The 61,003-nt window shown below is 43.5% G+C and overlaps 1 protein-coding gene across 5 annotated transcripts; it reads left to right on the forward strand.

The window, feature by feature from the left end:
* Window positions 1–4,197: 4,197 nt before the first annotated feature.
* GABRR1 (gamma-aminobutyric acid type A receptor subunit rho1) lies at window positions 4,198–56,860 on the forward strand. Of its 5 annotated transcripts, none has more exons than XM_023205275.2 (11): window positions 4,198–4,370; window positions 30,322–30,420; window positions 31,524–31,577; window positions 33,437–33,543; window positions 35,198–35,265; window positions 36,354–36,577; window positions 44,512–44,594; window positions 48,873–49,013; window positions 52,316–52,468; window positions 53,886–54,082; window positions 55,305–56,860. In XM_023205275.2, the coding sequence occupies exons 4-11, from the start codon at window positions 33,525–33,527 to the stop codon at window positions 55,596–55,598; spliced, it is 1,179 nt and encodes a 392-aa protein (XP_023061043.1). In that variant the 5' UTR covers window positions 4,198–4,370; window positions 30,322–30,420; window positions 31,524–31,577; window positions 33,437–33,524; the 3' UTR covers window positions 55,599–56,860. The 5 variants fall into 5 exon arrangements, with proteins under 5 accessions (XP_023061043.1, XP_023061041.1, XP_023061040.1 ...); XM_023205273.2 differs by lacking the exon at window positions 4,198–4,370 and adding an exon at window positions 16,573–17,151; XM_023205270.3 differs by lacking the exons at window positions 4,198–4,370; window positions 30,322–30,420 and adding an exon at window positions 16,994–17,151 and having other exon boundaries at window positions 31,527–31,577.
* Window positions 56,861–61,003: the final 4,143 nt, after the last annotated feature.

Consider the following 61,003-nt stretch of genomic DNA (forward strand, 5'->3'; position numbering starts at 1 on the left):
CGGAAATACAACCCATGCTGATTGATGGGTAGAATCAATATTGTGAAAATGACCATACTGCCAAAAGCAATCTACAAATTCAATGCAAATCCCATCAAAATACCACCATCATTCTTCACAGAAGTAGAAAAACCAATCCTAAAATTCATATGGAACCAAATAGGAGCCCACACGTGCAAAGCAAGACCAAGCAAAAAGAACATATCTGGAGGCATCACATTACTTGACTTCAAACTACATTATTATAAGACCATAGTCACCAAAACAGCATGGTACTGGTATAAAAATAGGCACATAGACCAATGAAACAGAATAGAGAACCCAGAAATAAACCCAAATACTTACAGCCAACTGATCTTTGAAAAAGCAAACAAAAACATAAAGTGGGGAAAGGATACCTTACTCAACAAATGGTGCTGGGATAATTGGCAAGTCACATGCAAGAGAATGAAACTGGATCCTCATCTCTCACCTTACACAAAAATCAACTCAAAATGTATCAGGGACTTAAAGACCTGAAACTGAAAATTCTAGAAGATGGCCGGGTGCGGTGGCTCTCGCCTATAATCCCAGTACTTTGGGAGCCAAGGCAGGTGGATCATGAGGTCAGGAGTTCAAGACTAGCCTGGCCGACATGGTGAAACTCCATCTGTACTAAAAATACAAAAATTAGCTGGGTGTGGTGTTGGGTGTCTGTAATCCCAGCTACTCAGTAGGCTGAGGCAGGAGAATCGCTTGAACTTGAGAGGCGGAGGTTGCAGTAAGCCAAGATAACGCCACTGCACTCCAGCCTGGGCGACAGAGTAAGACTCTGTCTTGGGGGAAAAAAAAAATTCTAGAAGAAAACATTGGAAAAACTCTTCTACATATTGGCTCAGGCAAAGACTTCACGACCAAGAACCCAAAAGCAAATGTGACAAAAACAAAGATAAACAGGTGGGACTTAAAATAAAGAGCTTCTGCACAGCAAAAGGAACACTCAGCAGAGTAAACAGACAACCCACAGAGTGGGAGAAAATCTTCAAAATCTATACATCAGACAAAAGACTAATATCCAGAATCTACAATGAACTCAAACAAATTACAAGAAAAAAAATTCCATCAAGACAGTGGGTTAAGGACAGGAATAGACAATTCTCAAAAGAAGATATACAAATGGCCAACAAACATATGAAAAAATGCTCAGCATCACTAATGATCAGGGAAATGCAAATCAAAACCACAGTGCGGGCAGGGCATGGTGGCTCACACCTGTAATGCCAGCACTTTGGGAGGCCAACGCAGGCAGATCACCTGAGGTTAGGAGTTTGAGACCAGCCTGGCTAACATGGTGAAACCCTATCTCTACTAAAAAAACAAAAATTAGCTGGGCATGATAATACATACCTGTAATCCCAGCTACTACTTGGGAGGCTAAGGTAGAAGAATCACTTGAACTCAGGAGGCTGAGTTTGCAGTGAGCCAAGATCATGCCACTGCACTCCAGCCTGTGCGACAGAGCAAGACTCCATCTCAAAAAACAAAACAAAACAAAAACCCTGGCAGCCAGGCGTGGTGGCTCATGCCTGTAATCCCAGCACTTTGGGAGGCCGAGGCAGGCAGATCACGAGGTCAAGAGATTAAGACCATCTGGCCAACATGGTGAAACCCCATCTCTACTAAAAATACAAAACTTTGCTGGGCATGGTGGCACACGCTTGTAGTCCCAGCTATCGAGAGGCTGAGGCAGGAGAATCACTTGAACCCAGGAGGCAGAGGTTGCAGTGAGCTAAGATGGCGCCATTGCACTCCAGCCTGGTGACAGAGCAAGACCTCTGTCTCAAAAAAACCCCCAAAACCTACAATGCAATACCACCTTACTCCTGCAAGAATGGCCATAAAAAAACAAAAACAAAACACAACAAACAAACAAACAAAAAACACATAGATATTGGTGTGGATGCAGTGAAAAGGAAACACTTCTACACTGCTGATGGGAATGTAAATTAGTACAACCACTATGGAAAACAGTGTGGAGATTCCTTAGAGAACTAAAAGTAGAACTACCATTTGATCCAGCAATCCTGCTACCGAGCATCCAGAGGAAAAGAAGTCATTAAATGAAAAAGACACTTGTGCACACATGTTTATAGCAGTGCAATTAGCAGTTGCAAAAATGTGAAACCAGCCCAAATGCCCAACAATCAATGAGTGGATAAAGAAACTGTGGCATATATATACAATGGAATACTGCTCAGCCCTAAAAAGGAATGAATTAACGGCATTCACAGCAACCTGGATGGATCTGGAGAATATTATTCTAAGTGAAGTAACTCAGGAATGGAAAACCAAACATTGTATATTCTCGTTCATAAGTGGGAGCTAAGCTATGAGGATGTAAAGACATAAGAATTTCACAATGGACTTAGAGGACTCGGGGAAAGGGTGGGAGGGAGGTGAGGGATAAAAAGACTACAAATTGGGTTCAGTGTACATTGTTTGGGTAATGGGTGCACTGAAATCCCACAAATTACCACTAAAGAACTTACTCATGTAACCAAATACCACCTGTTCCCCAAAAACCTATGAAAATTTTTTTTAAAAATCTAGACAAGGACACTGATTTTTACCCACTCTCAGACATCAAGTTTGTGATGATGCTTGTGATGACAAAATAATATATATGGATAAAATTAAGGCTCTGCTATCAAAAGGTCATAGTTTAATGGTCTATTGATCCTTGGCACCACAGTTGTGGTTGGAGCCATTGTGGAACGCTGGGCTGGGTGTGTTCAGACCACAAAACTTAGACTGTAAAAAAAATTAACTCAAACTAATTGAGGCTTCCTGTCCATCTAGATTTCTCATCAATCATGAAAATTTCAGTATAGATGGTGGGCAGTCTCCAAAAAGCCTATTGTCATCATCGTAATTAATAAGTAAAGTGCTTTCAGAGTGACACCAGCACCAGCTGGTTTATGGCATTGGTAACTCAGCAGGGAAGGAGAGACAGGGAAATGACAAAAAGAGCACATTACAGATGGGCATTAAAAAACCTCGAGATCAAGGAATCTGACCTGAATTAAACGAGCAGATGCAGAATGGGGGTGGTTCCTTTGGAAGCACACTATAAATACCACAGCCTTCCCGACAGGACTGATATTAATGGTCTGACTAATGTTTTGTCCCCTCTTTGTTTTATTTGGATGTTCTGACTAATCTGAGTATTTGGCTCCAGATATGCAGTGGGCCAAGGGGAAAAGGAGCCCCACAAAGTGGGTTGACAGGAATCGAATTTGGGATCCAAGTCACTGCTACTTGACTCTTGGGATGGGAAGAAAAATTGGAGAGTTCAGCACATTGCTGACTGTTCCCCCAAATTTATTCTTTGTTTTCATCATGATATAATTTTAGCTAGGTATATAAGATGACTCATCGAGAGACTACATTTCTTGGACTCCTCACAGTTAGGAGTGACTACGAGGCCAAGTTTCTTGCCAATGAAATGTGAATTGAAGTGATGAGTGCAGCTCCTATGTCACTTGCCTAAACAGAAATTGCTTGCCCTTCATGTCTTCTCTGCCTACTGGCAGCCCAACTTTAACCAGGTACACAAAGACCACACCCTGAGAAAGGGCAACAAGACAAAGAGCACTTCGTTCTGGAGCAGATTCCCATCAGCCTGGACCACTCACCTCTAAGCTGTTCCATGACAAAGAAATGCTATTCTATCTTTTTATTGATCTTTCCATGGTTCGATTACAAGCAGCTTAAATTGTAGGCTTGGCAATATAGTGAGTAAAGAAGCAGCTGCATTAGGAACTGAAAAATGGCTCTTCGGGTCATTGTTTCATGAAATTCCTTTCCTTTGCCTTTTTAATTGTCCCTTATCCCCCACCTGGAAAGGACCAGTCCAATACTGGGAGATTGTGTTTAGGCACTGAGCTCAGAGCCAGAAGCAAAATTAGTGCACTTGTGCAGTCATCCCTCAGTACCAAGGGGATTGGTTCCAGGACCCCAAGGATTCCAAAATCCATGGATGCTTAAGTCCTTTCATAAAATGGGGTAGTATTTGCATATAACCTATGCACATTCTCCTGTATACTTGAAATAATCTCGAGATTACTTTTAATATCTAATACAATGTAAATACTAGCAAGTAGTTGTTATACTATATCAGTTTTTTGAATTTGTGTTCTTTAATTGTTTTTCTATCCCCAGATATTTTTGATCTGTACTTGGTTGAATCTACAGATGTAAAGCCCATGAATGCAGAGGGCTGACTGTGGCTAGAAAATGTGCTGCAGGGAGCATGTGCAAGCAGCTGATGAGCACCTGCAGCCACTGTCTGGAGCAGCTCGGTGTGCTGCCTGCAGTTCACCCATCAGTCAGTGAGTGCCTTGTGTGTGGTGTTGGGTTGGCTCTGAGGGCTTGGGGCAAGGGGACATTGGATGGCCATGAGAATATAAGCTAGAGTTAAGTACTGCCTGGTCTTTCCTCTGCTGATGAAATCATTGCCCTGGAGACCCTACATTGCTGCAAGGAAGGCCATGATGGCTGAGGAATAAAAAGGAGAGTGATAAGAGAGAGAAGGCTGGTACACTCAATAAAAGAAAAGAAGAGTTTTGTCAAAAAATAGTGTTTTTGGCCAGGTGCGGTGGCTCACACCTGTAATCCCAGCAATTTGGGAGGCCAAGGTAGGCGGATCACCTGAGGTCGGGAGTCGGAGACCAGCCTGACCAACATGGAGAAATCCCATCTCTACTAAAAATACAAAATTAGCTGGGCCTAGTGGCGCATGCCTGTAATCCCAGCTACTCGGGAGGCTGAGGCAGGAGAATCGCTTGAACCTGGGAGGCAGAGTTTGCAGTAAGCTGAGATCGTGCCATTACACTCTAGCCTGGGCAACGAGAACAAAACTCTGTCTCAAAAAAAAAAAAGTATTTTTAAAAATTGGTCTGGAAGTGTTATAGTTCAGTAAGTCAGTCTGGATCCTTAATATGCTCTCATGCTGGCCCTAACTGGTTCTCTCAGGCCTCTTTACAGCTCCCTCCTACATCCTTGTCCTATAAAGAGGGCACAGATACTGTCCGCATTAGAGCCACATGTTAGTGGGAAATAACGTTGATTAAGAACATTTACAAGCAGCAAAGTAGCAAAATGTCATGGCTTTCTGAGCTCTCATGATAGCAGTAAGAGGGATGCATGGTTGGCTCGAGCCCAAAGCAGAAAGGGCTCTAAGACAGGGCTCCTCCCCTCAAGGTTCTGCCATAGGAACTTCCAGGTGGAGGAAGTGGCCTTGTTGCAAAGGCTGAGCAGCTGGTACCACCTGTCCTGCCATCAAGCTAACTGGGGACCTGCTGAACCAGCTCTCTGCTTAGTTAAGAGAGGATAGGAAATGCGTGTTTGAGGCCTTCTGGTTTGCTCTCTTTGGTTATGCCCAGGCTCCTGGCTCCTGGAGCTAGTCCAGGATCCTCTAAACAAGAAAGAAAGATATTTTCCAATCTGGGCATTAGGAGCCATTTAATGTCCTTTCTACCTCCCCAGTTTAATGCCTTATTGTACTGTTCATTTTGATGTACTCAGCCCCAGAATGTCTCCCTTTAGACAATTTGGTCTTTAAATCAGCAAGTCACTACAACTTAAGTATCTAACCATGCTTAGCTTACGTTGACCTCGGGAGACATCACATATTCTGCCTTTATTTCTATATGTTGAATGTTTTTGACATCTATTAATTTAAAGTACATTAAAGGATGATTTATATAAGAGGATATAATCATGACTCTCACCTAACTATAAAATGAAAAGACATTGAAGATTTTATTTAACTCATTATTTAGTTAAGGGACCAGTAAGATGTTACAACTGGTTCAAATAAGGACTTGATTTACAGAGATTTATATTCTCCACAGCACAAAAGGAATAATTTGCATAGTTATGGACAGGAAGGATATGCGTTACTATCAGTTTTCTACGTGTTAACATCTACTATTAGAGAATTGTAAAATTGCCTAAAGACAATCAAAGGCATACATTCCTATAGGATGAGACAATCCCTGGAGGTCCCGCTGGACAAGGCTCAGCATTCTATTGAAAGAACACCCAGTAATCTACTTTGCTCATTTCAAAGTTTGACAATTTTTCCTGACCGTCTTCCTTCTCCTTGTTATTATATACAATTCTAAAGATTATTCTTGATCACAAAAAAAGGCTGGACTCCTTAGGTTTGGCTAATTACTTCTACAGTGCATCAAGAGAGTTATGCATCATAGAGGTCTCCTTTGACGTTTGCTTTGCAAAACCTAGAGTCATACAGTGTTGAATGATTCCAAATTAGCTTCTGCCTAGAACTTATCATAAGGCATCTTAGATTGGAATTCTAAAAGTGTCTATTCTTTTCTTTTTTGGGGATGGAGTTTCACTCTTTGTTGCCCAGACTGGAGTGCAGTGGCACGATCTCGGCTCTCTGCAACCTCCACCTCCCAGGTTCAAGCGATTCTCCTGTCTCAGCGTCCTGAGTACCTGGGATTACAGGCATACGCCACCACATCTGGCTAATTTTTGTATTTTTAGTAGGGACAGGGTTTCATCATGTTGGCCAGGCTGGTCTCGAACTCCTGACCTCAGGTGATCTTCCCAGCCTGGCCTCCCAAAGAGCTAGGATTACAGGCATGAGCCACCATGCCCGGCCATGTCTACTATTTTCTATCCTGCTAAAATTAGGAGACCAAGCCCAAGAAACTCCACCAAATTTTACCTGCAGTACCTACAGATTTGAGTGAATTCCTTTCTTTTAGAGGTTTCAGAAAAATGCCCCCAAGTACTTGCCTGGAAGTGACTTTCCTTGCTAACTGTAAGACTGGACACTATAAACTGGATCTACCTCAGTTTTCCTGAGAGGACATTGTAGGCATTGGTTCCGTAAGTACAGCCAACCTTTATTCCTTAAAATGGCTTGTCACACTTCACTAAATTAACATTATTCTCAAACAGGGCATTTAAGGCAAGGCTTTCATTGCATAACTGATGTTTGTGTCCTGGATTGGTGGGTTCTTGGTCTTGCTGACTTCAAGAATGAAGTCGCGGACACTTGCGGTGAGAGTTACAGTTCTTAAAGATGGTGTGTCCGGAGTTTGTTCCTTCAGACATTCAGATGTGTCTGGAGCTTCTTCCTTCTGCTGGGTTTGTGGTCTCGCTGACAGGGGTGAAGCTGACCTTCACGGTGAGGGTTACAACTCTTACAGGCAGCGTGGACCCAAAGAATGAGCAGCAGCAAGATTTATTGCAAAGAGTGAAAGAACAAAGCTTCCACCAGTGTGGAAGAGGACCCCCACCATCAGGTTCCACCACAAGCTTGGGCAGCCTGCTTTTATTCCCTTATCTGACCCCACCCACATCCTGCTGATTGGTCCATTTTGACAGAGTGCTGATTGATCCATTTTACAGAGAGCTGATTGGTTCGTTTTGACAGAATGCTGATTGGTATGCTTACAATCCTTGAGCTAGAGGCAGAGTGCTAGATGGAGAAGTTCTCCAAGTCCCCACCAGGTTAGATAGATACAGAGTACAAATTAGTGTATTTACAAACCTTGAGCTAGATGCAGAGTACTGATTGGTGTATTTACAAATCTTGAGCTCGACACAGAGTACTGATTGGTATATTTACAAACCTTGAGCTAGACACAGAGTGCTGATTGGTGTGTTTATGATCCATTAGCTAGACATAAAAGTTCTCCAAGTCCCCACAAGACTCAAGAGCCCAGCTGGCTTCCCCAAGTGGATGCTGCACCGGGGCTGCAGGCAGAGCTGCCCGCCAGTCCCAAGCCGTGCCTGCACTCCTCAGCCCTCGGGCAGTCGATGGGACTGGGTGCCATGGAGCAGGGGACAGCTCCGGCTGTGTGGGAGCCCACTGCAGGGGAGGGCTCGGACATGGCAGGCTGCAGGCTCCGAGCCTGCCCTGCGGGGAGGCAGCTGAGGCCTGGGGAGAACTCAAGTGCAGTGCCGGCACACTGGCACCCTCTGCAGCTGCTGGTCCAGGTGCTAAGCCCCTCACTGCCCTGGGCCAGCGGCACTGGCCAGCCACTCCGTGTGCAGGGCCCACCAAGCCCGTGCCCATGCCTGCCAGAACTCATGCTGGCCCCGTTAGCACCACGCGCAGCCCCAGTTCCCACCCATGCCTCTCCCTCCACACCTCCCCACAAGCAGAGGGAGGCAGCTCCGGTCTCAGCCAGCCCTAGAGAGGGGCTCCCACAGTGCCGTGGCAGGCTGAAGGACTCCCAAGCACTGCCAGAGTGGACGCTGAGGCCGAGGAGGCACTGAGAGCGAGGGCTGCTAGCATGTTGTCATCTCTCAATTCCCCCTCTAAACAGGACACCCCAACTGCTGTAGGGAATTTGGCTGATGACCCCTCTAGTTACTTCCTGCTGGATAGGGGCAATGAAGGGGCCCTGCAGTTGTGGTGTCCTCCAGAGGGGAGTTCTCTAGGCCAGTGAAAGTGCCAGCGGGTCGGTCCAGTGGTCCTTGGTAGAAGTTGTTGGTTGAGCTCGTTTGGGGTTCCATTTGTAAGACCATCTGTAGCTTGATGGCCTTGATTCTAGAGGAAACACATTTGACAAGAAAGTTAAAGATACAGGCCCCAAAGATGAGTAACAGCAAGATGGCTGCCACGGGGCCTAGAAAGGGGGGAAGCCATGTTGCCCAACTCCAGAGGTTGATATAAGAGTTTGAAAGGTGTTGTCTGATTTCAGAAGCATTTTCCTGTAAATGCCAAGTGGCGTCTCGTACTATCCCTGACTGGTTAGTGTAAAAACCACACTCTTCCCCTAAGAAGGTGTAGTGTCCTCCTTTCTCAGCAGTGAGGAGGTCTAGGCCTCGGCGGTTTTGGAGAGTCACTGCTGCTAAAGAGTCTATTTGGGATTGTAAAGTAAGGATAGATTTTGTTATTTCTTGCAAACTGTCTGAGAAATCCTTTGAGAGTGTGTAGTAGTAGGATAATGAAGTAGATAAACCAGCTATTCCGGTTCCTGTAGCAGCAGCAGCCATTCCTAACCCTATAAGTAGGGGTATTAGTTGTATGGCTCTGTGTTCACGGACTCAAGCTTTGAGGCATACTGATAAGGTCTGATTTCCTTGGGCAATATTAATATTGGGACTTAGAAAGACTAAGATGCAGATGCCAGTCCAGTTACTGGGAAGGCAGATACAGGTTGAGGTTCCACATAAGAAGAACATGCCTTGGCTGGGTAGACATTTAGAAATTTACCCCGGGGGCTTTTAAAGGAATAGGGTACACTTTTTTCTTTACTACTTCCATCTCTCTTTCTCTTCGACTTCTCCTTTGTCTCTCTTTCTCTCTGACTCCCTCTTTGTCTCTTCCTCTCTTTCCTTCTTGCTGGTCTTTCCCTGCCTCTGCCAGCTGCTTATGCTGCTGTCCTCCCCTCTCCTTCCCATTTTGATGGCTTTGGCAGTGTAAGACTGCCACCTCCTTGGGTTTTTGCACTGTGTGCAATAATTCTGTAATTTCCTTGTGGCATTTAATGGGGGTTCCCCCAGAGGTTAGGAACTCCCTTTCTTTCCAGATTGCAGCACGGACACGTAGCATTAGATAAGCACACTTGCTATCTGTATACACATTTATTCTTTTTCCCTTTCCCAGTTCTAAGGCTCGGTTAAGTGCCACTAGTTCTGCTGACTTAGCACTGGTCCCTGGGGGAAGAGGCTTACTTTCAAGTAAGGTTACATCACTAACTATGGCATAACATGCCCTTCATATCCCATTCTTCACAAATGAACTTCCATCGGTATATAGGTTAAGGTCAGGTTTAGCTAAGGAGACTTCTAAGAGATCATCGCGAGCAGCATAAGTCTGGACTATAATTTGGTGGCAGTCATGCTCGATTGGTTCCTCATCCTCTGGGAGAAAAGTGGCAGGGTTGAGGGCCATGCACGTATGTATTTGAAGCACTGGTCCCTCAAGGAGTAGCACCTGGTATCTAAGTAGGCAGTTGTCTGATAGCCATAAACTTCCTTTGGCACCTAGTATGCCATTTACATCATGAGTAGTCCAGACAGTGAGATCCTTTCCTTGTATTATCTTGATAGCCTCTGACACTAAGACAGCCGCTGCCGCAACTACCCATAAACAGTGAGGCCAGCCTTTTGCTACCACATCAATTTCCTTACTTAGGTATGCCACTGGTTGTGGGGTTGTCCCACGAGTCTGAGTAAGGACTCCAAGAGCTATCCCTGCTCTCTCTGTGACATACAGAGAGAAGTTTTGTCCTGTGGGAAGGCTTAAAGCTGGAGCTTGTACTAGGGCTTGCTTTAAAGTTTTGAAGGCTGTTTCTGCCTCTGGTTCCCATTCTACTAGATGAGTATTTGCCTTCTGGGTTTCCTTGATTAGAGTATAGAGGGGACTGGCTATATTGCTGCATCCAGGGATCCATAGTCGGCAAAAGCCGGTAATTCCAAGGAACCCCCACAACTATTTTAATTTCTTAGGGCAAAGATAAGTCAGTATAGGCTGTATTTGTTCCTTGCTGAGGGCCCTGGTCCCCCTGGCTAAGATTAGGCCTAGATATTTGACCTGCTGTAGGCAAAGCTGGGCCTTCAACCTAGACACCTTGTATCCTTGATTAGCTAGAAAGTTCAAGAAATCTAGAGTAGCCTGCTGTTATGAGGCTTCCGAACTGGTAACCAAAAGTAAATCATCCACATACTGAAGGACCAGAGTGCCTGGACTTGAGAAGTGGCCTAGATCTTGGGCCAGTGAATGACCAAACAGATGAGGGCTATCCCTAAACCCTTGGGGCAAGACCGTCCATGTAAGTTGGGACGTGTGGTCTGTGGGATCCTCAAAGGCAAAAAGAAACTGGGAGTCAGAGTGCAGGGGAATACAGAAAAAGGCATCCTTGAGGTCCAGAACAGTGAACCATTCTGCTTCCTCTGGTATTTGAGAGAGCAAGGTATAGGGGTTAGGTACAACTGGATATAGACGACTTACTGCCTCATTGATGAGTCTAAGATCTTGCACTAGTCTCCACTGACCGTTCAGTTTTTGTACTCCTAGAATTGGGGTGTTGCAGGGACTGCTGCATTTTCTTACTAAACCTTGAGCTTTTAAATGTTTAACAATATCCTGTAATCCTTTATGACCTTCAGGCCTTAGGGGATATTGCCTTTGATAAGGAAAAGTGGTGGGTTCTTTTAACCTGATTTGGACTGGGTGGGCACTTTTTGCCCTTCCAAATTGTCCTTCCAATGCCTAGACTTCAGGGTTGATTCCCTCCTCAAGTAGGGGACAACAAATGGGTAACTTGTTCCCCATATTCATGTAGACACTAGCTCCAGCCTTGGCTAACATATCCCTCCCTAATAAGGGTGTGGGACTCTCAGGCATAACAAGGGCATGTGAAAAGAGCAAAGTCTCCTAATTACAACTGAGGAGGTGGGAGAAATACCTGGTTACAGGCTGTTCCAGGATTCCTCGGATGGTAACGGACCTTGAGGACAGTCATCCAGGACAGGAGATTAACATTAAGAAGGCTGCACCAGTGTCCAGGAGGAAGTCAATTTCCTTGCCCTCAATGGTTAAGCATACCTGGGGCTCAGTGAGGGTGATGACATGAGATGACGCTTGCCTCGGGCACCCTCAGTCCTGTTGTTGGATCATCTGGTCGGGGGTTTCTGACCCAGAGAACCTTTGTCCTCTGGGGCAGTGCACCTTCCAGTGATTGCCTCAGCATAGTGGACATGGATGAGGGGGCAGTTTGTTTCTCATTGGATAGACATTTTTAAAGTGTCCCAGTAAACCACACTGATAACAAAGCTTACTGGATGATTGGCCTGCTCCATTTTCTATCCTCTCTGAACCACCAAGGTTTGTTTGTCTGAGGGCCATGACTAAGGCTGCGGCCTTTCTCTGATCTTGCTTTTCCTTTTGGGCCTGTTTCTCTTGGTCCCTAGAACCAGGTTGCCAGGTTTAATAATGCCCCCAAATTTTGTTCAGGGCCCAGGGCTTGCTTTTGGAGCTTTCTCCTGATATCTGCGACTGACTGGGTAACAAACTTATCTTTTAGAATCAATTGACCTTCAAGTGATTCAGGTGACAGGGGAGTATATTTTCTTAAGGCCTCCCATAGCCGCTCGAGGAAGGCAGAAGGATTTTCTTCCTTTCCCTGGGTTATGGTGGACATCACTGAATAATTCATGGGCTTTTTTCCTAATTCTCCTTAGTCCTTCTAGAACACAGGTCAACAGATGTTTACGACTCCAGTCTCCATGATCTGAGTCAAGGTCCCAGTGGGGATCCATACTGGGGATGGCTTGCTGACCGGTAAGGAATTTGTCTCTTTCTTCAGCTATCATTCTATCATTTACTTGACTGAGATACCAGGTATCTCCAAACTCTCGGGCTGCAGCCAAAGCTGCATCCTTTTCACTAAAGGCCAGGGTTTGATCTAACAATAGCATGACATCTCTCCAAGTGAGGTTGAAGGTTTGCCCTAGACCCTGTAGGACATCTACACACCTATCAGGATCATCTGAAAACTTCCCCAGGTCTGTCTTGATCTGCTTTAAATCAGAGAGGGAGAAGGGGACATGTAGCCAGGTTGGGCCAAATTCCCCTCCCCCTACAGCTTGAAGGGGACATAACTAATAGCCTGGGGGTTTTTGTGGTCCTTTGGAGATTTCTTTGCTTGTTTCCTTCTGGTCAGGGGAGAGTAGAGGAGGATTATCACTAATAGGAAGGGGAGCTATAGAGAGGCTAGGATATGGGGGTAAGCTGAGAGGTCCTCCTGTGGGATGTAAATTGTAAGCTTTGCATTGTTGTGTATTCTCCCTCAATGAAAAGAAAGCTTGGACATAAGGTATTTCACTCCATTTGCCTTCCCTCTTACAAAAAAGGTCAAGCCGCAGGATAGTATTGCAATTTGTACTTCCCTCAGGTGGCCATTTTTCCCCATCAGAGAGAGAATATTGCAGCTAAGCTATAGTGCAGAAAAAATGAGCCACCTCTTTTTCAGGGTTTGTGGGTCAAATTGGTCCCAATGGCTTAGGATGCATTTCAAGGGTGAGCCTGTTGATGCCTGAGTGTTTGCCATCTGAAAGACAAAACCGTCTGCGATTTCGGTTTGTTTTGTTTCTCCCCCTTCCCAAGAATCTGCAATGGTCCCCGGACCCTGCTGATTGGAATAGTTGCACTCACTGATGCAGTAGCAGAAACAACCCTTGCCCAAGAACCTGCAACGGTCCCTGGACTCTGCTGATCAGAATAGTTGCACTCACCGACACAGCAGCACAAACACTAGTTTTTCCCCCAGACCACATGGAGGACCAAGGAAGGTCAGATTTAGTGGCCCTTACCGATGCATTCTCGAAATCCTGTACCCTTGCCTGTCCACCCAGACACATGGAGAACTGGACTGAGAAAAATCGGATTTAGTGGCCCTTACTGATGCATTCTTGAAAACCTGTTAGAGTCCTAAGCATTCTCCTGTTAGCATTAGGACTTTACCCCTGTCCTATAAAGATGTTATACCCCAAAATTGAAGTGGACGGCCATACCCTGAGGAAGGGAAGGGATCTCCAGGGTTGGAATAGTGACACCTTTTGTCCTCACTTACATGAATAGGAAGGATACAATTGCTGAAGCTCCCTGTATCCTAGCTTTCAGGAATAGCTTTTGTTAGGCCTGTTACTCTGAGCAGGGATCCTGAAATTCCAGGTAGTCCCTGCTATGACAGGGCTTTGGGCAAAAACTGTCTTTCTGATTGGTGAGTCCGGGTGCCTAAAGAAGGTAACAGAGGCTTGGAGTTCATATTAGAAGTCATTCTTACAGGAGAAACTAGAAAACCACCAGAGACAGGGAGCGATTTTTAGAAGTGGGACTAACCTCAGAGAAGAGAGGTGAGAGGAAGTTTGTCTGGCAGGCATTAGGACCCAGGGGCAAGGGTCAGAGTAGATAGAATAGATGGGCGAGTCTCACTTGGGTGACATGCCTTTGAGAGTTCTGCTCATGGCCGCAGGGTCAACCAACTTGTCGGGACCCTGGAGCTGCATGACTTTCCTCTCAGTCTACCCTCAGCTCAGCCCAGAAGTACAGCAAAAGCGGAATCTGGTTCTAGGCAAACCAACGCTCCCAACTCCAAAGAGTCGGGGGTTGTTAGCCCTTTCCCAAAAAGCCTGACACCCTTGTCTTAAGTCCGGCGGCTGCGCTAGTCGCTTTTAACTGGCCAATAAGTGCCCAGTATTCAGCCCACGAATTCTAAGGAAAAATAGGACAGAATAGCAAGCGAAAGGGGTCCGTTGGTGCTCACCACTGGGTGATAGTCAATGTCCCACTGCTTGGTGATAGGTGAAAGTCTCACCGCAATAGGCGAAAGTGTCAGCACTTAGGGATAGGCAATAGTCCCTTTGTGGTCGCTAAAATGTGTCCAGAATGGGTGGGTTCTTGGTCTCGCTGACTTCAAGAATGAAGCCACAGACCCTCGCGGTGAGTGTTACAGTTCTTAAAGATGGTGTGTCCGGAGTTTGTTCCTTCAGACATTTAGCTGTGTCTGGAGCTTCTTCCTTCTGGTTGGTTTGTAGTCTCGCTAACAGGAGGCAAGCTGCAGACCTTCACGGTGAGTGTTAACAGCTCTTAGAGGCAGCGTGGACCCAAAGAGTGAGCAGCAGCAAGATTTATGGCAAAGAGTGAAAGAACAAAGCTTCCACCAGCATGCAAGGGGATCCCAGTGGGTTGCTACTTATAGTTGGGGCAGCCTGCTTTTATTCCCTTATCAGACCCCACCCACATCCTGCTGATTGGTCCATTTTACAGAGAGCTGATTGGTCCATTTTACAGAGAGCTGATTGGTCCGTTTTGACAGAGTGCTGATTGGTGCGTTTACAATCCTTGAGCTAGAGGCAGAGTGCTAGATGGAGAAGATCTCCAACTCCCCACCAGGTTAGCTAGATAGAGAGTACTGATTGGTGTATTTACAAACCTTGAGCTAGACACAGAGTACAGATTGGTGTATTTACAAACCCTGAGCTAGGCACAGAGTGCTGATTGGTGTGTTTACGATCACTTAGCTAGACATAAAAGTTCTCCAAGTCCCCACTAGACTCAGGAGCCCAGCTGGCTTCACCTAGTGGATCCTACACAGGGGCTACGGGCAGAGCTGCGGCCAGTCCCGAGCCCTGCCTGCACTCCTCAGCCCATGGGTGGTCAATGGGACAGGGCACCATAGAGCAGGGGGCAGAGCCCGTCTGGGAGCCTTGGGCCCTGCAGGAGCCCACCACAGGGAGGGGGGTGCTTGGACATAGGGAGTTGCAGGTCCCAAGCTCTGCCCCGCAGGGAGGCAGCTGAGGCCTGGTGAGAACTCCAGTGTAGTACTTCCCCGCCAGCACCCTCTGCAGCTGCTAGTCTGGGTGCTAAGTCCCTCACTGCCCTGGGCCAGCTGCGCCAGCCAGCCGCTCTGTGTGCAGGGCCCACCAAGCTGGCAACCGCGCCCTCCAGAACTCGCGCTGGCCCGCGAGCGCCTCCCACAGCCCGGGTTCCTACCCGCACCTCTCCCTCCCCACCTCCCCGCAAGCAGAGGGAAGTGACTCCAGCCTCAGCTAGCCCAGAGAGGGGCTCCCACAGTGCTGTGGCAGGCTGAAGGGCTCCTCAAACGCCCCCAGAGTGGATGCTGAGGCCGAGGAGGCGCCAAGAGCGAGGGCTGCTAGCACGTTGTCACCTCTCACTTCCAGTTGTATTTTGGCAAAAGGGAGGACAGATTCTTACTAAACCTATGCAAACAACTATATTGCCAAGAAATGTTAAGAGACTGGGTAAGAGTTTCTGAATTCAAATAAGGAGAATCGTGTCAGTGAGAATCATATATCATTCAAGAATACTTCATTTTGGTTTATAAAAGCAGAATTTAAAAACTTATTGTGAATTACAGATAGCATAAGAAGAGAAAGACAAGGCTTCTTACGATCTGGAAACAGAACCTTAAAAAAACTACATTTCAAATAACCCCAACAAAATTTCTCTCATCAATTCGTTCAGTCCTGTGTAATTAATTCTCATTCTGTTGTATCTTGGGTTAGCAGTTGTGTGAAACTGCTTTTCAGCTATAGAGTTCTTGGAATCCTGACTCAGTTTACCAGTACAGTCTGAAAGTTATCAAAACCATATCACCTCAGCTTTGAAGAGATAATAGTTTGGAGTACCTAGAACAGTCTCTTCCATGAGGCTCTGAGACTGTCTTTTGATGAAGACACAAACTCTGGCCTGTAGATTATAGCAGAGTCTTGGAGTAAGCATCAAAGCCAAAGAAAAACTGTCTATAAATAATACAGACTTGAGGCCACAGTTAATTTATTACTGGTATTTTTGAAATGTGGAAAGTGCAGTGAGGTTCATGATAAGAATAATGCAACTGAAAAGGAAATTTACTTATTTCTGTGCCAAAGACAAAAAAGCCTCTTCCCCAGTTGCCCTTCCAATCTCAGCCATATAGACAGCCCACGCAGGTACCAGGCCCTGGGGTTTCAGGGATTCAGCCGCAGGAAGTGGGGGCAGGGAGCTGTTCAAATCCAGCCCTCAGCTAAAGCAAATAATAATGGCTGTAAGCTTAAAATAGATCCAGGGAGGAGCTCATTAGTGTGAACATAGAAAGCAGTTCTGCACCTCTGGCCTTACTCCTTTTGAAAATTGCTTTGGTCCATTTTTACTTTCCTTTTATTCAACGCACCAGAAAATAAGACTTTCACCAACATGTTTACCACATTTGATGATGAACTAATTTAGACCGGCCAAAATAATTGTTCCACTGGGACACAGGAATTCAACCTCAGTTCAGAAAATCCCTGACATCTGACGTAGGAGGATTTATAGGTTTAGTGGAAATTGCTTTCTCCTGCTCTCCAGATTGCATCCTGTGGGTTGATTTTTTTTTTGCATGAGTAAACATCCTTCTAATAATGAACAGACCAATAATGTCTTAAAGAGAGAAAAAGAACAACATTTTCCTTTCTGCTGTTTTTGGAGAGAGCTGTTTGAATTTGGAAACCCATGTTGACTGTCCCAAATATGAAATTTGGCATCTTTCTTTTGTGGTGGGGATGGGTTTTGGCCACTGAAAGCAGAGTGCACTGGCCTGGAAGAGAAGTCCACGAGATGTCTAAGAAAGGCAGGTGAGTGGACATTTAGGGATAGAGGATTTAGGCAAAGAGGGTGCGCAAAGCGAGCTTACAGTATTGTTCTAGAAACTGAGCATCATTTCCAGCATATAGTATTTTGTGTAGATGCCTTTTTCTTCCCTTTCCCTTTGTTCTCCTGCTGCCCTGCTTTTAGAAGGTTAGAATTACGTTTTCTTTTAAAATGATGCTAGATTAGATCATTTTATCAGTGCATATTTTAAAATTCCTTATGAATTGTCCTGGGTGAAAGGTAGGTTCTGGAAAATAGAATACATGCACATTAAAAATAAAAATCAAGGGCAATTATTTGCTGTCTGTGTCCTAGGGTTAGAACAAATCTGTGAATTCTCAAATTACCAGTGGGACCTATATTTCATGAGAATGATTCTGCTGTAATTATTTATGTTAGATTTGTGAATCACTTTTTAATATTTTAAAAGAAAGTAGCTTTCTCCAAGCTGTGTGACCAGAAGGATCATTATTAGATGGTCCACTACCTGTAAATTGGGAGGGCCAGGGACGGAGGTGCCTGCAGGCAAGCGCTTGCCTGTGGTCAACACCAAAGGTGCATGCTGCCCTGTCTCCCAGCACTTGCAGAGGGAGCTTAGACAGGAAACCAGGTTCCCCACCAGCCCCTTGGCACTCGGCCTCGCCTGGGCCATTCTGACGCAGCACTGGCAATGTGTATCTGGGATGCACACCTACTTGCCCGGCATCAGTCAATAATACAGGAGACTTGGAGACAACCTAATCCAGTGCTCTCTTTGTACTGATGAGGAAATGGAGACAGTAGGGCGTTGTTGATTCTTGGTCCTTTATTAGCCTTAGCTTCAAATTGAACTTCACCTTTCTTTGAGTGTAAATATAAATAGAATCTGAGAGATCAGTGAATATGAAAAGAAATCTAGCTTTTGGGAGTTTGGGGTTAGGAGGAGGGCTGTGTGTCTAGCGCCTCAGTGCCCTCCCTCTGGGGCTGGAGGGAACCCTCCTCACATGGGCTCCCAAACAGCCACCTGTAGCTTGCAGCATTGTTTCAAGCTGTTCTTAACAACATCGCAAAACTAGGAGCTGCAATATCCAGTGGTCATGATGAGCCCTAAGGTACTAAGGGAGGCCACTGTGCCCTGTTACCATCAGAGTCAGAAGGTGCTTGGACAAACACTGGAACTTGTGGAGTGGTACAGCCATAGAGATTATTTGATCCAAATGTGCTTATAGGGATTAAAAGCCACAACAACAAACTCTGTTGGTCTTCATCAAAACTTTTCCCAAGTCAGAGTTAGAGTGGCAACCTATTCAAAAATATCGGTGATTAAGAAGTCTAAGAGAGTGAAATAGACTTTCTTTTAAATAATTTATTTTAAAAATTTGTATTTTAATTGACAAATTATGACTGTATATATTAATGGGGTATATACAAAATGATGTAAGGATATATACATGCAATGTGGAATGATTAAGTCTAATTAATGTATCCATTACCACAAATACTTACTATTTTTTTGTGGTGAGAACATTTGAAATTTACTCAGCACTTCTGAAATATACAATACACTATTTTTAACTATGGTCACCCTGCTGTGCAATATGTCTCAAAACACTATTCCTCCTGTCTAACTGAAACTACCTCTTGGCCAACATCTCATACCCTCAATCTCCCAGCCTCTGGTAACCATCATTCTGCTCTCTGTTAATATGATTTCTATTGTTTTAGATTTCACATACAAATGAGATTATGTGGTATTTGTCTTTGATGCTTGGCTTATTTCATTAAGCATAATATCCTCCAGGTTTATCCATGCTGTTGCAAATGACAGAATTTCTTTTTCTAAGGTTGAATAGTATTCCATTGTATATACCACATTCTCTTTATCCATTCATCCATTGATGGACACTTAGGTTGTTTCTATAACTTGGTTATTGTGAATAATGTTGCAATGAAAATGAGAGTGCAGATATCTCTTCAACAAACTGATTTTCAGTCCTTTGGATATGTACCTGGAAGTGGGATTGCTGGATCATATGGTAATTCTGTTTTTAGTTTTTAGAGGAACCTCCGTCTAGTTTTCCATAAAGTCTGCACTAATTTACTTTCCCACCAACGGTGTTACAAGGGTTTTCTTTTCTCCACATCTTCGCCAATTCTTGTTATTGTTCATCTTTTTAAGTTTGTTTTGTTTTTTGTTTGTTTTAGAGACAGGGTCTTGCCCTGTTACCTAGGCTGGATTATAATAGTTTCATTAATTTATGAATACCTGGCTAATTAAAAAAAATTTTTTCTATAGACAGGGCCTCACTATGTTGCCCAGGCTGGTCTCAAGCTCCTGGCTTCAAGTGATTCTCCCACCTTGGCCTCCAAAAGTGCCAGGATTACAGGCATGAGCCACCGTGCCTGGCCATCTTTTTGATAATAGCTATTCTGACTGGTGTGAGATGATATCTTATTGTGGTTCAGATTTGCATTTCCCTAATGACTAATGATGTTGAGCATTTTTTCATATATCTGTTCGCCACTTGTATGCCTTGTTTTGAAAAATGTCTATTCAAGTCCTTTGCCCATTTTTAATCAGGTTACTCGTTTTCTTGCTACTGAGTTGTTTTTCTTCTGTATTTTAGATATGAACCCCTTATCAGATGTGTATGCCTTACAAATATTTTCTTCCAATCTACAGGTTGTCTCTTCACTGCATTAGTTATTTATTCTGCTGTGCAGAAACTTTTTAGTTTGATGTAATCTCATTTGTCTGTTTGCTTTTGTTGCCCAAGCTTTTGGAGTCAAATGCAAAAAATTCACTCCCTAGACCAATATTGTTTAACTTTTCTCCTATGTTTTCCTCTATCAGTTTTACAGTTTCAGGTCTTACACTTAAGTCTTTAATCCATTTTGAGTTGATTATTGTATATGGTGTGAGATAGAAGGTCCGATTTCATTCTTCTGCATGTGGATATCCAGTTTTCTCAACATATTTATTGGAGAGACTTTTTTTTTCCATTGTGTGTTTTTAGGACCTTTGTTGAAAATCAATTGATTATAAATGTATGGGTTTATTATTAGGCTCTCTCTTCTGTTTCACTGGTTAATGTGTTCATCTATATTCCAGTACCATGATGTTTTAATTACTATAGCTTTGTAATATAGCTTGAAATCAGGTAGTGTGATGCCTCCAGCTTTGTTTTTTTTGCTCAAGACCATTTTGGCTATTTGGGATCTTTTGTGGTACCTTATGAATTTCAGGAATTTTTTTTATGTTTATGAAAAATGACTTGGAGTTTTGACAGAGATTGCATTGAATCTGCAGATCACTTTGGGAGTATGGACATTTTAACAATATCAATTCTTTCAACCCATGAACATACATTTCCATTTATTTGTGTCTCCTTTAATTTCTTTCACTGGTGTTTTACAGTTTTCATTGTACAAATTTTTCACCTCTTCAGTCAAGTTTATTAGTTAGTCTTTTTTTTGTAATCACTGTATATTGGATTTTTTAAAATTTCTTTTTTTAGATAGTTTGTTGCTAGTATATAGAAACACTTCTGATTTTTGCATGTTGAATTGAATCTGCAACTTTCTTGTATTTGTTCATTAGTTCTGACAGTTTTCTTGGTGAAGTCTTTAGGGTTTTCTATGTATAAGATCATGTCATCAGCAAATAGCAACAATTTCACTTCTTTCTTTCCTATTTCTATGCCTTTTCTTTCTTTCTCTTGTCTACCTGCTTTGGCAAGGACTTCTGGTACTACGGTTGAATAGAAGTGGTGAGAGTGAGTCTTGTTACTGATCTTAGAGAGTGAAATAAAATTTCTTTGTAATTTTACTTTTAAAAACTTTCATTTCTTTAGTTATGAAAGACACATATAACTATTATTTAAATTTACCAAAAAAAAGAGAAAAAAAATTTTAAAACATACAAGAATTGCCCATAATCTCCAAACCCAGAAGTAACCTTGTTAACATTTTTGTGTATTTTCTTCTTGTCTTTTTTGGTAAGCGTATACTGAATACTAAGTAGTTTGGAATTATGTTATACATATAGTTTTATAACCTTATTGTATTTAATATAATATTGTCTGCATGTTTACTTATTTTAAAAGTCAATAGATTTATCATTTGATTGGCTGCATAATAATGCAAATATGTAAATTAATGCACAGTGTGCTACCATTTAAGTGTTTTTCTCTATTTACAGACATTTGGTTGCTTCCTCTTTGTTATTACAAATATTCTGTTTGTACGTCTTTGTATATAAGAAGAGTTGTTCACATACATAATTATTTAATTAGGATAGACTCCTTGAAGTGGTATGGATCAAATGGAACAAAAACATTGAAAGCTCCAGATACATGTGGGCAAATTTCTTTCCAGAATGTTAGGTGGACCCAACTTATACCCCACCAGCCAGGTTAAACTTCATTTTTATGTAGCCTAAACTTTTAAAGGGCTTACTGAATTTCATCCAGACTGTAAATCCATAAGCTACTGGTAATTTGTATCCAGGCTTCTTTACATGGTCATGCTAATAAAATAGCTTAGGTAAACATGGGCACACCAGAGGGTGAGTCCAGTGAGGTGCCTAAGGTGCAAAACTGAAGGAGGTGCTTACATGCCCCAGAAAGTGACTGGCTCTTAACATTTTACTCCCTATGCACCTAACCTACCTCACTCTAGTCTACACCCCAGCAAATAATTCATGTTTTCCCAGAATCTCCATGGGAGGCACATCCAGATAGGACCCATCTTCACCAATCATGCAGAATCAAGATCAGAATGCCAGGGCACTGGGCAATGTTTCTAGAATACATCAAAACTTACTGTCTCAGGCCGGGCATGGTGGCTCATGCCTGTAATCCCAGCACTTTGGAAGACGGAGACATGAGGATAACTTGAGCCCAGAAGTTCAAGACCAGCCTGGGGAACAAAGTGAGACCCCGTTTCTATAAAAAGTACAAAAAAAGTAGCTGGGCATGGTGAGATGTGCCTGTAGTCCCAGCTACTCAAGAAGCTGAAGTGGGAGAATGGCTTGAGACTGGGATGTCAAGGCTGCAGTGAGCCGTGATCATGCCACTGTACTCCAGCCTGGGCCCATCTGACTCTGTCTCAGAAACAAAACAAAACAAAACAAAACCCAAAACCTACTGCCTGTCCTCTCCTCTTCTCTCCCCTGGAAGAATGGAAACACAAGCTGTCTACACTACAGGCCCCTGGACAATGCCAGCTCAGGCTGTGGGAGGGCAAACCGATCCTATCAGAAGCTAGAAGTACATTATCATGCATTCTTTGTCGTGCTAAAGAATTCACATTTATTCTGAAGGTAAAGAGGAGCTGAATGGTCTCAGCAGATTTCCATTTCAGAGAGACGATGCTTCCTTGCTCAGCAGCATGATGGAACACCAGGAAGGGGGCTAGAGGGGAAACAGAGAAAGTAATCCAGAGTCTATGACCAGAGTCTGAGGCCAGGTAAGAGCTGGTGCAAAGCTCTTTCATAGTGGAATGAACAGGATGGGGATGGGGGAGGAATGAATATGAGAGATTTCAAGGAGCTAGAATGGTCAGAATCTGATTAGCTTCAGGGTAAGGGAGAAGTTTAGGGTGAATGTTCAGCAGGTATTTGGATCGTATGACTCAGTAGATGGTGGTGCCAGGAAGGAGAGCAGGCGGAGGAGTAGGTTTGGGGGTGAAGGTGGTGAGTTTGGTATGAACATATGGACCTAGATGTGCTTGCAAGATACCAAGAGAAAGCTGTCCAGTCAGCAGGAAGGGATATAAGTCTGCAGCTCAAGAAGGAAACTGGGCCTGGAAAATTAGATTTAAAGGGAGTCCCCATAGGTGGCAATGGATGAGGTGGCCAGACATAGCATGTGGCATGAAATGAGGACCGGATCAAGGACAGACCTTGGGGAAGAGCAGCATTTGAGGAGAAGATAAAGGAAGGGGACTCAATGACGGAAGCTGGAAATGAGTGACCAGAGAAACGGGTATAGAACTGGAACACAGAGGTGTTGCAGATGTTAAGAGGCCCATTTTTTCCGCAGTTATCAAGTGCTTATTACAGGACAGGCACTACACTGGGAAGTGAGCTCTTCACCAATCACTCAATGAGATGCAGGCTGTGCCATCAGAGGCTTTCTGACTAGGAAGAGGTTCTAGTGAGGTGTCAAGGGTTTTAAGAAGGAGGGAGTGGTCAGATCACTCCAAGGTCAAAATCAACTAGTTAGAGGACTGAGAAGTGAGCCCTAGATATGGTAGCTACGTGTCATTAATGATCAGCCCACGAAGAGACAGATGTCAGTGGGTTGAGGAGAGGAGAAGAGAAAATGGAGTGAATATAGACAGTATTTACAAGAAACTTGGTGTGAACTGAAAGACTGAGACGGGATGAAGGTGAAAGAGGAAGACAGGAGAGCTTTAGGGTAGGAGGGACTTCGGAGGTTTCAAAGGATGAGGAGAGGCCAGGGATGGCAACAATGTGGCATGAGGTGTTGCTGTCAAATCCCTGTCATGCGTGACAAAGAGAAAGCTGTGGGATTGTGGACTGGGTCTCTGATCGCCCTAAACACCTTGAAATTTGATTTTCTCTGAAGCTAGTAGCGCTGTCTTTGTCTCGTTCCTCTGCTCCCCAGAAAGTTTGCTTGAACTTTTGAGTCCCCACTTTGTGCTGCCTGGTCCTTGTCTCCCTGCTGATCACGACCTGCCCCTCCTCCTTGCAGTCTCCGAAGGCCTCTGCACCTTCTGCTCCCATGCTCACAATGCCATTCTCTTTCTTATTTCTCTGACCCGTTTTTTTTCTCCCTCCAATATTTAGCAGAGGTGTCACCTCTTCTGAGAAACCTTCCATGGCCCTCCCTCACCCCCTGCCTCTCAAGTCTCAATTAGGTGGCTTACTTCTGAGCTTCTGCAGCTCTCCACCACTCTTCTGTCTAAGGAGTAATCATTCAGCATTGCCTTTTTTATCTCATTTGTCTCTGCTTCTAGACTGTGAGCCCCTTGAGGGCGCATTTATCCTTGTTTCCCCACAATCAAGAACAATGGTGAATGTTCATGAAATGTTGGGCATGAATAAATGAGTGAATCCTGACCCTTGCTATTTCCTGTACTTCATTCATTCATTCAACAAATATGCATTGAGGGCACTATACTCCAGGCACTGTGCCCATGGCTTGGGAGGCAATGGTAAGCAGAAAAGACCTGCTCCTCCCCTCGAGGTGCTGACAGTTTAGTAGGGGAGATAGACCTTCGTCAGACCGTTTTTGTGAATACAAAAATCAAAAATTCTGCAGAAGGCTGGGCATGATGGCTGCCACCTGTAATCCCAGCACTTTGGGAGGCCAAGTCAGGAGGATTGCTTGATCCCAGGAGTTCGAGACCAGCCTAGGGAACATAGTGAGGCTTCATTTCTACAAAAGCAAGCAAAAGTACCCAGGTGTGGTGGCACACACCTGTGGTCCTAGCTATTCGGGAAGCTGAGGTGGGAGGATCACTTGAGCCTGGGAGGTTGAGGCTTCTGTGAGCTGAGATTGCAATGCTGCATTCCAGCCTGGGTGACAGAGTAAGACCTATCTCAAAAAAAAAAAAAAATTCTGCAGAATGTCAGACCTTCAAGGACCTTAGAAACCCCCTCACCTTAAAGATGAAAAAAGCAAGGCTCAAAAAGGTACACAAACTTGTGCCATAGTCACATAACATACCCGCAGAGCCCCACAGACCCCACGTTTCTACTCTGGTGCTCTCCTCTCACCATCAGAAAATGAAAGAAAGTTATATTGATGGACATAAAACTCAGGTTGAACCAAGTAAATATGTTTTTGTACGTCACAAACAGTTGAATGTTAGCCATTTCCTGTGGTTCAAATTAACATTTTCTTGCTTAATTCTTACAGTACGCCAGTAAAGTTAGTATTATTCCCCCCATTTTATATGAAACTGAGACACAGAAAGATCAGAGGTGTCACTGCCCAAGGTTAACAGCTAGTTTGTGGCTCCCCTGGGATTCACACTGAAGTCTGACTGATGCCAAGTCTGCACTCTTTCCAATACCGTAAGCTGCCTCATCAAATAAATCTAAGCTGCCTCATCAAATAAATCTAACCTCAGACAAGCAGTGGTGGCTCTTGGGATTGCGGTGATAGCATTGAGAAGACCTCGTGAGTCTTGACTAACCTCTGTTGAAGTCCTGGTCTCTGCTCTACTCCCCAGGCGAGAGGGCAGGAGGTGAAGCGAGGTAGAGATGTTCCATCCACAATTTCACATTCTGAAATGCATTGCAGGCTGTCCCCTTGACAAACACTCATTTTTGTTTGTTTTGTTTCTGTTTTTAAGCACTGAGACATTTAATTGGCTATGGGGATTTCACTCTAAAGGCATTAACAAGAATCTAAAATGTTGGCATTAGGGTCAGATAGATATCTACAAGTTGGAAAGTAGTACGTTCTATAAAAAATGGGAATAATACAATCTGAGAATTCTAATAAAGAAAATAGGTGGACAAAATTCAGAGTTTTAAATTAAAAATAAATAAATAAATAAATAAATAAATAAACAAATAAAGTAACCTGACATCTTCAAGTGGGAAGGCATATGGTATTCCCAGGCATAGGAATTCAGACATATGTACAAGGGGAAAAAAGGGATGATCTAGGCTGAGATTTTTCATTTAAGTCCGCAACTTGGATTATAGGCTGAGATCTTATCTAAGAAGCAGTTAGACAAACATATTCTTGATGTGTTCTTTTTACTCTGGGGCAAGGCAGTAGCAGGCCAGGGCTGTCTGTGTGTTAGGGGCCCAAGTTTGTGGGAACAGAAGTCAGTAATGGTGGCAAGACAGCTTGATCAAATACCCTGAGACCGGACAGAAGCTGATAGGTCAAAGCTGGGTTGGTACCCCCACCCCAGACAGCCCTCGCGGCCCTTTGGCTGTAGGCAACAGCTCAGATCTCCCTCAGATGTGCAGGCCTCAGAGGTCAACGAGTGTTTACACTCTATCAGTCAGTGATCTCCAGAGGAAGAGAACCAATAGGCTGTCCACATCCACATCCTTATGCCTTTCTCTGTCTGGATCACACATTTGTGGGGACCGCCAAGTCTGAGATCTGCAGGGCAGACCAGCAGGCTGGAAGTTCTGGCAGAAGCTGGCGTGTTGCTGTCTTAAGTAGGAAGGCAGTCTGGAAGCAAATTCCTTTTTCTTCTAGAAACCTTAGTCTTTTCTCTGAAGGCCCGCGGCTGACTGGATGGGGGCTCCCCACATGACGGAGGGTAATCTGCTTTACTTAAAGTCCGCTGATCTAACTGTTAATCACATCTTTTAAAAATATTGTCACAGTAACATTTAGACTGATGTTTGACCAGAACCAGTACCATGGTCTAACCAAGTTGACCCATAAAATTAACCATCACACATTTTAGAGAACATGATTTGAAAAAGCAGAGTAGTAGTTACCAAAAATCCACTTAGGAAGGAATCAAAGGAAATGAACTATTTAATATTTACAGCCAAGGAAAAATACAAAATGCTCAACTCATTATGTGGAAGAATGCATGGCCCCTATAACAATTCAAGAAATGCAATATAAATAACATGATGGGTGCATGCTCATTAAATTAATGAAAGTTAAACACACACCCGCCCCCCCCCCCCAAGTGCTAGTGGGTCTGTGTGGAACCCACACCCCTATTGGTGCAGCTCTGCCAGGGGACCTACCTTTCTCGCATTGCCTTCAGCCAACAGGACTAGAGCAGCGAAGCGCCTCTCACATCTCAGGGAGCCTGCTGACTTCTGGAATGGACTTGAAAGGTTTCAAAGCCATCTCATTGCCTAAACCCTTACTTCACAGCTGAGGAAACAGATCTGGAGAGAAGCAACTTGCCATCTCCCACCAGTAAGCAAAATGGGTTCAAGGCAGTGTGCTAGCTTCCTGACTGCCTATTGTCTTCCTACTGTACCAGGTCATGGCCTCAGAGAGCTGTGCAAAGGAGCTCCATTTTTAAAATTAGAAATCACAACTTTGGTTGAACATTGGAATCACGTGAGATTTGAAAACTGTTGATGACTGGGTCCTACCCTTAGAGGTTCTGATTTAATTGGTCTGCTCTGTGGCCTGGGATTTTTAAGCTCCTCAGGTGATTCCAATGTGTAATCAGGGCTGAGCCTTAGATGGTTGTATGGTACATGTCCACTATTCTGGTAGCAAATAATTCTTTTCTCTCTTCATGAAGACCACACTCTTTGATGGAGAATAGCAAAGTAAAATTGGATTCTGTTAGCAGAATCTCAGCCTTATGGTAATTGTTTATTAACATTGCCTCATCTCCGCCAGGCGTGGTGGTTCACACTTGTAATCCCAGCATTTGGGAGGCTGAGGCGGGCAGATCACTTGAGCTTAGGGGTTCAAGACCAGCCTGGGCAACATGGCAAAACCCCGACTCCACAAAAAATACAAAACTTAGCTTGGCATGGTGGCGAATGCCTGTAATCCCAGTTACTCAGGAGGCTGAGGTGAAAGGATAGCTTGAGCTCCGGAGGTCAAGCCTGCAGTGAGCTGAGATTGTGCCACTGCATTGTAGCCTGGGCAACAGAGTGAGACCCTGTCTTCAAAAAAAAAACCAGAATTAAAAAAAAATGAAATCTTGCTTCATCTTCTCCAAGTGGTATACTTCCTTCTACTGACTCTCCTAACTCAGGATGCAACTGGAAAGAATTCTGCTTGTCTTTACCATATCTCTTGAGTCTCATTTAGACTCTGGCCTCCCTTGACTCATTTTTCTGGGTCCCTTCAATTCTGTGGAATACACCCTTGAGTTTGTACTTCTCCTTCCATGTTTTGTACCTGTCTTTGTAAAATCAATTCTGCACACTGCTAAGGGTTTACAGAGATGTGTAACATAGACGCCAGGCATGGTGGCTCACAACTATAATCCCAGCACTGTGTGAGTTTGAGGCGGGAGGATCCCTTGAACCTAGGATGTGGAGACCAGCTTGGGCAACATAGTGAGACCCCCTTCACTACAATTTTTTTTTTTTAATTAGCTGGGCATGATGTCACACACCTGTGGTCCCAACTACTTGGGAGGCTAAGGCAGGAGAATTGCTTTAACGTAGGAGGTTGAGGCTGCAGTGAGCTATAATTACACCACTGCACTCCAGCCTTGGGCAGCAGAGAGAGATCTTGTTTCAGAAAAAAAGAAAAAATATAGAGTCTCTCATCTATTGATCCCACGGTGAAGTGAGTGGGATGGTCAGAAGGCCTATCACCACAACAGCACGGTGTGCACATTCTGATGAAAGCATGTAAAGGAGAGAAGCACTGAATTCAGTGGGAAGGAGAAAAACTCAAGAATGCTTTCAGGAGGAGGTGGTATTTTATCTGGGAATGCGTGGAGCTGTCTGGATAACAAAGGGTATGAAGACTAATAGGAAGGGAATTCCAGACAGTTGGGACATCGGGAGCAAAGCATAGAGATGTAATTGACAACAGCAAGAAGTTGGGGGCAGAGTAGGAGCTGAGAGTGGGAAAGTGAGTAGGAGCCTTATTATGGGCCTTATATGCCCAACTTCCATGGATTTTACTTTGAGGATGAAGGGTTTTAAGAGGGGAAGTGACATAATTGTGATTTTCATTCCATGGTATTGGTGGGATGGTTGGATTAGAGAAGAATGAGACCAGAGGCAGGAAAGCCTGCTGCCTCCCATATGCTAAGTAGTGACACCTAAGGCGGCAGGGTGGGGATGGAGAGGGCAAGACAGCAGGGGCAGGGTGGGGGACGTTGAGAAGGAGGTCAGCCAGGACTGGCCGCCTGACTGCTGTGGGCAAGGCCCCAGTTGGCCTTTCATGGCCTTTATGCACATCAGAAAAATGTACCCCTATGAGCAGATACATATCTAAGAAGTGGAGCTAGAACTGGATGTACCCTGGTGTTCTCAGTGGCTCTGGAGGAGGATTGAGAGATGGGCGGGGGTTAGGGGGGTGTACGGGGTGGGGGTGTGCCAAGGACAACATCTGGGTGTTTTGCACTACATACAAGGACTTCTTTTCTTGGCTGTTACAAATGCTGAGAAAGGAAGATCATTTTCATTAGCCAGTTTCTGCTTCTTTGTAAAAATTAAGTTCTCTATCTTGTCAGATGAAATAGTCAGCAAGGTGAAGTATAACTTATCAGATGCCCAGCCATTAGTTGAATGAGCCTTCCAGCAGAGCTCCCTCGTCACAAACCCCCATCCCTGCTCCAGCTCACCCCTGAGAAAGTTCTGATACCTCTTGGGGAAACATCCATGCACAGACTAGGAACTAGAACAAGCAGACATCAAGAGGTCTCATAGGTTGGAATTTGTCATTTTATCTAAAATAAAAATGGGTGTTCAACAAATGTACACTGTATGTTCAGTTCAAAAAGCTGTCTCGAATGTCATCCTGTATCATCTTAACTTGGTACATGCCTATCCTTTCTTCATAACCTCCTGGGGCTCATTCAATAAATATTTATCGGGCACCAACTTTGTGCAAGGTCCGTGTTAACTTGTATGTGAGGAGACGATAAGCTCAGATCTTCCACATCTAAGCCAATTGCCTGGCAGTGGTAGGCAAATCTTCCAACGTGATGCTATGGCCAGTCTTGCTTCCAACCCTGGAGCCAGAATCCCTGGCTCTAACTTCTGGCTCCTTCACTTTTACAAGTTACTTAAAGTCTTTGTGTTTCAGTTTCCTACATATAAAATGGGGATAATGACAAGGCCTACCTCCTAGGTTTGTTTTGAGGAATAACCTGAGTTAACACATGTAACAGGAGTTAGCACAGTAACTCGCACATAGGGAGTGCTCAAGCAGTGTCAGATTTTCCTGTTACTTGTTTTGTGTAATACATCATTTCAATATTAATAATCATACTCTCAGATGACAAAAAGATGCCAATGACGCAAAAAATATTCCATGATATATTATAATTTGAGTTTAAAAGAAAGTTTCAAACAGTGTAATTCTTCGAGAATTATAAGAAGTACAGATGCAGAATGGCAGAGGTTACTTGTGAGTTATATTCATCTTCTCCTTTATGATTAATCTATTTTCTAAATTTTTTTACATGGGCATGTAAACAGGAAAAAAGTTATTTAATAATATTAACAATAATTAAAAAGACCATAACTATATCCTATTCATCCATCTTCTCTTGGCTAGAATCCAGGCTTCATGAAGGCAAAGGCAGTGGCATCTCAGAATTTGATAAAACTCCTTTCGTCAGTGTCTGGTTCCATTTCAGGCCGGCCCAAAGTCAAAGTAAGAGCTGGGCCAAGCTTTTTTCCATTCCAACCTCCTCTTTCATTCCCTCCTATCTCCCTTCTTAAGTGCCCATCTAAGGGGCTGATTCCTTCCTTCATTCAACTAATAGATATTGAGGGTCCACAGGGGTCCAGCACTGTGCAAGGGACTGAATGCGAAGAGAACTCTGTCCCCGGTGTCCTTCGGCCTCATGCTGCCCATCAACTGTGATGGCCCATTGCCCGGAGTGCATGCCACTCCCCGGTCTTAACTCTGCCCACGCCTGCAGAGCGCACACCTGTCTCTGCTCCATTTTCTACAGATGACATAATCCCTGTGCATCTGTCCTGATGTGTCCCTGTGCATCAGTTGAGTCCTGGCAGAAAACAGCATTGCCTTCAAAAGGGCTTAACTCATGATAATTAAATAAAAGGACAATTCGAAGAGATGTGGGCAGAGTTCAGGGATCCAGTCAGGCATGTTGATGCCCCCAAGGACTAGGAATAGCAGGAAACCAGGACTACCCCTTGACTAGAAGGGGAAATATTATTATTGGAGTTTATTGAAGATACTGTGAGTATCTGCAATCACAGAGTAACACAGGCATTGCTAGTCCCTGGCATCAAAGCCAGGAGAGAATGAGGAATAAATACCCTGACCTCTTTCTTCCTCCTCCTCCTCCTCTCTCATCTCCTGTCAGTGCCCATTTGGCTGAAATCATGAGCCAAAGAACGAGGATGCTCAAGTGATGCAGTTCACCTAGCAATGTGTTACTCTCCATAATGATGGTTTTATGGTGGGTCAAAGTTAAAGGCATCCTTAAGAGCCTTATAAAAGAATGGCATCCATTTCAGACCTGGGTAGACCAGTGGGAGAGATTATTTTAGGTCAGACCTCTTCAAATTAGACCTTCTGAGTAATGAATCCTCCAGTTTCTTCTGTAGGTACTTGGAAAATGCTCAAGAAGAGGCTAAATGAATGCATTGAAGCTTCGTAGTTTTTTCTCCTTCTTTCACATTTTATTCTGGTTAGATTTGAAGCAAATCTGGAGGGAGAGGGGTGCTTGGTTGATTTGAGTAACTAGACTGTCTCTACAATGTCTTTACTTTTCTTGTTCATAGTAGGCCTCAAAGACAAAGACGAGAAGTACACGAAGATGCCCACAGGCAAATCAGGTATGACCATAAGCACATGCACACTGTTTTGCAGATGTTTCTTCCCTGAACCTCAACCATAGTGATTTTCAGCAGAGCCCCTCCCTGACCCCTCACCAAGGATCAGAAAGTGGAGGGTGGGGGACCAGAGGAAGGGGAGCCTGAAAGGAGACGGCAGCAGCGGGTGGGGGACTGGCTCCTGGATCAAGCTGGTGAGAGAGGATGTCCGTGGCAATGGGAGCTGGTGTTCCTTCTCTTGACAAACCTGGCTTCCTGTCTTATATCTGTAAGCAGCTCACTGGTTCCAATTCTTTCCCTGGGCCACCTGCTTTGCTGCCAGCAAGGTGATTCCTCACTTTAGAAGGACACTTCCTGGTGGGTTCAGAAATGGCAATGGCTCCTCCCATTTGTGTACCACTTTCTAGTTTGAGAAGTACTTCTAGGTTGGGTGTGGTGTCTCGCACCTGTAATCGCAGCACTTTGGGAAGTCTAGGTGGGAGGATTGCCTGCAGGCCAGGGGTTTGAGGCCAGCCTGGGCAACAACATAGTGGGACCCCTGTCTCTACAGAAAATTTTAAAATTAACTGGACTCAGTTGTGTGTACCTGTAGTCCCAGCTACTTGGGAGGTTGAGATGGGAAGATCACTTGAGTCCAGGGTCACTCGAGCCCTGGAGTTTGAGGCTGAAGTGAGCTCATGATAGGTCACTGTACTCCAGCTTGGGTGACAGAGCAAGACCCTGTCTCTAAAAATAAATAAGTAAATAAAAATATAAAATAAAGAGGGGATAACTACGAATATATATCTGTATATACTTGTATACAAGAAACTCTGCTCAGATAGACAAGAAACCAGTAAGAGAAACACCTGGCCAGGTGCGGTGGTTCTTTGGGAATTCCAGCACTTTGGGAGGCTGAGGTGGGTGGATCACTTGAGGCCAGGAATTCAAGACTAACCTGGCCAACATGGCAAATTCCCTGTCTCTACTAAAAATATAAAACTTAGCTGGGCATGGCGGTGAGCATCTGTAATCCCAGCCACTTGGGAGACTGAGGCATGAGAATCACTTGAACCTGGAAGGTGGAGGTTGCAGTGAGCCGAGATCATACCACTGCACTCCAGCCTAAGTGACTCAGTGAGACTCTGTCTCAAAAAAAAAAAAAAAAAAAAAAAAAAGAAACACCTGTGGATGACGGCTGGGGCGGGTGGAGGCAGAAGTGGCAGGCTGAGTCTTCACTACATTTCTTCTTCTAAAAAATTTTCAAATGCTAAAAGTATGTTACCAATAGAGAAAAAGAGAAAGTAAATACAAATGACCCCAGGTGCAGTTCAGAAGCAGCAGCAGGAGTAGCCACCTTCTATGCAGATGGGATGGTCAGCATTTCCCTCGAGGGCAAGGTCCTGCTCCCTCCACAGTGGGCCAACAGAGATCAGGGGACCAGGCTCGGACCGTACTCACTTGCTCTCCCCTCCAGCTCAAAACCCCTCAAAAGGCTGAGGCACTTTAAGGGAATTTGGGCTGTTAATAACAAGACTAGAACCAGCGATTTTCAGTGTTGGTTACACATTAAAATCATCTGGGAAACTTTAAAAAGACCAATTTCTAGGCCCTATTTCCAGACACTCCAAATCAGCATCTCTGAGGTGGGGCCTGGCCATCATTTTTAAAGCTCCGCCGTCATGGTCAAAGTCAATGTCTTGGATCTTCTGGGTCAGTTCATTTATCCAGAAAGATGGAGAAAGGAAGAGCAGATGTCCGATAGCTTAAAAGAAGAAATAGCACACCCCACCACACCTATCAAGATCAAGTCAGAATGCGAGTTACTTTTTATTTGTCTTGGTTAGAATATATGATCAGCCTGGTTTCTTCCCCCTTGGCAGCCCAATTCTGAGACGAAGCCCTGACATCACCAAATCGCCTCTGACAAAGTCGGAACAGCTTCTGAGGATAGATGACCATGATTTCAGCATGAGGCCTGGCTTCGGAGGTATGGGACGTGTGCTCTCGGGGTGCGCTGTTTCTTCTGGTCCTCTGTCTGTGGGCAGGAAATTAGTCAAGGTACAGCACAGCTTTGCTCTCCCGTGACCCAGTCTGCCTCGGTTGTGCTTGGTGGACGAGACATCGAGCCGACAGTACATTCTGAGCATCTGCCTTGCCCCGCCCTGGATTCTGCTGAACACAGTCTGAGGAGGCATCTGCTGCTGGGTGGCTGCTGCCCCTCTAGGATGGCTCACAACGAGGGAGGCCAGCAGCTGGCTGTAGGAAGGGCAGGGGAACACAGGGCAGCTGCAGCCCAATACAGCCTCCTAAAAATACCTGGAAATAACAACCTTGGACTAAATATGTTGTCATCTGGGAGCTGGCAGATAGAGTTCAGGGTACATATCTTAGCGCAGAATATGATCTGCTCATTTTAATTAAATGAAAATAGCATGAGAGAATAATGATTTAGTGCAGAAGAATAGCAAAGCCCTATGAAGCTTAGCCTGGAGCTGCTGGGTTTCAGCCTTCTTAATGTCAAGAAGTTTTCATCCTTATGGGTTTATTTTCCTGGAAAAAAAATATTTATTTTAGACATCATTCTCAGCCGGGCATGGTGGAACACACCTGAAATCCTAACACTTTGGGATTTCATCTGCCCTGGCTGAGGTGGGCAGATTGCCTGAGCTCAGGAGTTCGAGACCAGCCTGGGCAACATGGTAAAACCATGTCTCTACTAAAAATACAAAGCTATGGTGGTGTGCACCTGTAGTCGCAGCTATTCAGGAGGCTGAGGCAGGAGAATAGCTTGACCCCAGGAGGCGGAGGTTGTAGTGAACTGAGATCACACCACTGCACTCCAGCCTGGGCAACAGAATGAGACTCTGTCTCCAAAAAACAAGAAATAATTCTCTTGCCATTTATTTCTTCCAGTCACTTTTATCCAAAGAATAAATAGGCTGTAGAAGAGAGTCTCTATCCAGTCCATAATCCATCATTTTGAATCCAAACCCACCTTTTTAATACTCTATAATGATTCAGTGTGCTCCATGCCTGCCCTTCATCCTGAGAGCAGGGAAGAAAGGGGGCAGGTATTGATTCCCTTCATTATCTTCCTTACTCTTTATCAATATTGAGTCCATATGGCCCAGAAATAACAAAAAATCTAATGTTTTAAGGTCACTTCATCACGTTGCAAAGATGCAGATCTGTGGGTTTGGTTAATGACCTGAATATGACTTTGGTTCTGAGTGCCTATTACCAAACAATGCCTTTCTCATGGCCAGACAAGAGACACTGGCTTCCAGGGTGAAAGAGGATGCAAAACTAGAAGGCAAATATAGGGAATAATGTGGGTGACATCATGCTAAGAAGTCAGTTACTCTTAGATCAGACCCAGCCTTTGACCTAGGTCTTCATCGTACCTTCGGATGAGCATATATAACCAAGAAAGGATGTTTTCAAACTTTTGTTGGAATATTTCAGAAAGCCAGCCTATGGTTCCATGCTTTTGTCTCCGGTTTGACTTCAGGTTGGCATGATCAAACCTCCAAATCTGACATGATGTTGAGGTTCCAGGGGAAATACTTCTTTTGCCTATTTCCTCCATAGTAAAATTTCAAGTAAAAACAGTGAATGCTCTTATCATATTCTGTCCCCAGGCCCTGCCATTCCTGTTGGTGTGGATGTGCAGGTGGAGAGTTTGGATAGCATCTCAGAGGTTGACATGGTAAGTGCTTCTCTGACCAGGGCCGTGGCAGGGGGATTCACAAAGCCTGTCCAGGGCCAGGAGCTCCACGCACCTGAATTCACTTAGTCTCACAACTGACCGGGGCGGTGGGAATCCCCACACTCCTTTTATAGATGGCTCAAGAAGATTTGCCCAAAGTCACCCAATTGATATGAAACAGAGCCAGATAACAGGCTTGGCCTTTCCCACTCCAGTGGTCAGACTCTTGCCACTGGAATGCATTTTCTGGACAAAGGCTCTCAAATGTAAGCAGCAGGGCCCAAATTTGCAGCTGCCAAGTAAACACATCTTATTCCTGTGGATTCTGTACCTGGCTGTGGAAATGCAAAAGAAGCAAAAGAGTGTCCTTTTCTCCCCACTTTTTGGTGGGTTCAGATAAAAAGTGCAACATTCTCTAACTCCTTGACTTACAGGACATTTTAGGGACCTAGCTTAGTTTGGGTCCTCCAAGAAGCAGACCTGAGACAAGTAGTCACAAGCATAAGTATAAGCAGTTTATTTGGGAAGTGATCCTGGGAAACACCAGAACAGAGTGGGGAAGGGAGACAGGAGTAAAAGGAAGCACAGAGGGCTGTGCTATCAAACCAGTTACTATGGAACTGGTATAGAACTCAGTTACAGAACCACAGAACTCAGTGCCACTGGAGTAGTCTGGGAGTCAACGAAGAACACACTTCAGGGTTATCCCGACTCAGGGGTGTGAGAGCTGGGGTATTTATCCACCGCCTTCTCTCTGGTTGAGTGCTGCTTGCAGGCATTAACTTTCTGGCACTTGTGGCTTGAGTCACACATGGTGGCAGTAGCAGCCCCTCAAGTGTAGAGCGAATGCCAGGGGCTTGAGGCAGAGCCAGGCATGCTCACACTGTCTGCTACAGGCTTCTCATTGAGTTCCTTGCCACTGCAGCATTCTCTTCCTCCTACTGCAGCAAACTCTGGGGACTAGAAGCAAGACCTCCCTTGGCTCGGTTTCATTCCCCAGCTAAGTGATGGCTCCACAGGGGCTACAGAATCCACACCTCAGTGGGTTTGTGTGTGTCTGGGGTTCCCTCTCTGCCCTTCTGCCCCAGGACTTTACGATGACCCTCTACCTGAGGCACTACTGGAAGGATGAGAGGCTGTCTTTTCCAAGCACCAACAACCTCAGCATGACATTTGATGGCAGGCTGGTCAAGAAGATCTGGGTCCCTGACATGTTTTTCGTGCACTCCAAACGCTCCTTCATCCATGACACCACCACAGACAATGTCATGTTGCGGGTCCAGCCCGATGGGAAAGTGCTCTACAGTCTCAGGTAGGAAGAAAAGCAGATTTTTCATATTAACCAAGAAAAACATTGGTTTCACAACAGCAATTTGGGTTTTTGGCTCTGAATGTCTACTTTCTAACTTTTCAGTAGCTGCCAGCTTCTCAACGTCAAGGAAAACTAACTTTGTATGTGAGTAGAAATTTTAAAGAATGAGTCTTGAAAATACATTTGGGGCAATTTCTCAAGCTGATACTATTCTATATGTTATCTTTCAATAACAAACAAGTTTTTTTCTCTAGTAGGAGTCAGAGAAATAGATAGTGTGTTCTCAAGGACTTACCTCCTACAATCTCTCTGATTCCCATTTTTCAGGAACATTTTAGAACTTTTGTTTAAAAAAAGTTCTTTTGCTTCATCTGGCCACCACAGGCATGTTTTCTATCCTTTCTCTCCACAGTGTCCTACTTGAGAAACTATGGGGACCCCCGGCTACTTTATGACTTGACATGCCATTTTGAACATCACGTTTTAAATATAATAAATAAAATCTTCTTACCAGTTCAGACACTTTAAAAACATTTAATTGCTCATTAAACGCTGGCCTGAGGAAACTTTCCTTAAACTCAGCTCCACAGTGTGCTTTCCAGGCTGCACAGGAGCTTTAGAAACTCATGGTACTCTAGGCATGTGGAGATGAGCAGCAGGCCTTCACAGAGAAGGGATGTGGTCACTTGCTGTGGTCTGCTCCTATTGTGCTGTGTGGACGGTGCATTCCAGTTTCACGGACTTTGCTTTGGCTTCCATGTTGATGAATGGTAAAGATGAATCCACACATCAGTGTATAAGTAGAAGGTTCATGGATGGTTGCACAGTAGACCTATAGATCTATAGAGTCAGAGATTGCAATGTTGAAGCTGACTTTCTGTCCCCATTCCCCAAAGGAATATTTATGATGATCCCTCCATACTCATTCTGGCCTGGAACCTAAGTAATTAGGTACCTGACATAGAGTGGGGTTATGGGGTTTTCATCTTTGAGGCTTAAAATGCTTCCTCCCATAAGAAGTACTCAGATGGATGCAGGATGTGCAACCCCTTCCCCAAGCCATATTGAGCTAGTTCTCCCTGAAGTCCTCATTTCTGAAGCAGGTTTTCTTTCTTTTTCATTCTTTTCTTTATTTCTTTTCTTCTTTTATTTACAGAGTTTTGCTCTGTTGCCCAGGCTGGAGTGCAGTGGTATAATCATGGCTTACTGCAGCCTCAACCTCTCAGGCCCAAGCAATAATCTGACCTCAGTCTTCCAAGTGGCTAGGACCAAAGGCATGTGCCACTATGCCCAGATAAATTTTTTAAAAATTATTTTTGTAAAGACAGAATGTCCCTATATTGGCTTAGGCTAGTCTTGAACTCCTGAGCTCAAGCTGTGCTTCCACATTGGCCTCCTAAAGTGCTGAGATTACAGGTGTGAGCCACCACACCTGGCCCACTGAGACAGGTTTTCAAGGCATCTTAAGGCTCAGAAACTACCAACACAACAACACAACTCAATGGCACACCAAGGCTACAGAGTACTAGACCATAACATATGTGACCATTGGTATGCCAGTAAATGTTTAACAATTGGTTACCTGGGGGGAAAGTATGCATATCTATGTATATATAAGTTTATTATAAACATCACTGACATAAAGGATGTATAACGTACTTTATTATAAATTCTATGTATTTATAACTTAAGCATGATTTCCTAGTTCTTGGAAAAATCACTAAGTTTTTTATAATTCTATCATCAACAAATGAATGTAGATCTGATAAATGTTGGTTGATATTTTCTTTTCCATTAATAAGACAAAAGTGAAACAATGAAGAACTATATAGGAGCTTTACTCATTCATCAAAGAAAAAGCAAGTTCTTTGCTGAATTGGATGACAGCTTTCAAACATTGAAATATGTCCTCAATATTTTGTACTACTCACAATGTAATGGTAATAGGCATAACACCCTTTTAGGCTTAATCTGCCTTAAGTCTAGACAATCAACAAAACATTAAATCAAGCCCTGATTTATAGTGTTTGCTGATTTCTGTAGTGTAAATACTCCCATCCTGGCTGATTTCAGGCTCCCAACCTGATGTCACTAAATGCAGAATTAGGAAGAAATTCATGGCAGCACACCATTATGCAGTATTTCCACCATACAGATGCAGTAAGTGTAAATGGCTTCAAGAACATAGATAATAATAAAATGTAGTTAAATAATTAGGAAGTGATGAGTGTTTTTTACTTTGGTTTTTACAAGATAAGTCTGGTAATAGTGAATTCTCTCAGCTTTTCTTTGTCTGGAAAAAGACTCTCTCTCCTTTACATTCAAAGGATAATTTTGCTGGATATAATATTCTTGGATGACAGTTTTTTTCTTTGAGCACTTTGAAATGTTCTTCTACTTCCTCCTGGTCGGCATAATTTCCACTGGGAAATCTGTTGTCAGACAAATTGGAGCTCTTTTTTTTTTTTGGAGATGGAGTCTCACTCTGTCCCCCAGGCTGGAGTGCAGTGGTGCAATCTTGGCTCACTGCAACCTCCACCTCTCAGGTTCAAGTTATTCTCCTGCCTCAGCCTGTCAAGTAGCTGGGACTACAGGTGCATACCACCACCCCCAGCTAATTTTTTTGTATTTTAGTAGAGACGAGGTTTCACTGTGTTGCCCAGGCTGGTCTTAAACTCCTGAGCTCAGGCAACCCGCCCACCTCAGCCTCCCAAAGTGCTAGAATTACAGGTATGAGCCACTGTGCCCGGCCCAAATTGGAGCTTTTTAATGTGTTATTTGCCTTATTTATCTTGCTGCTTTTAGGATCTTCTCTTTGTTCTTGACCTTTCAGATGGATTACTATATGCCTGGAGGTAGTCTTATTTGCATTGATTCTGTTTGGCGTCCTCAGACCTTCCTATACCTGTATATTTATCTCTTTCTTGAGTTTTGGAAAGTTTCCTGTTATTATTCCTTTGAATAAACTTTCCACCCCTTGCTCTTGCTCAGCTCTGTCTTGAACACCAATAATTCTTAGATTTGGTCCTTTAAGATAATTTTCCATATCTTATAGGCAGCCTTTGTTCTTTTTTATTCTTTCTTCATTTTTTCTCCTCTGACTAGATTTTCAAATAGCCAGTCTTCTAGCTCACAGATTCTTTCTTCTGCTTGGTTCATTCTGCTGTTGAGAGCCTCTAAAGAGTTCGTCAGTTCAGCAAATGTATTTCACAGTTCCCACATTTCTTTTTTTTTTTTTTTTTTTTTGAGACGGAGTCTTGCTGTGTCACCCAGGCTGGAGTGCCGTGGCGCGATCTCAGCTCACTGCAAGGTCCGCCTCCTGGGTTCACGCCATTCTCCTGCCTCAGCCTCCGAGTAGCTGGGACTACAGGTGCCGCCACCTCACCCGGCTAGTTTTTTTTTTTTTTTTTTTGTATTTTTAGTAGAGACGGGGTTTCACCATGTTAGCCAGGATGGTCTTGATCTCCTGACCTCGTGATCCACCCACCTCGGCCTCCCAAAGTGCTGGGATTACAGGCTTGAGCCACCGCGCCTGGCCTAGTTCCCGCATTCTGTTCGATTTTTGTTGTTGTTATTTCAATCTCTTTGTTAAATTTCTCTGATAAATTTCTGAATTGCTTTTTTATGTTATTTTGGATATCACTGCATTTCCTTAAAATTGCTATTTTGGATTCTTAGAGAGATTACAAATCATGGTCTTGTTAGGATCCCCTTTGAGGGAGGTCCTAATTCCCTGTTTGCTGTTGTTTCTTGTTGGTATACATCTACGTCTTTGCATTGAAGGATTTTTCCAGTTTTGTCTGTCCAGTTAGTTTTGTTTTTTATTGACTATATTTGTTTAGTGAATCTGTTACTAGGTTGCTGCCTCCTTTTCAGCTCTAGGTGGCACCTTAAGCCCAGGTTCGCCTCACTCCAGTAACCTGTCTGTGCACTACCAGTCCCAAATAGGGGAGGTCCCGAGGGGATTATCCCAGCAGTGTGGGAAGGCTGGCTAGGAGTTCATGCCCAGGGGACCTACAGAATGTTCTTCCTACAGTACTACTGAACAGCCACTCTGATTTGGCATCTCCTTTGGTCAGGTTACAGAGCATAATTTCCAGGATGAGGATGGTAGTCCTGCCTCCCCTTTGTCTCTGCCTGTTCTCAGGGCTATTTCACCCTTCAGGCAATTATGATGCTTCCCGTCGGTTAAGGTAAGGAGAAATCTCCTGCCAGGGGACTGAAGAAGATAGGAAATCTGACTGATCACCTCAATTTCGCTTTTTCCAGTGTAGAAGTCATGAGTTGGGGGGAGATTTTCCGTGCATTTGGTGGCAGGTAGAATGGGAGAGAGGAGCATCAGTGATGTGTTAGTCCAGTTCTCCTACTGTCATCTCAGTTCTTCTACTTCTCTGTGGCCCAGGGAACTGTCTCATCCTCATCCTTGAGCTCTGGGTTGTTGCTGGTGAAAATCTTGGCGTGATATATTTGTTTTTGGTTTTCAGTGGTGGGGAGTGAAGTAGCTTGCCTCTGTGCCACGATTTTGGAACTGGAAGCTATTATTTATGTTTTTGTGACATTTAATTTTAATGTTTAATAGTGACTGCGTTTAACAACTGGCTCACAAGCTTCCTAAAAATCTAGCAATCAGCTCCCGAAAGCCTGTAGAAGTCTAGTCCAGTGCACCACTGGATGTGAGTGCAAGAAGGGAGTAGAAAATCTTTTGTATGTTCAGAATAAAAAATCCTCAGTGAGCCTCACCCACCAGGAAAACACCTCCTTTCCCTCTCTGTGCCTGAAAACAGATGAGTTAATTTCTCATTGCAAATAGAGTTATGAGTTTGTTCAATTTAAATGAAAAAAAAAAAAAAAGAGGTCTGAGTTACTGACCACCACTTTGAAATTTATTTTAAGGAAAACATGTCAGCTCTGTTAGCCACTGGCCAGCTCCTAAAATACGTCTAATTAACCATCTCCTCACTTCATTCACTCATTGATTACTCCACCAGAGTCTTATTAACAGCCTCCTGGGTGCCACGGTGGCCTGGGGAGTTGTACGAATGAAAGCCATGCCAGGTTCTAGATCAAGCTCTGGGGACATAAAGACAGAAATAGAGGTCACTGTCCTTCCTGGGACTGCAGGCTAGTGGAGGAGACAGGCACAGAACCCAATGCTTAGTATGCAAATGAGGAATGCAGCAGTGCAGTGGGAGGAGGAGCAGGGAGCCACAGATAGTAGGATGATGAGAACAGTTTCCTAGGCATCAGCATACAGTAAAAACTGAAATCCACAAGTAAGATGCTCTGTTATGCTTGGTAAGTATTACTAAGGTAATATTGAAAAACCAGTTCCTTGACTTTTGAATCCTTAGTCAACTTCAAGATATAAAAGAGTCAATGAGGCCGGGTGTGGTGGCTCAGACCTGTAATCCCAGCCCTTTGGAAGGCTGAGGCAGGTGGATCATCTGAAGTCAGGTGTTTGAGACCAGCCTGGCCAATATGGCAAGATCCCATGTCTACTAAAAATACAAAAATTAGCCGGGCATGGTGACACATGTCTGTAGTCCCAGCTACTCCGGAGGCTGAGGCTGGAGAATTGTTTGAACCAGGGAGGTGAAGGTTGCAGTGAGCTGAGATTGCACCACTGTACTCCAGCCTGGGAGACAGAGCAACACTGTAAAAAAAAAAAAAAAAAAAAAAAAGAAGAAGAAGAAGAAGAAGAGGAGTCAATGACAGCGAGAGAAAGGAAAGATTTGTGAAATTTTCCCGGGAGAGCACTGTGGGCATGCCATGAGTGGGCCTTCACTGGGACCTCTCAGAAAGTTTGGTGTGTGTGTGCCTGCAGTTTGGGACACTGTGCAGTCAGGTGGGAGAGAAGAGCTGTCTGACCACCCTGCGGGCAGTGTCAGAAGTTTTTGCCACAGTGGGATCAGCCTTTACTTATCTGTGAGTGTATGTGGAGAGGATGGTGGGTGAACCAAGAGCTGGAGAATGGAAACCTGCAATGTGGAGGCACCCAGTCATGGGAGTGAGGAAGCCAGGAAAGAAAGTATCAGCTTCCACCAGGTAGCAGGCCCAGAGAGCAGGAAAGTGCCCAGTCACAGAACTGCCCTGCGCCCAGCTCCCTGTCTCCTTGCACTTCCACCTGTGCGGGAGGAGATTGGAGATAGGCAGAAACTGATCACTCAAATGCCAACTATTTTTTTTTCTTTTTTTTTTGATGGAGTCTCGCTCTGTCGCTCAGGCTGGAGTGCAGTGGTGCAATCTTGGCTCGCTGCAACCACCACCTCCCAGGTTCAAGCAATTTTCCTGCCTCAGCCTCCTGAGTAGCTGGGACTACAGGCGCCTGCCACTATACCCGTCAAATGCTAACTTTTTATCTTAGCTGAGGAGGGACAGCAGAAGTCTTCATTTGAATGAACTTTGAAGCTAATGAATACCTCAGACCAAAACTCTTAATTTCTGAATTAAGGTGTTTGTAACTTAAGAGGGTTTTGACTATTACATGAGAGTGAGCAGAAGAGCCACGGGACCTGAGAAGTTTCCATCCAGGGCAGGGAAGAGCCCCTCCAATGAATCCTTTAAAGGGACTTGTGGAAACGACAATAAACATGGGCTTTGATATAAGTTATATGGAGAGAAGCATCAACTCAGGGTGGGAAGACCCATTCTGATTATGTCTGTAAATCTGAAAACAGCTGTTCCTGTACCAACTAACAGAAAGAGAAGGAGTATTCAGTCCCCTTGTTCGTAGCAAAACATTTCCTTCATTGGGCATTCCATGTCCCTAAAGTTAGCTCCAAGTGTCCCTGAAGTTACTTCTTAGCTTATTTCATGTTGATGATGCCATTGGGCATCGTTATGTGATGATGTACCCACAGAAATGGAAACCCATCCATTAGACATCCAAGTCAGCTGCCAGCCTGACCCCCACCTCGACCCCTGCACTCTAACATTCCCTGTTTATCAGGATATCCAGGAGACATAAGACTACCCAGCTGCTGGCAATCAAAAATTCCTCTTAGAGAGAATACAACCATTCCATCCTCAAAGCAGTGGGAAAAAATGAGGCAAATGTTTGAAAAATTCCATTTCAAGAATGCTCTTTTCCTTGAAACTCCCATTTAAATTAAAAGTGATTTTTCTTTTTGACCATGAATTATTCATATATGGAAAGGAAAAGTAGTCCACTCAGCACCAACGAACAAGAGTTAATCACGTCCTGCTGAGAAATTTCCCACTGGATAGGAAGCTTTTTACCTATGAAGAATGATCTGTATGTGTTTGGCTTTTGATGCAGAAGCCTCTTTCCAAGTGTAAACTTTGAAATAAAATCACTCAGTGCCAGCAAGTGCTTGCCTGTTAACACAATAAGAACTTTCAGTGTTTTTTCATTACTTTGATCTTTGATCTCCAAGGAATTATCCACTAACAACACATATGTCCACTATACTATTATCTATATAAAAATATTAACATTGTTAAAGAAAAAGTGCCAAGCTTGGCAACCGGGGTAAGTGTACACCATATTGTATACGATACTGAATATCAATAAAATCAATAAAAGAGCAAAAGAACTGGAATTTATCTGAAACGGGAGAACAACATATGGTCCTAGGGTTTCTTTTAAGAAACCACATCATGTAAGTTTTAATTTCACATTATTATATTGATTGAGACCATTGCTTCTTTAAAATGCTTGAATGTGATAAGAGTTACCAGAGACATTCTATTTGCCTCACACTGACCCTTGGGTTAAACATAAATGCCAAAGAGTACTCCAGTGAGGGTATCTCTCTTAAGCTACTTATCTAAACCCTGACACATTGCTTATGAAGTATGAGAAGAGGCATTTATGAAATTGGAAGGAAGCAGAGGCTTTTCTGTTTGTTTTATCATTTTGCACTTGTCTTTTGCAGGCTCTGAATAAATCAATTTTGTCTTTTTGGCCCTAGGGTTACAGTAACTGCAATGTGCAACATGGACTTCAGCCGATTTCCCTTGGACACACAAACGTGCTCTCTTGAAATTGAAAGCTGTGAGTAGACTTGTGCCCAGGCATCAGCACACAGCTCCCGATAATTCCCAACACCTCTAACTCTCAGCTGCAGGAACAGTGTGTGTTCCTTATTCATGAGTAGACTATTTTTTTTTTTTTTTTGGAGATGGAGTCTCACACTGTCGCCTGGGCAGGAGTGCAGTGGTGCGATCTCTGCTCACTGCAACCTCTGCCTCCCAGGTTCAAGTGATTCTCCTGCCTCAGCCTCCCGAGTAGCTGGGATTACAGGTGTCTGCCACCACGCCTGGCTAATTTTTTGTATTTTTAGTAGACATGGAGTTTCACCATGTTGGTCAGGCTGGTCTCGAATGGCTGACCTTGTGATCCACCTGCCTCAGCCTCCCAAAGTGCTGGGATTACAGGCGTGAGCCACCGCGCTCAGCCTTCATGACTATACTTTTAAAGTAATGTGTTAGATTGAAGCTAGGTCTAGGGTAATTTTAAATATCGGGAACAAATTTGAAACTAAAATCTTCATTGCCGTAACTGGTCTTTTTATTGCCCTGTGGCAATGGTTTTAAACTTTGTTCTATTGAATCAGGGTAACTGCTTGGGGAGGGGAAGGAGAGGGATAAGCGAATGTGGGTCTCCTTCTAAGCCCTTTGCCCAACACACACACACACACACACACACACGAGTTCATCCAGAGAGCTCATTTTTGATATGTTTTATTGCTCTTCTGAATGTAATTTCTGCTGAAGAAAAGATTTCCTGGCCAAAACAAGTTTGACAACAGTTGCCCTAGGGAACTGCCACTGTGAGTTCTTGTGGTGGATGAGACTCTTAAGCATGACCAGCGACTTCAGGAAGCTTGCACACACACAGACATCCTGGAAAAGCTAAAAACCAGGCCCCTTGACACCATAGGCACAGGTGACAAAAGAAAAAATACGCAAATTGGACTACATGAAGATTGTTAATTTTTAGCATCGACATTATCAACAGAGTAAAAAGGCAACCCACAAATGGGAGAATATATTGATAAATCATCTATCTGATTAAGATTGATATCCGGAATATAAAGAGAACAACTAAAACTCAACAACAACAACAAAACAATCTGCTTTTAAAAAATGGACAAAAGACTTGAATAGACATTTCTCCAAAGAAGGTATACAAATGACCAAGAAGCACATGAAAAGATGTTCAACATCACTAATCATTAGGAAAATGCAAACCAAAACTACAATGAATTACATTTACTGGGATGAATACTGTCAACAAAACAGAAAACAATGCTGGGGAGGATGTGAATAAATTAGAACCCTTATGCTTTGTGGGTAGGAATGTATAATGGTGCAGCCACTGGGGAAAACAGCTCCTCAAAAAATTAAAACAATGGCTGGGCACAGTTGCTCACACCTGTAATCCCAGCACTGTGGGTGGCCAGGGTTAGAGGATCACTTGAGTCCAGAAGTTGAAGACCAGCCACGGAAACATATAAGACCCTGTCTCTACAAAAAATACAAAAATGTGCCAGGCATGGTGGCTGGTACCTGTGGTCCCTGCTACTCGGGAGGCTGAAGCAGGAGAATCACTGGAGCCCAAGAGCCTGAGGCTGCAGTGAGCTATGATTGTACCACTGCACTCCAGCCTGGGTGAGAAAGCAAGAGCCCTGTCTCAAAAAAAAAAAAAAAAAAATTAAGAACATATGATCCAACAAATCCATTTCTGGGTATATAACCAAAATAATTGAAAGCAGGGTCTTGAAAAGGTACTTGTATACTCATATTTATAGCAGTTTTATTCACAATTGCTAAAACATGAAAACAACCCAAGTGTCCATCATTGGATGAATGGATACACAGAATGTAGTATCTGCATACAGTGGAAGAATGTTCAGCCTTAAAAAACAAGGGTTTCTGATACATGCTACAGCATGAATGAAACTTGAGGGCAGTGTGCTAAGTGAAATCCGCCAATCGCAAAAGACAAATACTGTATGATTTCACTTTTAAGAGGTACTTAGCAGAGTCAAAATTATAGACAGAAAGTAGAATGGTGGTTGCCAGAGGCTGGGGGGAGGGGAAGCAGGAATGAGGGGTTATTGTTAAATGGGTATGGAGCTTCAGTTTGGGAAGATGAAAAGCGTTCCAGAGATGGGTGGTGGTATGACCATCATAATGGTTGTATTTATGTAGTAATGTAGTACAACATAAATACTACATGAAAATTTAAAAATGCTGTGCATCAAAACATTATCAACAGAGTAAATGCAACCCACGAATGGGAGAATATACATTGGCAAATGGTATGTCCAACCATAAGAATGGTTGTATTTATGTAGTATAATTTTCATTATATTTATCAAGCATCATAAATACAACACTAAGAATGTAGTGCAATACCACTGAAGTTACAGTAAAGAATGGTTAAGATGGTAAATTTTATGTTATGTGTATTTTAACGCAACACACGAACACACACACACACCCCAGAAACCAGGCCACAGAAAGAGCCAGGCTGAAGCTGTGTAAAATGATCCACATGCATCTCTGTCCCTCTGCATGTCCGCTCCTTTCTCCTCCCTGCCAATTATGCTCAGGCTGGAGGTAGGTTTGCTTACTTGGAGTTCACCGGAAGCAGGTGAGGGAAGGGGAAATGGTAGCACCAGAAAGGGTAATGATCATGGATTCACTTCACCCTTTGACTCCTACACTCCCCCTGAATGCTGGCACTGTCAAAGCCCTAGTGAGGGTTCTCACTGGTCCAGCGCACTTTGTAAGCCAGCCTGGGCTTGTGGCACTGGATCAGGTGTCCCCTGGCTCCAATCACCTGGGACCAAGGAGTGCAGGGATGTTGACATCACACACCACTGGGGCCAAAGGGACAGCTGCCTAGGGCATTGAATGTGGGGAAAGGGTGTAACAAAACCCAGGACCAAGGGAGCGGCTGCTTATTGCACAATGGCTTTACCTCTGCCTTGTCATGCAACCCTCACAAGAGCCTGATGAGCAGGTTATCATCATTTTACAAAGGAGGGACAGAGCTCGGTGGCAGAGCCAGACTGAAATACTGAGTTCATTGTCTCCAGAACTTAGTTTTCCCCACTATGCCTGGGCAGCTTCTGCCTCCATCTGGAATGTAGCCTTTTTTCAGGTTGTATCGGTCATGGCTCCACCAAATAAACAGAACCAGTAGGATATACAGAGTAGAGATGTATTGCAAGGAAGTGGCTAGCGGGATTGTGGGGGCTGGCTAAGAGTCCCACATCTGCGGGCCAGGCCATCGGGAGTGCAGGAGGGGCACTCTGGGGCAGGAGCGGATGCCACAGTCCACAGGTGGGATTTCTTCTTCCAGGAAGCCTCAGCTCTGCCCCTAAGTCCTTTCACCTGATGGAATCAGGGCCCCCCAGATTATCCAGGAAAATCCCCTTTAAAGTCCACTGGTTGTAGATATTAGTCACACCTGCAAAACATTTTTACAGATTACTGTTTGATTGCATAATGGGGTACCATAGCCAAGCCAAGTTGACTCATGAAACTGACCATCACACAGGTCAAGTGTTAGAAAACAGGAATAAAATAGTGCCAGGGAGTCGTGGAAGGAATTGTTTACACATGAGCGGACTGGACTGGCAGTGCCATGAGGCTTTTCCTCAGTTATGCTCAGGCTGGAGGTAGGTTTGTTCACTTGGAGTTCACCGGAAGCAGGTGAGGGAAGGGGAAGTGGTAGCACCAGAAAGGGTGATGATCATGGATTCACTTCGACTTTACCCTGAGTAGGAGTAACTGGAGTCCTACAGAGGAGGGACTTGTTCCACTCCCGTCTCTTTGTGGGTCTTTTCTTGCTAAAATGCAGCCTTTATTACCTGATAGTGTTTACAGGTACTTGCCATCAATTGGTGAGTCGCCACACTTTGAAAGAAGAAAGGAAAAGGCTAAATTACTCCCTGTTTGTAAGGCTGAGCCATGTGAAATTTTGCCAATATTTAACCATTTCTAACTTACAAAAATAGCAGTTTCATTTGATTGAACCTAATAAATGGCAGGCCGAATTGTAGGGTGAAGCTTTTGCAGGAATTATGAGCATTTGGGCTTGAGAACTTTGCTCTGATGACTTTTGGAAGAGTGGAGATAATTAAATTTGTCTTTTTGGATATTGTTTTGCTTTATTTAGACTGTGGTTTGTTTTTCAAACTATCATGTTACAATCCCAGTATCGGTGTGGGAGGTCAGGGCACAGCTTCCACATAGCCCCACAGACCATCCTGTCTTGCCACCACCTTGTGTCTGACGCTGGCCCCTGTCTTTTCAGATGCCTATACAGAAGATGACCTCATGCTGTACTGGAAAAAAGGCAACGACTCCTTAAAGACAGATGAACGGATCTCACTCTCCCAGTTCCTCATTCAAGAATTCCACACTACCACCAAACTGGCTTTCTACAGCAGCACAGGTAAGTGTGGAGTGAGGGCTGAGAGTCAGGGCAGGCTTCAGCTTGGTCTCAGAGGTTCACCCTCTATTACAGGAAAGGTTTGAATTGGTCATCAATTGAGCAGTGTCACTTATATTTGAAACTAAAGACAGAGGCAGGGTGCAGTGGCTCATGTCCCAGCACTTTAGGAGGCCAAGGTGGATGGATCGCTTGAGCTTAGGAGTTCAAGACCAGCCTGGCCAACATGGTGAAACTCAGTCTCTACTAAAAATACAAAAATTAGCCAAGCATGGTGGCACACGCCTGTAGTCCCAGCTACCCGGAAGGCTAAGGTGGGAGATCCCTTGAGCCCTGGAGTTTGAGGTTACAGTGAGCCGAGATCATGCCACTGCACTCCAGCCTGGGCGACAGAGTGAGACCCTGTCTCAAAAAAAAAAGAAAAGAAAAGAAACTAAAGACAGAAATCCTAAGTGAAATCTAGTGGGTAGCAAGCAGTGGGTGGAAGTGATTTTTTTGATACCACCAATGCATCAGAGTAATAACCTAAAAAATTAGTAAGGACTGAAAACATAAGCCGCGTGAGCGGGTTTATTTGAGACAATCACATTGCCAGCTTAGTAGGCATCTCAGCCATGATATGCCGATCTGAGCCCCCTCCTTGACAGCAAGAAACAAGTATAATTCAGGTCTGTCGTTTTCAATTTACGTTCTCCCTGCTCCAGCCAGCCCCGTGGGGTCACTCCACTCTTGACCAGTCTGCTCTTGCTATGCTGCCTGCACAGTCCCTCCTGGTGACTCCCTTCTAAGTCTCAGTGCAGTCCCCTGTGGACCCAGTTGTTCCTTTTTGAACCAAGGGTCGGGACAGGCTCACCCTCTCCTGTTGCCTGAGGGCATGCTCTGTGACCTCTCTCCTGGGAATTTGCCTGCACTAAAGTAGCTGAGGTTAACTCGCTCCATTTCTTGTCTTTAAAAAAAAAAAAAATTTTTTTTCAATAGTTTTAGGGATACTAATGGGAATACTAGTGGGTTTTGATTACATCAATGAATTGTATAGTGGTGAAGTCTAGGATTTTGTTTGTTTTGTTTTGTTTTGTTTTGTTTTGTTTTGTTTTATTTTGAGACGGAGTCTCACTCTGTTGCCCAGGCTGGAGTGCAATGGCCAGGTCTGGACTCACTGCAACCTCTGCCTCCCAGGTTCACGCAATTCTCCTGCCTCAGCCTCCCGAGTAGCTGGGATTACAGGCGCCCACTATCAAGGCTGGCTAATTTTTGTATTTTTAGTAGGGTTGGGGTTTCACCATGTTGACCAGGCTGGTCTCGAACTTTTGACCTCAAATGATTCACCCGCCTCAGCCTCTCAAAGTGCTGGGATTACAGGTGTGAACCACCGTGCCCGGCTGAAGTCTAGGATTTTAGTACATCTGTCACCTGAGTGGTGTACATTGTACCCAATAGGTAGTTTTTCATCCCTCACTCTCCTCCCACCCTCCCCGCTTCTGAGTCTCCAGTGTCCACTATACCACTCTGTATGCCTTTGTGTTCCCATAGCTTAGCTCCCACTTGTAAGTGAGAACATGTGGTATCTGCTTTTCAATTCCTGAGTTATTTCACCTAGAATAATGGCCTCCAGTTCCATCCAAGTTACTGCAAAAGACATTATTTCATCTTTATTTTTTAATGGGAGAGTGGTATTCCATGGTGTGTATATACCATATTCTCTTTATCCATTCATCTGTTGATGGACACTCAGGTTGATTTCATATCTTTGTAACTGTGAATTGTGCTTCTTGTCTCTTTTTTGACCAGTCACCTTTCAGGATGATTTTGCTCAAATCTTCATGCAGTTTCTATGGCTAAAATTTGTGCAACTGACTGCACAGGGAAGCACATTCTTTTTAAATACCCCATGGCCTTTCTAATCTGTAAGAGGGAGAACCAACATAGCACTGCAACCCAGCACATATTATCTCCTGTATCCATCACCCCAAAAGTATTGGTTCCTTGGGGGAACCCTGTTCTTTTGACCCTCAGCATTCTGACAATCCCTCTGCAGTAGCTTGCTGGTAACCAGAGGCATGTCCCATGCGTTATAATGACCTGGGATGCCAAGTTTCCAAGTTCATATTGCCAAGGCCCCGTCCATTTTATTTTCAGTCCTAAGCATCTCATGCATATAAGACCTTTTCCTTTTTCTTTTCCCATCATCCTCCCTTTCTCTTCAACTCCTCCATGCATATGTTTTCCTTGTAAGGATACAAAAGAAGAGCTAAAATGTAGCTGGACCTGTGATCGTTCACTGTGTTCCTAAATACAATGTTGTATTTAACTTTCTTTTTTAACTTAAAGCACATTTCTCCCCTTAAGGAATCTAAAGAGATTGTTTAAATCGGTGCTTCTCAAACTTTGACGTGCATGTGAATTATGAACAAATAATAAATATACATATACATATATATATATACATATATATATACACATATACATATTTGTTTTTTTCCTAATAGAGACAGGGTCTCACTCTGTGGCTCAAGCTGGAGTGCAGTGGGGCGATCATAGCTCACTGTAAACTCGAACTCCTGAGCTCAAGCGATCCTCCCACCCGGCCTCCCAAAGTGCTGGGATTACAGGCATGAGCCACCGCGCCTAGCCAAGAATACTGTTCAATGGACGTCCAATTAAGTAGGTTTGGGTTGGGGCCCAGGTATCTGCATTTATAACAAGCTCCCAGGTGATAGTGAGGTTGCTGAACCCTAGACCAGGTAATGGCAGTAACAGGAGTTTAAATGACCCAGGCATGATGGTGGTTCATACCTGTAATCTCAGCATTTTGGGAGGCTGAAGTGGGTGGATCACTTGAAGCCAGGAGTTTGAGACCAGCCTGGTGAACATAGCAAGACCCAGTCTCTACCAAAAAAATTTAAAAATTCACTCGGTGTAGTGGTACCAGCTACTTGGGAGGCTGAGTTAGGAGGATTGCTTGTACCCAGGAGTTCGAGGCTGCTGTGAGCCAAGATTGCACCACTGCACTCCAGCCTGGTGACAGAGCGAGGCCCTGTCTTAAAAAAAGAAAAAAATTTAAATGATCTTTTCAAGGGGTTCCCTTTGTAAATAGGACAAGGGCCAAAGTTTTCTCGAAACACATTCACCCAGGTGGTATGTGTTGCTGTGTAATCACTTTGTTCCATGATTTCTCTCACTTTCACCTTATAAAGATATGGTCCAAGAGTCCATTGGAGTGTATAAGGCACTTACGATTTCCTGAATAAAATGTGTTTTATGAAGGAGCCATGATGTGTACTGTCTTTTATTCCTGTGTCCCCCAGGCTGGTACAACCGTCTGTACATTAACTTCACGTTGCGTCGCCACATCTTCTTCTTCTTGCTCCAAACTTATTTCCCGGCCACCCTAATGGTCATGCTGTCCTGGGTGTCCTTCTGGATCGACCGCAGAGCTGTGCCTGCCAGAGTCCCCTTAGGTAAGGAATATCTCAAGTGCATATTCCAAGCATCTGCAAATATAGGTATTAACAATTCCTTCCAGATAAAACCATTCTTTTCAAATTGATTCTGTACCCCTTTTGGCATTATGATTTGAAAAAACTCAAGAGTTATTTATTTATAGGTAAAATCCCGTAATTAGGAATCTATGTAGCAAAATGCTTTCCAGGACTCTGCAGGTGCCCATCCAAACAGACCCCCTTTAGTCTTGTGGAAGCCGTGTTCCAGGGTGGGTGAGCCTGGTCTTTAGGTGCCTTCTTTGCTCACCTGCAAAATGAATCATATCCTACAACAGTGTTTCTCAAATGGTAGCTCAAGGGCTCTTTGTGATAGAATCTTTGTGGGAAATTGTTAAAAACGAAGGGTTCTGGGTCTCATCTGCATCTATAGAATGAGAATCTCTGAGGGAGGACCAGGAACCTGCATTTTTTACAGGCTCTCCCAGTAATTATTCTATGCACTCAAGTCTGAGAATCTCTTCTCTATAAGCATTCCGCTTATGGCTATTTGCCATCAGCTCTTTTTCTCACCTTAAATATTGTACCCATTTATACACACCACCACTGCTCAGACAGTTCAGGGGCTGCAGGGGAGAATGTGACCCACCAGATTTTAGTGAAACTGGATTGGAGCTGGCCCTTAAGATGACCCCAATCCCCTGTGATTTGATGTTTGCCAAACAAATGTTCTGAGCTTAATTTGAAATCCTGGGCAAATTTCCATGGACAGATGCCTTGTCCTCCAACAGTTGTTCCATAGCTTGAACAGTTACTGTGCTAAATAGATAAACACTCTAGTTTTAAAATCTGTTTCCTATAAATGAAGTTAATGTTGTTATCCTTAGTGAAATTGACCCATGAATCCTCAAGTGAACAATGCTGAATGGGCAGCTAGGTCCAGCATGGTGGTGGCTGCTGGGGGTGCCCTGGCAGCTGTCGACACAGGCTCAGGACAACAGGACTGCACACCAAGAGCCAGGACATGATATTAAAATAAACCTTATGGGCTTTTTCCCCTTGATGGAGCAGTAGTTTTAAGAAACATATATACCTGTTCATACATGCAACCTCTTGTTTTGTAAAACTTGAATTGAAACAAATATTTTAATGTCAAAATGTCTAGGGTTCTTTGCAGAAGAATAGTGGCACAGATGCTATGATGAATACACAGGGTATGCAGAGGGGTGAAAGGGTAGGGATGCAGGGGGAGAGGAACAGGAAAAGCTTCATGAAAAGCTAAATCTTGAAAGATGTGTAGGTGTTTGCTAGACAGTGGAGAAGGGATGGCGACATTCTAGGTTGAGGGAGCAGCAGGGACAAATGAGCAGAGGCATGAAACCATCCCATGTTTGGTGAAAGACAAGCAAACACTTGTTTCTCACTCTTGTGTTTGCAGGTATCACAACGGTGCTGACCATGTCCACCATCATCACGGGCGTGAACGCCTCCATGCCACGTGTCTCCTACATCAAGGCCGTGGACATCTACCTCTGGGTCAGCTTTGTGTTCGTGTTCCTGTCGGTGCTGGAGTACGCGGCCGTCAACTACCTGACCACCGTGCAGGAGAGGAAGGAACAGAAGCTGCGGGAGAAGGTGACTTTGCCATGCGCTTATAGTGTCTGGTCAGGATGGAGCCTGATCTAGTTCTGGAACCGCAGACAGGGCAGACCTCCCCTGTAAAGCAGGGTCATGAAACCTTCTCCTGTGCCTACTTCACAGGGTTGTTGTGAAGAGCAAACAAATTGGTGTATTTCAAGTCATTGTGAAATTTACTTTGGGTGACATCTTTCATTCATTGAAACATTTATTTTGCACTTACCACATATTGGACCACGTCTTAGTTAAGCGTTAGGGAACTTCTTGGTGTTGTTCATAGTTTAGTGAGGGAATCCCAGGAGAAAAATAAATGACAATTTAACATGGTGGAACAAATTATTTATGAACATAAAGGTGTAATAAAAGAACTGTCCGGGGAAGAACTTTCTCATTCTAGGAAATCTTTCTTCATATGTAACCTCATGCATCCTCCACCTTTCCCCAGGTTATCTTCCACCTGACTCTCCTTTCCTCCTGCAGTGTGCAGCTCAGTGGTTATCTCCCCAAGCAAACTCTAACTATATTGCAGTCATCTATCCCCACAATGCCAATCCCCATCCCCATGGCAAATGCACATGTTCATGCACACACTTGTAATAATGTCATCTGTAAACATTTTCATCAAGGGCTCATAACAGCTTATGAGCTCATGGAGAACAGGGTGATCTATGAATCATGAGCATTCTTGTTGGTCTTTGGTATGGCATTGTGATATTTCCTAAGAGTCAGTATGCAGATGTTAGATCAGCAAAAATGGATACCAGGCTGGGCTCAGTGACTCATGCCTGTAATTCCAGCACTTTGGGAGGCTGGGGTGGGTGGATCACCTGAGAGCAGGAGTTTGAAACCAGCCTGGCCAACATGATGAAACCCCGTCTCTACTAAAAATACAAAAAATCCGTCTGGCATGGTGGTGTGTGTCTGTAATCCTAGCTACTTGGGAGGTTGAGGCAGGAGAATCGCTTGAACCCCAGAGGCAGAGGTTGCAGTGACCTGAGATTGATTGTGCCATTGCACTCCAGCCTGGGCAATAAGAGCGAAACTCAAGTCTCAAAAAAAAAAAAAAAAAAAAAAAAAAAAAGGATACTTACCCTCTTCCCAAACTGGGAATACCAGAAACCAGAAAAAGGTAACACCCTCCACTGTGCAGTTCCTTTTGAAGGGCTTCTGAGAGATGGTGCTGAGCTCACACCCCAATGTGTGTTTGCTGTGTTTGCAGCTTCCCTGCACCAGTGGATTACCTCCGCCCCGCACTGTGATGCTGGATGGCAACTACAGTGACGGGGAGGTGAACGATCTGGACAACTACATGCCAGAGAATGGAGAGAAGCCTGACAGGATGATGGTGCAGCTGACCCTGGCCTCAGAGAGGAGCTCCCCACAGAGGAAAAGTCAGAGAAGCAGCTACGTGAGCATGAGAATCGACACCCACGCCATTGATAAATACTCCAGGATCATCTTTCCAGCGGCATACATTTTATTCAATTTAATATACTGGTCTATTTTCTCCTAGATGCTTATAATTCTATAAATTTCACATTTCCATGACATGCACTACAGAAATAACTGGATAATGAAAAAGAATTTAAGGGTATGGTTAAAAAAAAAGTTCCCGGACGCACCCATGTTTTCACTGTCCCTTCTGCAGCTTTGCAAAGCTACATTGACAAGACACTTACTGGTTTAATTTGTACTTATTAACCATCTATTGAATATAGAGCATTATATTAGGTGCTGCAGGATTATGACTCTGTAGTGATTGATGTTAGTTGTTACCCAGATCCCCTGGAAAAGCACACTACCAGTGTTGTGGGCACATTTAGTTCCGCCCGTTAGACCCTTGATGCTATTCACATGAATAATTTATTTTCCTCGAGTGTCATTACATTCTTCAGGCTAGATGGACTTGGAAGCACCTAAAGGCCATTTGCATGAAATTCACATGCACCTAAATCCTCACTTTGACAGAAACTCATGCTTCAGTTTATAACCTATTACCTATTTTGTATGCGACTCTGCCTCCGCATGTTTATTTTAATAAAAGGCAATGATAATATTCACATTCTTTTTCTTTATGTGCTGTGGTTCACAGGTTTTACTCCTTCACAAGAAAAACTCTTTAGATTGGTGCAATTGCTTCTGATTTTGGTAAAAGTTTCCCTGGTAGGGACACTTTGAAGATAAGGGTACACACATGCATTTTGTCTGTTGTGTCATAGAGGTAACTAGGCTAGAAAATTTGTGTTTAAATGTTCCCTTTTTATATAATCACCACTTCATGTATCTTCTTGGAGCATGTCCTTGTTCAAAGAGAAGTCCTTTCTCAGTGATATGATATCTTCACTGAGGAACTTGGGTAGAGAATGATTTCTTCTGCATAAACATTTCAAGGATATACATTATTTGGGACTACTTGTAACTCATTAGAATGAGAAATACTCACATGGTTTCTGAAGAGAAAAAGAACATCAGAAAGCAAAATAAATGGGAAGACGTCACTGGACATCTGCATTTATACTCAAAATGCCAGCATTTTCCATGAACCAGAAAACTGCCATCAACGAGACCACACAGCCCAGATACCAGGCAGAAGGATGGCCCAATGGCAACTGATGTCAGGGCATGGGGTAAAGGAGAGGGTTCTAATTTGATGTATCATTGAAAAACAGTTATTTATATTATATATCTACTATATAGATCAACCCCTACCAAACTTACCCAAACAGCATTTGTTTTATTTGAAACTCACTTTAATAAAGTGAATTATATACACAATAATGACATTTTCATTTCAAAGTTAATTTGACTCATCACCAGTACTAAATATTGTATTTCTACATATGCAGGACTGTATACTGATTTGTAAAAGCCTATTTGCCTAAACCCTAATTATAATGTAATCTCCCATTATCTCCAATGAAAACTCGCCAAAAGAAAGTTTTTTTGGCAAACTTGAATAAACTTAAAGGGATTTAGATGAAATAGTTAAATTTTAACTCTTTAAATGTTGTATTCTCATTTTACTTTTTTGAGACAGGGTCTCACTCTGTCACCCAGGCTGGAGTGCAGTGGTGCCGTCTCAGCTCACTACAACCTCTACCTCCCAGGCTCAAGTGGTTCTCCCACCTCAGCCTCCTGCATAGCTGGGCTACAGGCGTGCTCCACCACACTCAGCTAATTTTTTAAAGTTTTTGTAGAGACAAGGTCTCATTATATTGCCCAGGCTGGTCTCAAACTCCTGAGCTCAATCACTGCTCCCACCTCAGCCTCCCAAAGTGCTGGGATTATAGGCGTGAGCCATCGCACCTACCCCTAAATGTTAACTTTTGATATTTAAAAATGTTATTTTAAAAACACTGCTTTTTTCCATGATTATTTTATAGAACAATTGCAATCAAACTCTTTATAGACATCTTTGCTGCTGTTTTCTTCCTCGTGATCACTAGGGCCACTGTGAGTCAGCTGGAATGTATCGAGGGCACACCATCTGAACTTGCGTCTATTTGTACAGGGTACTCCACCATTTGAAGCAGCCTATGGTATACTCTATCAGTGTGCTAAAGTTGCCATAGCGAAGTACCACAGACTGGGTGGCTTAAACAACAGAAATTTATTTTCTCACAGTTTTGGAGGCTGAAGTCCAAGACCAAGGTGTTGGCAGGCTTGGTTTCCCTGGAAGCCTCTCTCCCTGGCTTGTAGATGACTGTTTTCTCACTGTGTCTTCACATGGTCTTTCCTCTGTATATGTGTATGTCCTAATTTCTTCTTCTTATAAAGACAGTGGTCATATTGGAATAGAGCCCATGCTAATGACCTGATTTAACCTTTGTAAAGGTTAAACCTTTGTAATTAAACCTTTGTAAAGGCCTATCTTCAAATACAGCTATGTTGGGAGTTAGGGCTTCAATATATGAATTTGTGGGCCATAGGGAGACCCAGTTCATTCAATAACAGATGCCAATGGAAATTATCAATTTGCTTAATAGTATAATGCATCTTTTAGATGTTTATTCTTGATTTTTACTACATAATCACGTGCAGCATTGTTTTTTAAAGTGAGATTTAAAAGACTTATTTACATTGATAGTCACACCAGTGATTGTGAGGAATCAGTGATTAAATTCATGTTAAATGTCTTTGCTATTTTTCTGGCAATTCCCGGTGACCACTTTGAGTATCTAAAACTAGCATTAATTGAATAATGTCCATTCTAATGTGTTTTTTTAAGGCATTACTTTTTCTGTCAAAGTTATGTAATTGACAGAGAGCTCTGTAGTATGACCTTAGTAAGGACCCAAATATAAAGCAACTCACTCTTTTTTGAAGGATAATTTTGGAGAAAACCACATAATCTATCTGAGCATCTATAGTACTTAATACATTTTACTGGCATGAATAGGAAGATTTGGTTAATAATATTGTCCGGTTAATGGGCAGATACCATGTGGCCATATTGAATGTATTTTTTTAATTTTTAAAATTTTTTGAAGAGACAGGATCTCACTATATTGCCCAGTCTGGTCTCAAGTAAAATTCCTGACCTCAAGCAATCTTTCTCTGCCTCAGCCTCCCAAAGTGCTGGAATTACAGGCATGAGCCACCGTGCCTGGCTTGAATAATTAATTTTTAAAGAGTTAAAATATATTTGACTAAAACCATATCAAACATAATGTATTCTCTGCCTGGTATTCAGAAGGCGCTGTAGGATTCTGAAGGATTTTTATCGCTGTGATACAATGTGGGCATCATCCAGATGTGTTAGGCAGTAGAGAACTGGAGTTTCGCTATTCTCTAGTTGCCTTCATAATTCATACTTTATAGGGAAGGGTGGTGATGCTAGATCTTAGAATAAAAAATGGCTTATATTTTAGTGACAATGAAACCTCACATTTGTAAATCCAGTTTTACAAAAAATACTTTCACATTCTGTTTCATTTGAACCTGAATGAGGAAATTCTAAAAGCCAATAGAGGCTGATGGAACAACATGCAGATAACATAGTTAATAAGTGAAAGACACTTTTTTTTTTTTTTTGAGACAGAGTGTTGCTCTGTCACCCAGGCTGGAGTGCAGTGGTACAATCTCAGCTCACTGCAACCTCTGCCTCCCAGGTTCAAGCGATTCTCCTGCCTCAGCCTCCTGAGTAGCTGCGATTATAGGCGCCTGTCACCACGCTTGGCTAATTTTTTTTGTGTGTGTGTGTATTTTTAGTAGACATGGGGTTTCATCATGTTGGCCATGCTGGTCTTGAACTCCTGACCTCACGTGATATGCCCACCTCAGCCTCCCAAAGTGCTGGGATTACAGGCGTGAGTCATCATGCCCAGCCTTAAGTGAAAGACTCTTGACTCAAGGTTCATTCACCTTATTACAGATAATAAATACTGGACAACCAAACCGTCATACACAATACATAAACATTGCTATAAGGAAATATTTTAACTGATCATTGGTATATTTTAATTAATTCATTCATTTATTTATTCATATATTCGTCAAGTCATACAAAGCACCTATTACATTGTAGGAAACATTTTAGACCAGAGCTTCTCAAACTATCTGTGGTGAAAGTTCAGCTTGTTTTATTTTTTAAAATGTCAGTCCATCAGCTATTTGTATGATGAGTTTTTTGAACGTGGAGAGTCCCTGACATAACCCAGTCCTGTGCCTGCATCTCCTCCTTCAGAACCATGGAGCCCAGTACCGTGTGTGGCTAAAATAACAATCACAATAATCCATGTATAGAAAGAACAATTTCATTTTGATGTTATCAAGAAAATTGCTACAACTGAATTTCAGGGCTTGCTATGTATGGGAAATTTCAGTACCTGCAGTAATAAGAAAGTACATTCTCCAATGCACATGTCAACAATGTTAAAAGTAAAACCATTTAGCTCACTTCAGTATTATCACAACTCTTAAAATAAGTGGATGTGTTTTCAATTCCATATTCTAAATTTAATTTCAATCTATTTCCTTTCAATTATTTCAAGTATTAGTATTTACATAGAAGGAAATATCCTTACTTTTCTTGAGACCAGAGTATTTTACGAAAGCCCTCTAGTTTACTTCAAAAACAATGAACAGATCCTTATTGGTGAGTTTAGTGGGTTTCTTCAAGTAGCATTTATAGCTCTGTACACACTCGGTGCCTATTGTGATGAAACACAGGCATTTGTAGGCTACTTGGCTGGCAGGCAGGCCTTGGCCGTGAGAAATGAACGAAGATAATGGAATCTCTTTGAGAATCAAACCCATGTCTAAGTGAGGTTAACTTATATGAAGTGTTCAACCATACAACTATACCTTATATCTATAATGGGGAGTGGAGAATAGAGAATTGTTCAGCTTTTTCATTTTTCTTGATTTGCAAGCTTCAATACTCTGTTTAAGTGGGAGTATTAAACAGTGGGAGCCCAGGCACAGTGGCTCCCACCTGTAATCCCAGCACTTTGGGAGGCTGAGATGGGAGGATCACTTGAGCCCAGGAGTTCAAGACCAGCCTGGACAATACAGTGAGACCCCGTCTCTACAAAGAATAGAAAAATTAGCTTCAGCTGGGCATGGGGGCACATGCCTGTAGTCCCAGCTACTTTGGACACTGAGGCAGGAGGACTACTTGAGCCCAGGAGGTCAAGGCTGCATCGAGCCGTGATCACACCACTGCACTCCAGGCAGGGAGACAGAGCAAAACCCTGTCTCTAAAAAAATAAATAAAATATTGTGAAAGTAATTAAGGAAATTTTTTAAAATAGGAAATTTAAAATCTAGTTAGCAGGACAAAACAAAAAGTGAAAAACTTCCATTTCAGTCCAAATGGAGTTAAATACAATCCCACTGACTGAAAGATAAAAATTTACACAATATGTTTTGAGTCTATACAATGTTTTTTTTTTTTTTTTTTTTTTTTTTTTTTTT

This window comes from Piliocolobus tephrosceles, chromosome 5 (assembly GCF_002776525.5).
Source record: "Piliocolobus tephrosceles isolate RC106 chromosome 5, ASM277652v3, whole genome shotgun sequence".
NCBI lineage: Eukaryota > Metazoa > Chordata > Mammalia > Primates > Cercopithecidae > Piliocolobus > Piliocolobus tephrosceles.

What these genes read in the sequence shown, in the direction of transcription:
- GABRR1 (XM_023205271.2), top strand. Translation starts at nt 17,030, where the DNA reads ATGTTGACTGTCCCAAATATGAAATTTGGCATCTTTCTTTTGTGGTGG. An exon ending in GCCTGCCAGAGTCCCCTTAG is followed by an intron (nt 52,469 to 53,885) that starts GTAAGGAATATC and finishes TTGTGTTTGCAG; the next exon opens with GTATCACAACGGTGCTGACC. An exon ending in AACAGAAGCTGCGGGAGAAG is followed by an intron (nt 54,083 to 55,304) that starts GTGACTTTGCCA and finishes CTGTGTTTGCAG; the next exon opens with CTTCCCTGCACCAGTGGATT.